Source organism: Zingiber officinale, chromosome 2B, assembly GCF_018446385.1.
Source record: "Zingiber officinale cultivar Zhangliang chromosome 2B, Zo_v1.1, whole genome shotgun sequence".
Taxonomy (NCBI): Eukaryota; Viridiplantae; Streptophyta; class Magnoliopsida; order Zingiberales; family Zingiberaceae; genus Zingiber; species Zingiber officinale.
In genome coordinates, this window is record NC_055989.1 from 2,309,343 (window position 1) to 2,379,936 (window position 70,594).

The following is a 70,594-nucleotide window of genomic DNA, read 5'->3' on the forward strand; positions in this document are numbered from 1 at the left end:
GATAAATTTTAAGTCTCAAACAAGAGTTTCATCGGAAGATTATTATATCAGGAGAGGTAGCTTGTAACTTTGAAACTTCCGTAGTGGAATACAATCAGATTTACTTGGCTGCCTAATGAATTATGTCTTAAATTGTTCAATCGTTGGTATAAACCATGATAATCATATCCACACAATAGCCCCTAGGCTTTTACCAGTTCTCTATCATGTCCATTTTAGCCATGGACAAATCTTGGGATTCACAAGTGTTTCATTGAAACGGCCCGTCTTCACACTTATATAGGTGATCTCCTATTAAGAGTATCCTGTCATATCCTATTATACTCTTTATGGTATAATATAGGAATCATTAATAATTTTTGTTCATCCTTTACTTATTTTATAGGTTGCACCTTTTGTCTCCAGGAATGAGTTGGAGGAATTACTCCTAGGTGCCTCAAATCTTGTAGCTTAGTTGTCTCTTTTGAATCATGATCTTGGGATCTCCAGTCAACATGGTTGGATTACCACTACTCGATTTAAATGTTGAGTTTTAGACTCATTCCCCTAGACATGCAGTATAATTGATATCTTGATAGGCTTAGCGGATCCGTACAATTCTCCATATTCAATAGAGATTTTACCACTAGAAATCTACTGCTTTAATGGTATTAAGTTATTTCAAAACTTACCATTTTACACTAGTGCTCTTCTCATAATTTCTTAGATACCATAATATTGACACAGTAGTTAACCCCCACATTAGAAGGTTCGTGACCTTTCAATGCCTTATAGAGATTTTTCATTTCTATCTCACTAGGACTTGTGGTTTACCGAGAGGACAATTTCCACCACAATTTTCAGAATAAACCCAAAACTTATCAACAAAGCTTTTATCATCTCCTCAATATTTGAGATGCCATTATTGAATTGAGATGAATGTGATATAGTCAATTATTGAAATATTGTTCTTCCTTGAGAAACATTCTTTGAGCAATATTCTATATTCTCTCTCTCAATCACCATGGATGATCTTGCTTAGTTGATTTTTTCAATCACATTTCTAGTGTTTTATAAAACACTTCAGGGGCCTCAAACTTGCTTAAAAGTAAGTCTCCATAACTCTAATATTTTGATTTCACCGAGTTAAAACTACGGTTGTTTAATCCAGATGATGCTCACGATTACACTTGTTGTCAAAAAAATGCTCAATCTAGAAAGAATGCATCACCTGGTCTTCCAATTTCACTCAGCTAGAGTTGTGATCGTCTAATTAGAGTATTGGCCAGGATTGTATTACTCTTAGAGAGATAATCGACTCAAGAAATATACATGCCTTGGTCTTCCAATATCATTGAGCCAAAGTTGTGGTCGTTTGATTGGAGTGCTGACGAGGATTGTATTACTCTTTGAGAGATACTCGACTCAAGAAGCATACATTCCTTGGTTTTCAAATTTCATCGAGCCAAACTGCGGTCATCTGATTGGAGTACTGGTCAAGATTGTACTACTCTTCGAGATATACTCAACTCAAGAAGTATACATCTCTTGGTCTTCTAATCTCATCGACCCAAAGTTGCAGTCGTATGATTGGAGTGCTGAGCAGGATTGTATTACTCTTCAAGAGATACTCGACTCAAGAAGTATACATCCCTTGGTCTTCCAATCTTATTGAGATAAAGTTGCGGTCATTTGATTAGAGTGCTGACCAAGATTGTATTACTCTTCGAGAGATACTTGATTTAAGAAGTATACATCCCTTCGTCTTTCAATCTTACTGAGTAATAGCTGTAGTCGTTTGATTGGAGTGTTGACCATGATTGTATTTATTCTTCGTGAGCCACTTGACTCAATTCTTAGTCACTTGTAACACATGTAATGCAATCCTTCTAACTTATCTATTTTGACCTCCACTTAGGTCTTATTGAGTTAGACTCAAGTCTAGCTTTTTACTAAGTGGGCTTAACCTTCTATCTGAAGACCTTCATTAACCCTCTTTTTGGATAGTTTAAACTCACTATCCTCAACTTTATGACTTTAGTCAAATGACCCTCATAAAGCCTTAACCATCATTATACCTATAGTATAATTTTGTTGTCCATCCTTTTAAGGTATGGTTCTCGCATAGGAAAATTTTATTCTTCCTTGCGAGTAACTCTCACATTACTTGAGGTTCACTTTTAGATGCGCTAGGACATCTTTTGATAGTAACTGATGAGGGGTCATACCCTGCTACCACGGTGGAGGTCAAAGTCAAGGTGGTCAACACATATAGGGCATCGACCGGTCGGGCGAAGCATGCCCCGATCGGGGAGAAGGATCCGACCCGTCGTCGACCTCGACACGAGGAGCATTCAAACACCCGACGCTCAAGTGAGAACGATGTGCGGAAGCCGAGTCAAGCGGCTACCCGCTCGGCTAGACAGCGAGGCATGACATCAACAGAGTTCGACTCTTGCCGAGCGGCTCCTCTGCTCGGCCTGACAGCAGAATCGACATCAGCCGATCATGCAGACAGTGGACTTCCGGCCGAGCGACCATCCCACTCGTCGCAACAATAAATCACAAGGACAGTGGACTTTCGGCCGAGCGGCTATCCCGCCCTGCCTAGCAACGGATAACACTTGGACAGTAGACTCCTAGCCGAGCGGCAATCCTGCTCGGCGCGACAGCAGATAGCACGTGGATAGTAGAATTTCGGTCGCTCAGCCAAGCAACAGACACAGCAGGTTATCTTTTGATATCCTTTTGGGAGCTAGTGCCACTGACAGGCGGTATGGTCAGACAGAGGATCATACGACGGAAGCTTCCACTGTCACTTTAGAGATATGCTCGGCTCGTTAAGGTACTGTGTCAGGGACACTTTACTAACACGTCTTTTCAGGGAAAGTTTTGAAATGCGTGCTCGTCTTGAGAAGTGTGTACGCATGCTACCGAAGCTTTATATAAAGGAGGGTCCAAGCATCGGTGGAGGTATGCGATATTTACTGTTGCGCTATAGTCTTCTTGTTGCTTCGTTTACTGCTTCTTTTTCTTTGCTGGAGACTGACTTGAGCGTCGGAAGGCCATCACCGGGGACCCCTTCCCTGGCTCGGCACTAACGCCACTTGTGTTGTAGGTCGGAGCGAAGTCCATAGGAGGTCAACGGGAGTACCACATCCCCAGCATCCATCTCATTGACTTTCAGACATGATCATATTTTGATATATTTTTGGACGATAATGATATTATTTTGAAATTGGATGAATGTGCGATTAAAAAATTTACCTTTTTATTTTTATTTTCAAAATGTCTCATTCTTCTTGAAAATTTATTTCACATTTTATATGATTATATTATTTGTTATATATTCTAGAATGTTAATTGTTACATGGATAATTAGACATTTGATGAGATATTGACATCATATTATGTTATCTATAAAATAGGAGCGGGCTATAAAGGACGTCTGAAATGAGCATAATTATCTTTTGCTACAATATAAAATATCTATATACATGTCATACATACCCTTTACACAAGACCCTATTTTTGTCATGGAAATTATCAAGTTCAAAGTTGTCTACTGAACAATCCAGTTCGGCTAGGGTCCAATCCAACTATCTACTCAGTTTTAAAATATTTTTAGTGATTTGAGACTAGATTTGGACTAGAGTTTTGGCACTACTAGATTGTTTGTAAAGAGGAGGATGTTCCTTGAGTGGACAGTATTTGATGCATGGGTAGTGCCATGATGTTTTCTTTAGAGGCAAAATGTTGCAGGGTTGAAAAGAGATTTTAAAAGATTAATTGACCATGCATTAGTAATTTATATCGGTGTTTGTATCCTAAATACTGCAGTGTAGTAATTTTTATGTTTTTTAAAGGTTCTACTTCCTCTAATGTTAATATGTGAAGGATGCATGCACTAACTGAACTAACTCTCGTTTTATTTATAGGAACTTGGTCTCAGCCCCTCTATAACTGTTCATGTTGTTCTACATGATTGGTAAGGCACGCAGATGAGAAACTAAGGGTGCGTTCGATTTACTTATTATTAGTTTTTTTATTTTTTATTTTTTATTTTTTGAAAAATATGTATTTTTTTTTTAAAAAAAGAAAATAATTTTTAGATATTCTCTATTTTTTCAAAAAATATTATCTATTTTTTTTTTTAGAAAACAGATATAAAAAATATAATCTAAACATCATTTTTCAATAAGCCAAATGTATCCGTGCTTCTCTGCTAATTAGGCCATATAGCCTGCACCACTTATTGGGCCTTAAATTAAGCCCGACTACAATTCTCTATTGGCCCTTAATTGAATTGGCCGGATTGGATGCTCAACAATCTTGACCGTCAATATTGTTTACATTATTTATGAATCCAACGGTGAAGACAGTAGACAACTCATCGATCCGGTCACGAGTCATTCTCCCCAATCACCGCCATCCTCTTCTCTCCATATAAACTACCCACCCATCGATTCTTTCCCATCCCCAAACGCCATCTCGATCTCTGTTTCGATTCTTCGCCGCTTCGTCGATAACGATCCCAATGGCGCCTAAGGCCGCAGAGAAGAAGCCCGCGGAGAAGAAGCCCGCCGCCTCCGACAAGCAGGCGGAGGAGAAGGAGAAGAAGGCCGCTGCGGAGAAAGCGCCGGCGGAAAAGAAGCCTAAGGCCGGCAAGCGCCTCCCATCCAAGGACGGCTCCGCTGCTGGCGTCGACAAGAAAAAGAAGAAGGCGAAGAAGGGATCCGAGACCTATAAAATCTACATCTTCAGGGTGCTCAAGCAAGTTCACCCGGACATCGGGATCTCCAGCAAGGCCATGTCCATCATGAACTCCTTCATCAATGACATCTTCGAGAAGCTCGCCCAGGAGGCAGTCCGCCTTGCTCGCTACAACAAGAAGCCGACCATCACCTCCCGCGAGATCCAGACATCCGTCCGCCTGGTCCTTCCCGGTGAGCTCGCGAAGCATGCCGTCTCTGAGGGTACCAAGGCCGTCACCAAGTTCACCAGTTCTTGAATCGACCTACGTCAAAATTGTTTCCTCATTGATCTCGTTATCTAGGGTTTGTAAGATAGTACTTTCTGATTTTCTCCCCAAAGTTTCGTTTAATTTTGTGTCTTTCTTAATAGCTCGAGCTTTTAGAATAAATTGCAAAAGTAACATTCACAAAACTTTTACACACCCAAATCAAAGGACTTTATCTACTTAACATTGTCACTTCCAACAATCATTCAATGCCAAAGTAATCTTGACATTGGATGTACCAAACTAGCATTGTCGAGATCCTTAGAAGTGTCATCGAACATGAAGTTATACAAAGTCCTCTTGAATCCTGTACGCCTAATTTGTGGAATTTAGACAATTTAGTAGCTTTGAGGATCCCAATTTGGTCCAAGGTTAACACCTTAACATAACTAGTGCTGCTAATGGATGAACTCCATTAACCTAAAAAGCTTACTCAAGGAACTCTGCAGTATGTATGAACCATAATGAAGACATTGTCAAATTGTACTAATATCCTTCGGCATGAATCACATAAATAAAAAAGAACATGAAACACTTCATACTCCATTTGACTCTGAACCAATATATCATTTCAAATCCTGGATCCAACATGATTGGGAAAAACAATGGTCATACCTAACTTTAGAATAAAAAAAACTATAGTAATTTTTTTAACGTCGCAATGATTCTAAATAGCTCAATTAAAACAAATGCTGTTAATTCAACAAACATTTTAATCTGATAATTAAGAGTGGATCCATAGGAATATGGACGCATGGAGGAAACTAAGGGTATTTTTGAAAAATAATATTTGGTTTGTATTTTCTATGTATACTTTTTAAAAAATTAGATATTATTTTATGAAAAAAATAGAGAATGTCTAAAAATAATTTTATATTTTTAGAAAACACGTATTTTTCAGAAAATGAAAATAGAAAACGGGTAAACCAAATACACCCTAACTTTTCCATACAGTTAATTATGTCAAGAAAAATCTTATAGCAAGTCATGTGGGAACTTAGGTGGCGTTTGATTCTTTTCTAGAAATCGGAATGGGAATGAGTATCATAGTATTGTGGAATAGGAATTAGTATGAGCTTAGGTATCATTCCTAAAAATAATGTTTGGTTAGTTGAATATTTTCAATCGAAATGAATTTAAATTTTCTTTCTTACCTTTAGAGGAAAATAAGAGAAAAAATTAGATGAAAGATAAAGTTGAATGTGAGAGAAACATACAATAAAAAAGAATGATAAGAGAGAAAATGTGATGGGAGAAAATGAAAAGAAGGAAAGTGTGATGAAAAAAAATGAGGAGAAAGAGCATGATAGGAGAGATTGAGAAGAGAAAAAGTATGATGAAAGAGAAAGTGTGTTGAGAGAGAAGAGTGATGGGAAAAAATGAAGAGAGCGAAAGTGTGATGATAGAAAATGAGAGATTGAGAAAAGAAAATATGATGAGAAAATGTGATGAGAGATAAAATGTGATAGAAAAAAATGAAGAGAGAGAAAGTGTAATGAGAGAAAATAAGGAGAGAGTGTGTGATGGAATAGAATGAAAAGAGAAAAAGTGTAATGAGAGAAAATATGGAGAGAGAATATGGTAAAAGAGATTGAGGAGAAAGAAAGTATGATGAAAAAATGAGGAGGGAATGAAGAGAGAGAAAATAATGAGAGAGAGTTTGTGATGAGAGAGAATACAGAGAGAAAATGGTAGCGAATGTGTGATGAGAGAGAATGAGAAGAGAGTGTGATGGAAGAGAATGAAGAGAGAGAAAGTGTGATGAGAGAGAATACAAAGAGAAAATGATAAAGAATCTGTGATGAGAGAGAATGAGGAAAGAGAAAATACGTTAAGAGAGAAAATGTGATGATAGAATGAAGAGAGAGAAAGTATGATGAGAGAGACAAGGAGAGAGAGTGAAATGAAAAAAAAATTGAACAAATATATTAAGAATATTTTTGGACTAAACATAAGATTTAAGATTAAATCTATTCTCTCATTTCCAAACCTCTAAATCAAACGTCACTTTAATTGTCTAAGTCGAGAATTAATTGAACTAACAGATGTCTGTTTGTTACAGAAAACACCACCAAGGTCATTAGTGAAACTAAGTTTTATTTTTTTTATTTATTTATTTTTCACTGCTAATTGCAAAGACAACAAAAATAAAATAGCAGTATCTGACATAGTAGAATGCGTGTGCACAGCATACTGTCAGTAAAATCTATACAGGAAGTAGCAGTACCTTGGATGACAGCTCCTTTGTTCCTGCTTGAACAACATTAGCAGCAGACTGTGCAGCGGAGCTTGCAACTAAGGATAGTCGGCCAAAACCCTATCGATATGAGCAAGTACTCAGTCAATTTATTTTCTTAGCATCGGTTGTAAGTTATCCATTCAAATACTAACGACGACGACAAAACCAATTGAGCATAACACCCATTCGAGAATAAGACCTCACTTGTTAAGTCGATATTAGTGTATTAGATGATCAGTTAAGTGATTCAGATTCTTGCTTTCTTTTTCAGCACACTCTGCCAATATGTAGAGCGATTCAGAAGTGTTAGTGGAAAAAGAGATCTTTCAAAGTCAAAAATTATGCAAAATATTTCACATAAATTTTTATTGGCAATGGTTGATAATGATTTAAAATAAATAACAGATTCTTAGATGCCTAATATTTATTTCGCTTGCATGAAACTAAATATATCATAATGATCTCAATGATCTAATTATCAGTTTATGTCTCTTTTCAATTCACACATATACAAACACTTAAAAATCCAATAAGCTGCTAAGTATGTAAGGAATCATATTTTTAATAAACCTAAAACATTTATTTGAGAGTATATAGTTCTCAATTGAAGCTAATGCAAAAATGATCAAATAGTCAATAAAACACTATAATGATATGTATGCAACAGTAAAATTTCATGATATATATGCTAGAATCAAACTTGAAAGGGAAAATACAAAGTCAGATTTTTGTAGGAATGAAGGATTCTCCCAAGAGAGGAAAGAATTCAAAAGGAGAATTTATAACTTGAGAATTGAGTGTGTTGAGTGGAAGGAATGAGATTGGTTTTATAGAGATGAAGGATTACTCCCAAGAAGTGAAAGATTTCTTGCAAGAGGTAAAAGAATATGGAATGTGTCTTTTCCTTTAAATCTTTTCACTTAAACCTTTATATTATGATTAATTAATTTACTTGGTCAGATTGATTAATCTGATTAACTATGAACTTAATCTATTATAAATATTAATTAATCAAGTAATTAATATCATAATGATTAATCTTTTAGTTAATCAATTAATCAACAAAATTAATTATAATTTCATAATTCTCAATGGTTTCACATACTCTAGTTAGTATTTATCCATGAATCTAACTCGGACCAAACGTTCATTAAACATTAATTTCTCATTCATTTAAGAAATTGGTTTACGACGGTCTAGTTGTGAAATAGTCATCTTATCCCTATTCGTCACCAAAACTAATTTTCCAACACCTCTTTTTGACTCGGCTTTGCAATAGAAACGACAACATCATCATCATTCTCCTCCTCTCCATGAGCGTGACAGTCGCACCTACTGCCGCTGCACCACTACCTGCACACACATCACATTGGCCTCCACCACTGCCATCATCGGTGTTTGGATGCTACCTGATGACCACAACCGAGGTTGCTTCCTCATTCCAACGGCATGATTGCCTCTTGTTCGTCGCTGTTGTCCCTGCCTTGCCGGTCACTCCGTGATGGAGTCAAAGAAAGAGAACAAGTTGTCCAACAAGTTAATGATATGGATCATGCTCCACACATTTTAGATATTAATGATGATCCATTATGCATCAATGGAGGCCCAATTACAAGGGCTAAGGCTAAAAAGATGAAGGAAGCACTTAACGTGCTAATTGAAGGTGTGAAGGTCAAAGCTACCATTGAAGAAGGTTTGACCAAGAGCAAGTCCTCTGGCTTAGTTAACCAAATTCAAGCTTAGATGAAATTAATTAGCACTTAAGTCTCATGTTTATGTAATCGGGATATGTAGGCTCAATTTAGATTCAATTTCTACCTTTATTTGGGTTGTAATAATGTCATAAGCTTAAAATGGCTAAGTAGTTTGCATAGGCATATACTAAATGGACTTTCTTTTGGTCTTTTAGGGTTTTTTAGTCATCCTATAGCTATAAATAAAGAGGGTTGATCCGGTGGTAAGGACGGGGGACCCTCGTTGGCGGAAGGTGAACGACACGTGGAGGTCAAAGGTCAAGAGATTCAAACCTGAGACCCGACCGACCGGACTGAGAGGGCCGACCGGCCGGGAATCCCCCGAGCCGAATGAAAGACAACCCGACTAGGGGTCGGGTTTCCAATGCTCAAGGTAAAAAGGTTTCAGGGCCGAGCGGGCTATCCATTCGGCCGGGGCACAAGGCAACAAAGATAGGCAGGAGCAATCTCATCCGAGCATACCACCGGGAGTCCTCCCGGTTGGACCGATACCTACAACTGGGGCAGAAGTGATATACCTGCCGAGCGGTCGAACCGCTCGGCCCTGGAACAGACAGGAGGCGCAAGAGGACAAAGGAGACAGGGGATAACATCATCCTCGAGACATCTGCCGCCGACAGACAGCAGGGTTGGCGGCCGAGCCGTACACAAGATCATACGGTGGAAGCTTCCACCGTCACATTCGGGATATGCTCGGACGATTGCGAAATGGCGTCAAGGGTACTTTTTTGACATGAACTTGTTAAGGTATATTTGGGGAAGCGTGCACACATTGAGAAACGTGACCGCGCCTCCCTGGGGTCCTATATAAGGACCCCCAGACGTCGACGAAGGTATGCGCAATTCTCACTGTAGCCACAGTTACGTTGCCTCTCTCATTTCTCGTTGCCTGACTTGAGCGTCGGAGGGATCCCCCCGACTAGGCTTCTTTGGAGGTCCATCAGAGATATCCATCGCCGGCTAGAGACAGCGGAGCGTGCCACGTCCCCAGCGTCCGTCGACTCAGCGCTCAGACAGGATCAAGGGTGATGACCAACATGTATCTTTTGACATATTTTTAATCTAACGGGGGTGTATTCAATCAAGAGATTGAATGACTTTCATTGACTTTTTTTTAATGATAGACTTTTGTGGAGTTGATTGATTTTTATTGACTTGTATAGAATCTCGCGTAGTTGTGAAAAAAATTCTATGGAGTTCTATAGACTTTTACAGACATTTATAAACTTTTTCATGGAAATTTGTGGATTTATGAGAAAGAAAAATTCGTTTCGTTATTACTAATATGATAACATCGTTCCACATTTGATTCGCTATTGTATCTCTCCATGCATTGGCATTTGCTCATTGTTGTTCTTGAGTATCAGATAATTGATCAAAGCAATCAACACCATGAACTTGTTCTGGTAAGGATGATGAAGCTTTATTATCTAGTTCAACTAGAAATTCATCAGAACGATACTCTTTGCGAAGAAAAATTATGTAATCTGACACAAGCAAAACTTTTTATAATAAACATTTTATTTAAAAAAAACCGTAAATAAAAAAAATTAAAAAAGGTAAACTAAAAAAACATAAACTAAAAAAACAATAAACTAAAAAAAAAATCGTAAACTTTAAAAAAAATGTAAAGAAAAAAACATAAACTTTAAAAAAAACTAAAACTAAAAAAACGTAAAGTAAAAAAGGTAAAAGTTAAAAAACCATAAACTAAAAAAAACGTAAAGTAAAAACTTTAAAAAAAAACTTAAACTAAAAAAGACATAAATTTCAAAAAAAAAACGTAAGGTTGTGGTTTCTTCATTGAACTAGAACCTTTTGACATATTTTTAATCTAAATCATGGTGAGACTCACTTATTAGTTCTTCATTAAACTAGCACTTATCAAGGCATTCTTTTGTGGCATTCGAAGACTTATCAACCACTATCCCAAGGTTATGGTATCTTCCATCTTCTATACCAGGCTTCATGCTTTCCTAAGCATTGGGTCAAGGTTCTTTTCATCAATCTTATCGATTTAAACCTTTCTTTCTTTCTTCTTCAATTCGTTGTGGGTTCTTGAGATATTTTTTTCATTGCGTTCACATCATTTGGTATCAGAGCTTTGGATTTTTCTAAATCGATTTGGTTATCCTTTTTCTTTTGTGCTTGAATCTTTGTTTATTTTGTTCAACATTATCTACTAATCGTTATCATCTCAATCATAGTGAGTTTTAGTCATCTTGTTGCTATAAAAAAAAGACAAAAAAAGGAGGCCAAAATTAAAAAATATTTCTGTAAAAAAAAAAGAGGGCGAGATTTATATATATATATTCAGTAAAAATAAGGCAAAATTTGGGAAAAAAATGTGGATATAGAGAATTATTATTTATATACTTGCATTTTTCAATTCTTCATTTTCTTTAAAAGTTTTGCTTAGTATTCTTGCAGTTTCCAATTCCACATTTCCTTTAAAGTCTTACCTAGAATACTTGCATTTTCCAATTCCGCATTTACTTTAAAGTCTTGCCTAGTATACTCTACATTTCCTTTAAAGTCTTGCCTAGTATACTTGTATTTTCCAATTCCATATTTCCTTTAAAGTCTTGCCTAGAATACATACATTTTTCAATTTCATATTTCCTTTAAAGTCTTGCCTAGTACACTCCGCATTTCCTTTAAAGTCTTGCTTAATATACTCTGCAATTCCTTTAAAATTTTGCCCAGTATACTTGTATTTTTTTTTCAATTCCGCATTTCTTTTTAAGTTTTTGCCAAGATTTAATTATGTCAAATTCCTTTATAGCCCTTAATCTAAGTTTTCAATTCTACAATTTGCATTCCTCTATCAACCCCTATCTTCTATCCTAAGACCCTTGGGATTTTCAATTAGTCAATAAACGCTTATAGGGAATTACAACAATTCTAAGTTCTTTAAAGAGCTAACAATAGTGAGTTGAGTGATTGAGTGACAACAGATTGCATTAATGTCGACAAGTGGAGAGGAGGCAAGACCTACAGAAACACTTGAACAACATGCCTTGAGACAACGCTTGAAACGCATGGAAATCAGATTCAATCAAATCTTCAACAGATTAGAGAGACAAGACGTTGTAATTTCTAAATTGCAAAATAGCCAAGTCAGTAGAGTTCCTACAGGAAGTTCAAGGCAATGTAACCGTGATGACAACAATGATGATGATGATGACATTTCTGAGGGCATTGATGATAGAGTTTCTAGTGGCAAATCTGGTTATGCTAGAATTGGTGGTAGAAGAGGAAGGATGAATGATTATGCTGATAGACACTTGGGAAATATTAAGATGAAGATTCCTTCATTTCAAGGCAAAAGTGATGCAGGCGCATATTTGGAGTGGGAAAAGAAAGTGAAATTAGTGTTTGATTGTCACCACTACTCTGAAGAGAAGAAGGTAAAACTTGCTGCTGTTAAGTTTATTGATTATGCTATTATTTGGTGGGGTCAAATTATTCTAAATAGGAGAAGAAACAATGAGAGACTCGTTGGCACTTGGGAACAGATAAAATCTACTATGAGGAAGAAGTTTGTTCCATCATATTACTATCGAGATTTATACCAACGACTACAAAGTCTAACCCAAGGATCCAAAACTGTTAAGGAATATCATAAGGAGATGAAGATTGCCATGATTCGAGCCAATGTGGAGGAGGACCGAGAAGCAACCATGGCAAGATTTTTATAAGTTTTGAATTCAGAAATTGCAAATGTAGTGGAGTTGCAACATTATGTGGAGCTAGAAGATATGGTGCATATGTCCATGAAAGTTGAAAGGCAACTCAAAAGGAAGGGTTCAATCAAGCATAGGCAAAGTTCTAATTCATCCACTTAGAAATCTAGTTGGAACAAAAGAGACGATAAGTTTGCTTCAAGGAGTAAGACCGAGTTTTTGAAGAATAAAGATGCTGCTTTTCCATTGGTTAAAGGTAAAGAGCCTATCCAATCTTCAAGAAATAGAGATATTAAATGCTTTAAGTGTTTGGGAAGAGGGTATATTGCTTCACAATGTCCAAACAAAAGAATTATGCATTTGAAAGAAAATGATGATATTGAAACTGAGAGTGAGTTCGAAGATGATAATGCCTTGCCACCATTGGTGGAAAGTGATGTAGAAGAGTATGCCATTGAACATGAAACCCTTGTCACTAGGCGTGCTCTAAATGTACAAGTGAAGGAAGAAGATGAAGAACAACGAGATAACATATTTCATACTCGTTGTCATATCAAAGACAAGGTATGTAGTATGATTATAGATTGGGGAAGTTGCACTAATGTAGCTAGTACTATCTTGGTTGAGAAATTATGCTTACCTACCACTAAACATCCTAGACCTTATAAACTACAATGGTTGAATAATTGCGGGAAAGTTAAGGTCACTAAGCAAGTGTTGGTTTCATTATCCATTGGTAGGTATCATGACGATGTTCTTTGTGATGTAGTACCAATGCAAGCAAGTCATTTGCTTTTAGGTAAACCATGGTAATTTGATAGGAGGGTCATGCACGATGGGTTCACAAATAAATATTCTTTTAAGAAGCATGGTAAACTTGTAACTCTTGTATCATTAACTCCTAAGCAAGTATCTGAAGATCAATTGAGAATCAAAAATGAGAGTGAAAAAAATTGTGAGAGAAAAAAATGGAAAAGAAAAGGAGTGTGAGACAAGAAAAAGTGAGGATGAGAGAAGTGAAAAAAAAAAGAATGAAAAAGGAAAAAAAAAAATCTAGAGGAAGAGAGTAAAAAAGGGAGTTTTTATACAAAAGAAAGAGAGGTTAAGAGAGCTTTTTATTCTCAACAGCCGATGATTGTACTTTTGTACAAGGAGGCTTATTTCAACACTAACATTCTTAACTCTTCTTTGCCTAGTGTTGTTAAATCTCTTTTGCAGGAATTTGATTATGTCTTTCCTGAAGAAGTTCCTGATGGATTACTACCACTTAGGGGAATAGAGCACCAGATTGACTTCATCCCAGGAGCAGTCATTCCTAATCGACCAGCCTATAAGACCAATCCTATGGAGATGAAGGAGCTTCAAAAACAAGTTGAAGAGTTGATAAGAAAAGGGTATGTCCAAGAAAGTTTGAGTCCTTGTTCAGTTCCTATTTTGCTTGAGCCTAAGAACGATGAAACCTGGAGAATATGCGTTGATTGCAGGGCTATCATCAAGTTTACGGTAAAGTATTGTGATCCTATTCCTAGATTAGATGATATGCTAGATGAACTATATGGATCTTGCATTTTCTCTAAAATTGATTTGAAGTCTGGCTAACATCAAATTCGCATGCGTGAGAGAGATGGATGGAAAACTACATTTAAGACTAGGTATGGTTTGTACGAATGGTTAGTCATGTCATTTGGGCCAACTAATGCACCTAGTACTTTCATGAGATTAATGAATCATATTTTGCATGCTTATATTGAGAACTTTGTTATAGTATACTTTGATAAAATTTTGATTTATAGTAAAAATTTAGATGAACATCTCAATCATTTACAAAAAGTTCTACTTGTTTTACGAAATAAAAAATTGTATGCTAACCTTCAAAAATATTCTTTTTGCACTAGTCAAATAGAGTTTCTTGGTTATATTGTTAGTACTAAGGGAATAGCAGTTGATGATGAAAAGGTTAAGGAAATTCGTGAGTAACAAACACCAAAAACGATAACTAAGGTACTTAGCTTTCACGGGTTGACAAGTTTCTATAGGAGGTTTGTTAAAAAATTTAGTTATATAGCTGCACCCTTGACTGAAGTTGTTAAAAAGAAGGTTGGGTTTCATTGGGATAGTGAACAAGTTTTAGCTTTCAACTTAGTTAAGGAGAAGCTAAGTTCTACATCATTACTTGTCTTACCTAACTTTGCTAAAACTTTCAAAATTGAGTGTGATGCATCAGGAATAGGTATTGGAGCTGTGCTACTAGAAGGTTGACCTCTTACTTATTTTAGTGAGAAACTCAGCAAAGTGTCTTTGAACTATCCAACTTATGACAAGGAAATGTATGCATTGGTGAGGGCATTAGAGATTTGGCAGCATTACTTGTGGCCCAAAGAGTTTGTCATTCACACTGATCATGAATCGTTGAAGCATTTGAAGAGTCAAAGTAAGTTGAATAGACGTCATGCAAAATGGGTGGAGTTCATTGAATCATTTCCTTATGTGATCAAGTATAGACAAGGTATGGAAAACATTGTTGCAAATGCTTTGTCTCGAAGGTATACCTTAATCTCTACTTTAAACACCAAATTGTTAGGTTTTGAATACATTAAATATCTATATTCTAATGGTCCTGACTTTGGAAATGTGTTTGAAGTTTGCGAACATGCTGCATTTGGGAAGTTTTATAGGCATGAGCGATTTCTTTTTAGAGTGAATAGGTTATGTGTGCTTAATTGTTCATTGAGGAAATTATTGATCCAAGAAGCTCATGGTGGGGGACTAATGGGACATTTTGAGTAAGAAAAACTCTAGAAATGTTGGTACAGTATTTCTCTTGGCCATACATGAAACGAGATGTAGTTAAGTTTTGTGAGAAGTGTATTACATGTACGTAAGTAAAATCTAGATCTTTATCTCATGGATTGTATACACCTTTACCAATTCCTGATGAACCTTGGGTTGAAATTTCCATGGACTTTGTTGTAGGACTACCAAAGTCAAAATGAGGTATGGATTCTATTTTTGTGGTTGTGGATCGATTTTCTAAAATGACTCATTTTATTCGTTGTAGGAAAACGGATGATGCTAATCATATTACTAATCTATTTTTAGGGAGATTGTGCGATTTCATGGAGTACCGAGGAGCATAGTTTTAGATCGTGATATAAAGTTCCTAAGCTACTTTTGGAAGACACTATGGGGAAAGTTGGGAATAAAGCTTTTATTTTCTACAACTTGTCATCCACAAACAAATGGACAAACTGAGAGAGTAAATCAAACTTTATCTACTCTATTGAGAGCTATCATTCAAAAGAATTTAAAAGGTTGGGAAGATTGTTTACCCCATGTTGAATTTGCTTATAATAGATCTGTGCATTCTACTACTAATTTTTCACCTTTTGAAGTGGTATATGGGTTTAACCCTTTAACTCCTTTAGATTTGCCACCTTTACCTATCTCTGAGCATGCCAATTTAGATGGTACCAGAAAAGTTAAGTTTGTGAGGCAACTGTATGAGAAAGTTTGATTGTAAATTGAAAAGAGGACTGAACAATATACTATGCAAGTCAACAAGGGACGAAAGAAAGTGATCTTTGAACCCGGAGATTGGGTTTGGGTTCATATGAGGAAGGAAAGATTCCCTACTAAACGTCGTACTAAGTTGCATCCATGAGGAGATGATCCATTTCAAGTCATTGCTCAAATCAATGATAATGCATACAAGCTTGACTTACCAGCTGAGTATAATGTGAGTACTACATTTAATGTTTCTGATCTTTCTCCCTTTGATGTAGGTCATCAAGATCCGAGGATGAATCCTTTTGGAGAAACGGGGAATGATGGAGTCAAAGAAAGAGAACTAAAAGTTGCCCAACAAGCTAACGATATGGATCATGCTCAATCCACTCTAGATATTAATGATGATCCATTATACATCAATGGAGGCTCAATTACAAAGGCTAAGACTAAAAAGATGAAGGAAACACTTAATGTGCTAATTGAAGATGTGAATGCCAAAGCTACCATTGAAGAAGGTTTGACCAAGAGCAAGTCATCCGATTTAGTCAACCTAATTTAAGCCTTAGATGAGATTAATTAGCACTTAAGTCTCATGTTTATGTAATCAAGATATGTAGGCCAATTTAGACTTAATTTCTATCTTTATTTGAGTTGTAATAATGCCATAAGCTTAAAATGACTAAGTAGTCTACATAGGCTTTTACTAAATGGGCTTTCTTTTAGCCTTATAGAGTTTTTTAGTCACCCTATAGATATAAATAAAGGAGGTGACGACCACATATGTATCTTTTGACATATTTTCAATCTAAAGCATGATAAGGCTCTCACGTATTGGTTCTTCATTGGACTAGAACGTATTAAGATATTCCCTTGTGGCGTTCGAAGACTTATTAACCATCATCCCAAGGTTGTGGCGTCTTCCATTTTCTATACCAAGGTTCGTGCTTTTCTAAGCATTGGGTCAAGGTTCTTTTCATCAATATTATCGATTTAGATCTCTCTTTCTTTCTTCTTCAATTCATTGTGGGTTCTTAAGATATCTTTCTCATTGGGTTCACATCACTCCGTCTGATCCAGAGCCCCCTGTTGAAGATAACTGAGGTTGAATCCTGGTTCATTAATCACCTCAGTGCATTCCTTTTCACGCCATTTATCTCTTCCTCGATGCTTTCCTTTTCACGCCATTTTTTTTCTCCCTTTACTTTTTCTCACCATCGTATCTCCTCTTTGCTCAAAAAAAAAAAAATCTCCCTTTTCGTTTTCCTTTTCTTTTTTGCTTAACGAACACTTCATCTTTTTCAATTCCATCTCAAAAATAATCCCTTTCCATCGCAAGTCACGCTCATTCCCATGTTTTTGTTCATTTACGATATCAAATAATCAACACCATCATCGTCAAAAGCAAAGTTCAGAATAATGTCAAATCTATCACATCATTGGACATACTGAAAATCAATGCTCCAGAAGATTTGATTGGTCATATACTCAGAGAAAATGTTAAATTTGTCTCATAATCAAACATATTGGTATTCAATGTCTTAAACAATTTGACTCAAATTTCATTTGCGGTCTTGCAGCTTCAAGACAACCAACTACTTCACAAGTCGATCCTAAAGTCCTCTTGTCTATGCCTACTCATGGTAAACCCCCAAAGTTTTTATCTACTGAATAGTATATTGACATTAAAGCAACTCATCATGTCACATCAGATTATAATATCCTTACAAACATAATATCGTATTATAGCTCAGATACGGTTCAAGTAGGCGATGGTTCAAGTGTATAAATTGCTAATTTTGGAAACACATATATTCATTTATCCAATTGTACTTTTCACATGTGCAATGCCTTTCATGTTTCATCTATTACTAAAAATTTACTCTCTACACATCAGTTTATCTTGATAACAATGTCATTTTTTAGTTTTATCATAATCATTATCTTATTAAAGATAGAGGAACAAATACTATTATGTTTTATGGGAGAATAAAAAATGACCTTTAGTATCTTCAAAGTTCTTCAATCAAAGCTTTTATTGGTGAACACACAAATAAACTAGCTTGGCATGTTTGACTTGGTCATCCTTCTCTTCACATTGTTTAGTCAATCATCAATAGGTATGGTTTACCTACTTTCTTTACTTCCTCTCCATCTCATTCATGTAGGGTCTGCATGGAATCAAAAAGTCATAAGCTACCTTTCTCTTCAGCCGACCATGTTTCTAATTTTCCACTTGAAATAATTCATTCAGATATTTGGAGCCCTACATCTATTTTGTCTAACCAACGTTTCCAATATTATGTTACCTTCATTGATCATTTTAGTAAATATACTTGGCTCTATCCTATGAGAAGGAAATCTGATTTATTAGATATATTCTATAATTTTCAAAATTAAGTTGAGCGATATTTTAATCGTAAAATACACTTTTTTCATTCTGATTGGGGAAGTGAATATCAAACTCTTCATCGTCATCTTGTCTCTTGTGGAATTGTTCATCGAGTTTCTTGTCCTCATACTCCAGAATAAAATGGCTCCGCTGAGAGAAAACTTAGACATATAGTTGAAATTGTCTTAGCTCTTCTTTATTATGCATCAGTTCCGTGTAAATTTTGGGATAAAGTTGTTAGCACTACCGTATATATCATAAATCAACTTCCTACTTCATTGCTTAATCATAAGTGTCCTTTTGAAAAATTTTATAATCAAACTCCTAATTACACTTTCCTTTAAATTTTGGTTGCACATATTATCCGTGGTTACGCCCCTACTCTAAACACAAACTTAACTCTCGTTCATTATAATATATTTTCCTTGGTTATAGCAATTTACATCATGGTTATCGTTGCTTGCATATACCAATAGGATGAATTTATATTTCACAACATATTACTTTTGATGAGTCTTTATTCCCTTTTCAGTAGCTTCTTTGATCTCTCCTCCAATGTTGGTTGCTACTCAGAATATCGTAATGTTCCCCTGTACAAAAATTTTGTACAAGTCTCGAACCTTTCCTAACAACCTATTGTGTTCTTTAGAAATTAAATTTGGAGTTGCAAACAGAACTTAGCATTATTGATTCCAAATTCAACTTATCTATTTTAGAGGTTTAGACTTGAATCACAAACGATGCTTAACATTATTAATCCAAATATGCCCACGTTACAACTTTGATTAAATATTTATTTCAGAGATCGACTTCCAGGTTAAACATGGCGAGACACTAGGCCTTCTTGGGTATGGGGTCATCCACCACTTCCTAAACAAAGCCTTTCAACGAAATTCAATATTTAATCTCCTTATAGTAACCCTAGGTTTAAACACTAAGAACAATCGAATCACAAGATTGAAAAACAAAAGAAACACAAAATCGAAATATAAATTCGATTGCTTAGAATCGTTAGCCTCTTGTGTTTGGTATTTCAAAAATCCTAACAAAGAAAACTAGTATGATGTGGAATAAAATTACTAGTTATACCTTTCTTTGTAAGTAAAAGACCTCTTGATCTTCTGTTGTATTCCTCTCCTCCTCTTGGACGTTGTGTGGGCAACGATCTACCAAGATGGAATCCACTCAAACCGCTTCTTCTCCTCCAAGACTCTCGAGCCACCAAGGGATGCCAAAATAGGAAACTCCTCTTCTTCTTCTCCTCCAAGTAGCTGGCTACCAAGGAGATGGAACTTCTATAATGTGCTGCCGTCCTTGAGAGAAAGAAACAAAGAGAAAGGAGAGAAGCAAAAGCCGACCACCAAAAGAAAAGAAGATGAGTCGGCCATAAAGAGAGTTTCGGCCACAAGGAAATTAGAAGAGGAGGCATAGCTTAGGTTAGTCCATAAGGCACCCTTTACCTCTCTTTTATAATCCTTAGTCTTGGCAAAAAAGGAAATTTTAATAACAATTAAAATCTCTCTCTTTTATTTTCCTATTATACATGGCAATAAAGGAAAGTTTTTAAAATTAATTTCTCTCTTTTAAAACTTGTAGACAACTACAAAAAAAGGAAAGATTAATTAAAACTTCTCCTTTTTAAATCATGGTTACAAAAAGAGAAAGTTTTATCAAAAATTATAATCTCATTATAGATAAGTACAAATAAGAAAAGATTTTAACAAAATTAAAATCTCTCTTTAATCTTTTATAGATAACTATAAAAGGAAAGATTTTAAAATTTTAAAACTCTTTTTTAAAACCATGAGGATGGCTATAAAAGGAAATTGAAAATTTTCTTTTATCTATTGTAGATAACTACAAAAAAGAAAAGATTTTAACAAAATAAAATATCTGTTTTAACCATTGTAGATAACTACAAATAAAGAAAGATTTTAACAAAATAAAATCTTTCTATTAACCTTTGTAGAGAACTACAAATAAGGAAAGATTTTAATAAAATAAAATCTCTCTTTTAACCATTGTAGATAACTACAAATAAGGAAAGATTTTAACAAAATAAAATCTTTCTTTTAACCATTATAGATAACTATAAATAAGGAAAGATTTTAACAAAATAAAATCTCTCTTTTAACCATTGTAGATAACTACAAATAAGGATAGATTTTAAACAAAATTTTGTCTCAAACAAAACTTCCTTTTCCTTTTATTCTTCATGTGGCCGACCCTTAGCTTGGACACAAGCTTTGGCCGGCCACCTCTTGCCTTCCAAGCTCATGCTTGGCAGGCCCCTTACACCAAGCAAGGATGTGGCCGGCCTATTACTTGGGTAAGAAGTGGACTTTGTGGATACAAGGTTTTATAGAGGCTACAACAGAGATCGAGATGAGAAATTGGTTTTGGTATCCCGATGAGCTTGAGCTTCCTGTGTTCGCCCCGAACACCCAACTTAAGTTCATCAATAATAACTCATACCACTAAAGAGTTATTATTGAACTACCGCACCAATCCCAAATTACATTATGGGCTCCTTCTTATTATAAGTGCATTAATCTCCCTGTGTTTAAGATATAGAATGTCCACTAATTAAATGAGTTACTGACAACTCACTTAATTAATATCTAGCTCCAAGAGTAGTACTACTCAACTTCATTGTCATGTCGGACTAGGTCTACCTGCAGGGTTTACATAACAATCCTTATGAGCTCCTCAAGGGGACATCATCAACCTAGATTACTAGGACACAGTTTCATTCTATAATTAATAACACACCATATAAATAATATCATTTCTTAACTTATCGGACCTATTGATTTAACGAGCTAAATCACATTTGATAAATCAAAGAAATAAATATTAAATATACGTGCTTGTTATTATATCATGATTAAGAGCATGCACTTCCATAATAACAGAGGTTTTGTTCTCTTATATAGTCAGTATAAAAAGAAACTACCTCAAATGGTCATGCTCAATACACTCATAGTGTACTAGTGTAATTTTATAGTCTAGATAAACTAATACCAAATTATACTACAACCACTCCAATGATTTGTCCATTCCATCTTGGTTGTGAGCTACTATTTATAATTTATAAGGATCTGATAACATGATCTTTTGTGTGTCTCCTCACACCATGTTATCTACAATATAAATTAAATGAACAACTACACTTCACATAAATGTAGTCATTTGGCCAATATAATTCTTAAATGTTTACAAAATGCTAGATTTTTAGTATATACTCTAGCAGGTGACACGTTCTTGACGCCATCTAATATTGTCAGAAGTGATGATATCTTAGATCCTGCTCCAGAGCTCTCTAATAACTCTCATATACCATCAGAATCACCTCGTGTTGCTAATCCAATCTCTGAAGATTCACCAGTCGAAGATAATACAAGTTTATCATCAAAATCATCATGTCAGTCTACTTCTTCAAGTGACCCAGTATGTAATGTATCTCGATATATATTGTATATTTCATGAATAAATCAATCAAAAAATTATTTTATTATCTCTTCTCTCTCTTCAAATTATCTTAACAGAGATGGTGTAGTGATTCCATCGATAAAACTTTTGCTAATGCTGGATTTCAAAAAGAATCTTGTACGCAGCATAAAATATGATACTTGAATAATGCATACATGCCCTTGTGTTTAACAAAGCATATAGATATAACAATTATATTACATCTATAGATACTTAAGTGTCAACGTTTATTGTTTGACCTCCATCGACAGTAATCACTTGACCTGTGATGAAAGATGAACAAGGCAAGCAAAGAAAAGCCACCGAAGCTGTCACCTCCTCTGGCTCTCCCACACGCCCAAGCGGAGTACGACGAGACCACTTCGCTACCCGTTCTTCATTCTCTACTATCTATTAAACATAAAACTCTTATACAATTTTATTTTTTTTAATGATATTTACATGAAAAGGAACAATTAAGTTAGACAAAGACAAGCAAGTACATACCCACTTAGCCATCGGCGTATTGATGAACCAGGCGCAACACAATTAGTATGAATACTAGTCCTTAGCCTATTCACAAGCTGAGGGATCTAGTGAGTTGGTTCATGGCTCCTAAACAAAGATTCTATCTTTTGCTAGAGAATATTGAAGGGATCTTTCAAAGAATCATGTTGATTTGGAAGACACGGTCTGGAAGGGTATAAGCGTTATGGATTCAGATACTCTTTAGCATATTTTATTGATCCATTTCTAATGATTAAACATAAAAAATATAGAGTGAGAGAGTTTATATGAGATGATTTTTACAAAAGAATAATCTCGCTCTGAATAAAAAATGTATAATTTCACTATACACTATTTTTCCTGAAACACCTTTACCAATCTGCAGGACTAGTAAATCCAGATACACTCTCAATATATCATAATTTGGTGAAAATCTACATTGAGAACCATATCCAAGTTCAGCAACATAGGCTCAAATCATCATGTTGGGCGATTGTTGTTGATGCTGCAATGCATCTATTTAACTCCTCCGAATGCTACTCGAGGAGAAGGTTGATTTGGTCAAGTTTCAGTTCTTCTGAGAAACTAATGAGAGGACTATTGGCACCTTAGTTTGGCACAACACAATGTTTCCTAGACAAAATCATTTGGGCGCAAGCCAGAAGTTGCCATTTTACTTAGCAAAATCTCTGACTCGTGCCACTTCGTATCCTTGCAAAGAATTCGAATTGCCAAATCATAGCTCGCAAGATTGGGAGTCATTCCATTTGATATCATGTCACTGATCAATCTTACAGCTTTGTAGAAACTTTTGGTTATTGTCTCTAATTGGTGGACTTAATTGTAAGTTGTGCATATGAGTACAAACTACATCCATTAATATGGCCTAACTTAGGCTTTTGGAGTTTCGATTGTTAGATGTAGACCTTGTATGTGTAGAATCTATAGTCTCACCTCTATTTTCATCTATAGACTAATAATATATGTTCATTATATATAGAGTTGGTCTCCAAGGGTTTAAAGTATCATCTTGACCTAATTTCTTGTTCTCTATTGACAAGAGACTTTTCGGTGCCATCAATCCTAAGGCCCTTGGAAGACCTTCCTTTTGCTTCCGCTCAGCTTCTACTTCTTTCTTAGGGTTTATCTCTGGATGACTCAAAAGATAAAGATGTCTCTTCAATTAGATTCATTTATCTTTGGTTATTCTTTATGTTGTTGTGTCATGATTAATTGTTGAAACTAGATCCATGCTCATATGTTCTTATATTTCCTATATATGAATTCTTATGCGGTTCTTAGAATCCATGCGACTTAAGTTTTACACAAGAACTAACAAAAACTGCCTTCTCGCCCATACACATATGCGATCATGTCATAAGTTGCATCCGTTGGCCACTGAGGTGATGGTCCCCCAATTCCTATGTAAATCTCCTTAGAATTAATAGTATATGGCAAAAAAAAAAAAATCACCTGTAAAAATTTCGAGAAGGAAAAAAATAACCATATTATTAGATCTTAAAATTGATACAGAGTATAAGGTCTTATATAGTTAAGTAAGAAACCCTAAACTCTATAAAAAAAAGGAAAAGGTCCAAATTACCCTAAAAGCTATAAAAAAATAAATATATAATCTAACATTCCCCCTCAAACTCATAATGCTATAGCTAGAAACATTGAGAGTTTGTCAGATTAGAAACAAAAATATGAAGCGGAATATGCCTTGGAAAACATGTCAGCAATCTGTAACTTTGAAGGAACAAAAGGTAATGTGATGGTGTCAATCTGAAGATGGTGATGAGTAATGTGACAATCAATTTCAATATGTTTCGTCCGCTCATGAAAAATAGAATTACTTGCAATTTGAATAGCACTCTGATTATCATAATATAACGGAGTAGGTTGATGAAGAGAGACACCTATATCCGCAAGCAACCAACACAACCAAACTATCTCACAAGTAGTTGAGGTCATGACACGATACTCAGCTTTTGTGGAAGATTTAGAAATAACATCTTGCTATGTGATCTACAGACTCGTGATGTGTAGTCTTGCGTTTGTGGATTTTAATATCGAGTTTTGGGGTATGCTACCCACGTTTTTCCGTTGCAAATGTTTTTCTTGGTGGGTTGTGTTTTCCTCGTTGTAATAGAGTAGGTTATATATATCTGCGATGTTTTAATACTGTTTCACTTCTTTTCATATTATGTTATCAGCCAGAGATTTTTTTTATTAAACTACGTGGGATGTTTTATTTACTTTATAGTATATGTTCCGACCATGTTGGCTGAGAATTGAGAGGCCTTGAGGATATATATTCAGGATTTATATTGTCATCGGTACAGTGGAGATGCTATCAGATTTTCACCGACAGAGACTCCTCCGGAGCGTGACACACATTTATTAGTTTTCCTTGGAAATAAAAAAAAAACACAACTTGGGACCTATACTACTTCTCTTCTCTTCTCTCTGTTCTCGAATAAGTATGAGTTTTCAACAATTTTGTAATTTGATGTACAACGTGATAAGTGATTAGGTTGGCCCCAAGGTGTTTAAATATACTCCTCCATGAAGAGAGTTATTTGATTGGAATTGATTGAAGAATAACTTTATAGGATTAGACCTCCTATCCTCTCCTCTTCACCTTGTCGCCGACCACACAAAGAAGGCGTTCTTTGTGCCACCACCGCCCAAGCTCCCACCGGCAGTAGTCAGCCACCGCCAGCAACAGCAACTAGCCAACGAATAAAATCTGTTTGTCCCTGTGCAACTACGTTCCAGGATGAGTGGTCAAACATTAACATTTGTATTGTAGTCTCAAATGTGAACTTTGTGGATTGAGACCTAAGAAGCGATGCATTGATACCGATGTCACCAAATATGTGTGTTTTAACATGAATCTGCTCCACAATTTTAAATAAAATCAAAGATGAGGAAAAATTCTTCAAGGAGAATTCGACAACCCTAGACGTCTAGAGCCAGGATAAACTTGTTATATAGATGACTTGACTGAAAAAAAAATTGTCCCTCAATAATGTATTGTATTTGTTGGATCAAGTGGATCGGCTAGAGGGGTGAATAGATGACCTGCAAATTAATTAGACCTTCTCTTGTTACTTGCTTTGCAATGACACACTTTAATTAATTAAAACAAATAACAAAAATATAAAGTAAGAGGCAGAGTTTTACTTGATTACAATATAAGTGGTTGTTAATCCAAGACAGTTAAAAGAACTAACGAAACTCCTTCTTTGACAAAAGTCAGAGGCAGAAAATCCCCTTACAATAATTGAAAGCTTAGAAAGAAAAATAAAAGTTAAGAATAGGTGTATATTTACAACTAGCTCTAGAGTGTTATTTATATTCCGCTGGTCAAAAGTGATCGTTGTTGACGTGACATTTCAAAGGCTCCTCTAACGCTTGGAGGCTCCTCCAACTGGATAAATTTTATCCTTATCACTATCAACGTTCAGCTGTTCTGGTAGCTGGAGGCGCTTCGGTTCTGCTGAGTTGGATCCCATAGCTTATCTCTTAGACTATGGCTCCAACTCATCAGAGACGCCTCTAGTTGATCTAAGGTGCCTCCAATCAACTGAGGCACCTCATGTCTTCAAATCAATAGGGTGCCTCCAATCAATGGAATGCCTCGAATGGTCAACTTTTGAGTTGACTATTTTTCTAAATCTGTTCGCTTGGGTAATGCTCCGGCCATACAGGGTTGAGCTCATCCAAACCAAACTCCAGCCTTCTCCTCGAACAGGATTCTTCTCGGCTTCTTGTCAATCAGATGTAACGTGTGCATCCTTCTCGCTCCACGGGTGTACTCTTCTGTAGCTCCTCGTTTCTCGGATGCACCGAGCATGTCAGCTCCCTTCTCGTGTCATCATTCTCGCTTACTCATCTTTCGCTTAACTTCTTATGTTCCTAAGTTCTTATACACTTAGATACAAGATATCAAAATACATCAGACCTAACTTAATTCGATTGTTTAACATTAAAATTAATATGTGATACTTACAGTATTTTCACATTGTATTTATGTCAGATGGAGTAATTCTTTCAAAAAAATAAAATATTTGTAAGGAAGAACTACGTATGTGATGAGTTATTTAAATTTAGTATAATCGTCATTCAACCTAAAATCAATAAAATAAATAATTTTAAGTCTTCCAACTTATGACACGGTAGAATATGATATGTTAATTTTGATATTTTGGTAGATTAATTAATTTGAAAAAAATATACCTACATTAATTGATTGATTCAAAACATAAATATGAGACTTGTGTTGAGACAAAACTAACATCGTCATCCTTTCAAAATGTTAAAAGAAGCAATGAACCACTTAAACTAATTCTAATTCATATCGATGTGTACAACATAAAAGGAATACAAAAACATGTGGAGAAATAAGTATTCCATCGCTTTTATTTTTATTGATGATAACACAAAATTCATCCATAGAGATTTAATAGTCACCACTTATCGTTACCCCTCCATCGACAGTAATCACTTGACCAGTGATGAAAGATGAAGAAGGAAGGCAAAGAAAAGCCACCAAAGCCGCCACCTCCTCAGGCTCTCCTGCACGCCCGAGCGGAGTACAATGAAGCCACTTCGCTACGCATTCTTCATTCTCCATGAACTATCAGACATAAACTCTTACACAATTTAAATTTTTATGATATTTACATGAAAAAATAACAATTAAGTTATACAAAGATAAGCAACTAGATATATACCCTTTTAGCCATAGGTGTCTTGATGAGACCGGGCGCAACGCAATTGATACGAATATTATCCTTAGCCCATTCGCAAGCAAGACATCTAGTGATTTGGTTCATGGCTCCTAAACACAACCAAGCCAAATTTTAATTAGGGGTACCAAATTTCATGTTGCATTTAGATATTAACATGGGTTTTTTACCCTTAGATGCTCCATAGACGGATAAAGAAGAGTATCCTTTAAGTCCCGAAATCGAGGAAATAAAGACGATATTGCCCCGACCAGATGTCTTGAGAAGAGGATGAGCGAGTTGACTCAAGTGGAAACCAGCTTCCAAGTTGGTGTTCATGGTGTGCTTGTACTCTTCTTGGGTCACCTCTAGAACTGATTTATTGTAGTAAATTGCTACGTTATTAACCTTCAGAAACAGTAATCTAATTCAGTTAACCATTAGAGAAAAAATATTTAACAAATTTATCAAAGCCACAACAAGAACAAATGCCAATCATCACCAGGATATTGAGTTTGCCGTTGAAGATGGCACTGACTTCCTTTATCAGCTTCTCCCTCTCTTCCGAGGAGGAGACGTCGCAGACCGAACCAGTCACCTGAAGCTTCAGGTCTCTCCATTTCTGCAAACTCTGTTTCAGCTCTGCTTCATTCCTGGCGCACGTATGAACTGCTGCTCCAAATCTTGCTAGTTCTTCCACAATAGCACACCTGCAACAGCAGCAAGAACAACAACAACAAACTATAAAAAGAAGATAAAAGCAAAATATTTACCCTATCCCTTTGGATCCACCAGTGACCAAGGCTGTTTCTCCTCGAAGAGACCATCTATTTCCCAACTCCATCAATTGCTTCTAGCCGGTCAATTCTCAGAAAATAGTTTGAGAAAACGACTAAAGTGCTCTTGATTCTATATAAAAAGGGCTTGTCTGTTTTTTGGAATAAAACAAAGTATCCTTTTTTATTATCATCAAAATATTACACTATTCATTTTAACCCATTTTTATTTTGAAAATATCCTTGTTTGTTTGATGCTATTATAGTAATTACAAGATCATAATTGATACCATATAAATATTTCAATTTAGATCGACATTAATAATACTATGTTATATTAATTACAATTCATAATTATTAAAAGTTATAGTAGTTATAAATCATAATGGTTAGAACATAAATACTTTATCTTATTAACACTAAGTAATATTATATTATGATAGCTATAATATTGTAACTGCTGTAATTATAATTTCGTACAATATAAAAAATTAAGATATTTTTAAGAATGAAAATGAATTAACATATAATAGTGTGTTATTTTCCTCATAAATAAGTAAGAGTGTCGTATAAACAAAAGAGGTGTTCACAAATAGAAATTATTTACGTTGAAATGTTTTTTTCCTTCCACTCAAGAAATAAAAATTCAATACATAATTAAGGGATTTAAAATTCGAGTCTATTTTTCCACCATTAAAAGGCAGGTCTTTAGAATGGAAAAAATAATAATAAAATAAAATAAAGATAATAATTTGGTTTCCTGTCATTGCTTAATTGGGTGGATGGGCGAGTGGCTGTATTTGATTGGACGGTTGCATTCGATTGGATAAAATCAGTACAGATCTTGTTTTTTTCCTTTTTTGGTGTGTACCATAGTTGCTTTTTTCTCAAAGGTAACATTGGAGATGCTATTTTTGGACTTTTGTAATCTTGTAAATTGTACAAGAATCAATTTGATGTTTACTTCCTGATGTCTCATTTTCTGGTATATTTTGTATATTTGATTCAGACTGTTTTTTTAGGGATATTTAATTTTTTGAATCGATTAATTATAAAAGTGGCTGGTCCAATCTTATAGATATCAAGGTAAATCGGAAAGTACTCACAGAAATTCATCCAAACGTCCTACTAAAGGAAAATCGAGAAGTGTTCACGAAAGTTCATCCAAACATCAAACATTCTTAGAAGTGCACTAGAGCTAGAATTCAAACCTTAGATGTCTAGTTAACTATTTGGTATCAACTTTCACCTTGTGAGGGAGTTCAAATGGATAGATCGGATCATCATCACTCAAGCTTGAGCATACTCGACTCAATCAGACCAATTGATCTGAATTTCTCACTCCAAACTTAGTTTGTTAGCATTGCACTTCTTAATTAAGGAACTTTGTGATTTCACAATTACTATTTTGCACCATCTAAATTCCTCCACACTTGATATACTTATCGTAAGCATACAAAGATCTAATTTAAACTATATTGCTAACACATTATAACAACAACCAATCCTTGACTATCATCTTTTTATAATTGTCAATCAAATCTTCTTTTGGTCTTTCAGCATCACATTTGCAACATTACTAACAACTAATGAATCATGTATGATCACACTACACAATTATAGATTATTATTTTCCATTCAGAACTAACTAAACATATTAACAGAATTAATCACTGAATTCAGCATTTTCTGAGTCAAAAATCTATAATTTCACTACACTATTTTTCCTGAAACACCTTTACCAATCTGCAAGACTGGTAAATCCAGATACAGTACACTCTCAATATATCATAGGTATTAATATTATCATCCCCTCATGATCAATGCAGCCATCAGATGAGCAGCCATCATGGACTTCTTGTTTAAGGAATGAACAAAAAAGATATTCCCATTGACAGCACCAATAGGCGTCAGATCTCTTAATTTGATGAAAATCTGCATTGAACCAAATCCAAGCTCAGCAACATAGGCTCAAATCAACATGCTGGGTGATCACTATTGATGGCGCAATGCATATATTTAACTCCTCCAAATGCTGCTCGAGGAGAAGGTTGATTTGGACAAGTTTCAGTTCTTCTGAGAAACTTATGAAAGGACTATTGGCACCTTAGTTTGCCACAAGACAATGCTTCATGTACAAAATCATTTGGTTGCAAACCAGAAGTTACCATTTTACTTAGCAAAATCTCTGCCTCGTGCCACTTTCTATCCTTGCAAAGAATTCGAATTGCTAAACCATAGCTCGCAATATTGGGAGTCATTCCCTTTGATATCATGTCACTGATCAACCTTAGAGCCTTGTAGGAACTGCCTTCTCTGCCGTACCCATATACCATCATGTCATAAGTTGCATCGGTTGGTCTTAACCCTTTGTCATTCATCGAATCAAACAATTTCCGAGCATCCTTCATATTGGCTTGCATGCACAAACCATGTATTAGAACAGCATATGTGTAGGCATCTGCTTTCAAGCCTGCTCTCTCCATTGATTCATACATCTGAAAGGCCCTCTCTGTATCATTTGCTCTAGCAAAAGCATCAATGAGGATGTTGTAAGTGACAAGCGTCGGAGCTAATCCCCTAAGCTTCATGTCCTCGTAAGCATTTGCTACTCCAATCAGGTCGCCTGCTCGAGAAAATCCATTGATGAGCACATTGTAAGTTACGCCACTCGGCGAGCAACCAGTTTTCTTCATCTGATTCATTAAACTTGTAGCTTTCGAACACTGCCCTGCTTTAAAGTAACCATCTATGAGAAGGTTATAAGTAACCAAACTCGGTCGCAATCCATCGGCTTTCAATTTAATGAACAAGTTTCCAGCATCCTTTACCTTGCTTTGCTTGCAAAACCCACCAATCAAGGTGTTATACGTCACAATGTTTGGCAGAATTCCCTTCTGAGACATTTCATCGAACAGTTGGAACGCCGAGCAGAAGTCTTGCCCCCTGCAGCACTCCGATATCAAAACGTTGTAAGTGTAGAGATTGGGGCAGACTCCGCTCTGCTTCATCTCGTCGTACATCTCGAAACCAGAAGTAGGGAATCCGTTCCTGAAGCAGCCGTTGATCATGACGGTGTAAGTGAACTCGTTGGGGGAGACGCCCCGGCCTTTCATCCGGTCGAACAATCGCTTCGCGGCATCAAAGCTGCCTCTTTTACAGCACCCGTCGATCAAGCTGGTATAGATGACCACACTGGAAGCCTCGGCGCCTGCCTCGAACTCGTCTAGCAAAATGGAAGCTTCGTCGAAGAGCCCGGCGTCGCAGAGGCCGCGGATCATGACGGCGAAGCTGTGTTCGTCGAGAGGCATCCGGGTCCTAGCTTCGCGAAAGAGTGAGGAGGCCGTGTGGAGGAGGTCCGCATCGAGGAGGAGGCGGCGGAGGAGGCGGTTGAAGGTGGCGGGATGAGGGGTGAGGCCGCGGCGGAGCATGTGGTGGAGGTAGAGTGCGGCCGGGCGAGGATCGTGGGATGGGTCTTGGTAGTCGACGAGGTGGCGGAGGACGAGGGCAGAGGTGGAAGGGTCGAAGATCGGATAGGTTTTGATGAGCTGTTGGAGAAGGACGAAGGGCTTACGGGCCGTAGCCATCCTTTCCCACTACGACAGAGAAGAGAAGATTTGAAGAACTGAGCCAGGTTCATATATTATATTCCTGGGCAAAATATCAAGGACGCCCCTTTTGTTTTTGAAATCATCGTCCCATTTTAATCTTTTATCAAAGAATGTTCCGTCATTCCATATACAATATATCAAATAAAATGTTCTTCAGATATCTACATTTATTATCGAGTGTAAATCATAGTAGCTCAATTTTAGATCCATAAAATATTGTTTAAAATTTTTTTAGAAGCTTAGAAGAATTTTACTCCTTTTTATTAAGGTTATTTTTCATGTTGTAGTGATAATAAAATTGTAACTACTACAACTGTTATAGTTGTAACAATTATAAAATCGTAACTATTATAACACACCTAATCAATTCAAAATTTAGACGGGAGATATAGAGAGGATAGTAATAGAAACAAAACTCGAGGATAATTGTATCATTTTACGTGGAGTGAGACACTCTTTTATGAAAAATTAAAATGAGACGTTCTTTTGACGATTTGATAAAAATAAGGATGCTCTTTTGACTTATGCCCTATATATATTTAGACCCAATCGCGTGAGCACGTAACTGGATCAACATGACCCAATTCCTTGGTATATATGAAAATTTGTTTAAAAAAAATCTAGTATCCTAACCAACTAAGCTATAACATATTAATATTTTTATTTGTTAATTAATTATTTAATAATTTATCTTCTATTTTGCTATATCACTATTTCTAATACTTAAAAGAAGAGTAAATAGTAAAAAATGTAATTTTTTAAAAAAATATGTAATAGTTTGTTTACACTGAGCGTGATCTAAAATTTAGTGAGAAAGAGTAAAAATAATTTTGATTGTTACATCGATAATTCTAAATTTCTAATGGAGAGAGGAGGAGAGTTTTTTTTTTTTTTTAAAGACTATTCATACGGACCATATTTCTGATGCTCTTATAAAATCATCATAGAGGATACCTAGGCATGCAAGACCTTCTTTATATTTGTTTTATAAATTTATAGATTTTTAAATATATTATATTTTAAAATAAAAATAATGTTGAACTATAACAAATCGTGAATCAGTAATTTTGAATCATACAATTATAGAGGATACATAGACAATGCAAGACCTTATTTATGTTTGTTTTATAAATTTATAATTTTTAAATATTTTTTAAAATAATAATAATTGGTGGTAAAAAGATGAATACGTTCGCCCCCAATGCCCCCGTCAACTCGTCCCAGGACCAACACGGAGGAGGTAAATCACGAGCTGCTACTAGCCTTTGGAATAGTGACTAACACATAAGGGAAATATTTATCTCGGCTTTACTGAAATTCGAACCCCAGACTTCATTGATGACAACACCTCATGTGCTAGCCTCTAGACCCATCCGAGAGGACAAAATAATAATAATCTGAACTATGAGGAAGCGTTAATCAATAATTTCGAATCATAAATTATAATTATCTTAGATGATTAAGATCAAGAGTCAATCTATTTGAAATTACCGAACCAACAACTCTAAACCGTCGAACTATCGATTTTGAACCATCAAACCATGATCAAGTCAAATACATCACTAAATATTTCATTTTGCCCCCTATAATTTATCTGTACTTTAAATTATTCCATATAATTTTAAAACTAGTTTTTTAAAAACAAAAAAAAAACAAAAAACAGTGATCAAATTGAAAATCCAAGTAGGATTAGACTAACCCAACAAATAGCTATCATCGTATTCATATATGCAAGAACTTCGCTCCTTGCACAACCATCGAACCAGTGAAGATTAAATTCCACCGATTTGTATCTATTCGCACCGATATCATGTGCAAGTCCCCCTCGCACACAAGCTCCCTTCGAAGTTTTGTCTCCAGGACCATAAGGTAAAGAGCTCCGGATGGTTGCAATGATGAAGCCACTGTGCTGGCGAGTAAAGAGGCATCAATAAAGCAAGAAGTGGAGTTCTTGCCCCACTCTTCAATTGTTTCACAAAGAAAGAGTGGAAAATTGTAGGCCCTTTCACTTTAACTTCTTCCTCCCCTCTTTTGCCACAGAACAAAGGCCATGTTTCATCATTAACTCAACCTTGCAGTATCTCTGGATCTTTGTCCAATGCTTGCCTTCCTATCTAGCGACCGTGTTTTCGAGCACGGACCTGACTAGTTGGTGCGTTTCGCGGTTAAATATATCAATTGAATCAGTCCAAAGAAAGCGAGAAAAGGAAGAAAGGCATTAACTGTGTTTCCTACTAAGAAGGATCATGCTCTTCCTTGGAATTCAGTTCCCCCTACAATCTACTTTTAGTGAAACAAACCTTTGGCTTCTTGGGCTTTAGCATCTAACAGAACTGTCTAAATGAATCAAATCGTTCGTGAACTATTCGAAACTCGATTCGATAAATTTTTTTAGCTCGTTTAATAAGACTCGTTAAGGTAAATAAACCAAACTCAAATTTTACAATAGTCGAACAAGACTGATCTTATATACTGAAGTAAACCTAAGCTCTGCTTTTGTCTATTTGCTTCACTAGTTTGATAGTTTTATACAGCTACAAAAAGCAATTTTTGTAATTTTCTTTCAACTTGAGAAAAATAATATAAGAAATGAGATCTGAGTCTCAAACTGCTCAACAATAAAATTGACAAGTTGTATAACAAATAATAAATTAAATAGAAAAGGGAAACAGATCTTTACAGAAGTAAGAAGAACGATCTCTGGAATTTACAACTCGAAGAGCAAAGGAAGATCTCTTTAAGAACAATTACATAGACAACAAATGAAGGATCTCTTGTTCATCCAAGAGTTCGAAGGCAGCAAACAAAAAACAAAGAAGCAATCTTTAGTCTTTACCCAAAGAGAAAAACGCAAATCTCATCTTGGATCACGATCTCAGTGCGCCACCGCCGCCGGATTTTGGGATCGAGGTAGCGATTGAAGAATTGATAGAGAGCAGATAAAAAAGGAACGAGTTTTAGCAAAAAAAATCTCATCTTGGATCTCGATCTCAGTGGGCCACCGCCGCCGGATTCTGGAAGGTGATGCTCCGCTGGCTGGGGAGGGCGAGCATGGCGGTGTGGTCCAAGAAGTCGTTGAGAGCGACGACGGCCTCGAGGATTCTCCGGAGGTCGTCTGCGCAGGCGAACCCGGCGGCGCCGAGGCGGCGCACGGCGTATACGTAGAAGGTGAGGGAGCCCTTCCGGAACTTGAACCGCGACATCTCGCATCCGGCGAGGCCGCGGATGAGTCGCCGGTTGACGTCGCCGAGCGGCAGGACACGCGGCCACTGCGGGTCCACCGCCGCCCGCATCGCCTCGCTCTCGAACACGAAGATGATCACCTTCGACTTCTTGGTGCCGAGGCCGAGCGTCAGCGTGCGCCACGCGTGCTGCGCCAGGATGGTGAAGTTGGTCGGCAAAAAGGCAGCCGTCGACGGGAACGGCAGCCCCGGCCACTGCGCCAGGCACGACGGCGGAATGTCCAGCAACCGCAGCAGCTCCAGCGGCGCCGCCTGCCGCACTGTGAACGACTTCACAACGAACTGCCCGCCGAACCGGAGGCCCTTCACGTCGGCGCTGGGCTTGAAGTGGCCGTCCCCGCTCTTCGGCTTCTTCTTCTGCTCCTCCCTGTGTTTGTGCTTCTTCTTGATCTCCTCGGCGGCGGCCATGGGAGGGAGGTGGTTAATTTGGTGGCGGAATGGAAAAAGGTAGGTTTTTTAGGTGGCAGAGGAGGAAACTGGAAAGTAGAAGCAATGAAGCATCCACTTTCTCGATGTTTTCTTATTGACTGTTACTTTTTCAGATTGGAGATGGAAGAAATCAGAGCAGATGAGAAAAATAAATAAAAAATAAAATAAAAATAAAAAAGATGTTCTTTGCTTTTTCTCACTCTTTTTCTTTTCTTTTTCTTTTTTTTTCTCCGAATCATGTTTTATGAGCATTTTTCTATCCCTTTATTTCGAGGACTCACTCAAGCATTGAGGCATAATTTTATGATGGGCCTCGGCCTGTCAACCGGTCAATTAACCGATTTATCAATTTATTATTTTAGTTAATTCCGATTTATCAAATGGACTTAGTGTGGAGTGGAATATTATTATTATTATTATTTTTTACAAATTGATTAAATAAAGATCTAATTAAAAATAAATAGAAATGAGAAAACTCCTCGTCAGCCGTCTCTCTTCTCCCAAATTCCCAATTTCTGAAAATTTCAAATTTATTCATCCAATGCACGCCTTAATTTTAGTCGATTGGTTCTTAGTTTTATCAGTTTACTAGTTAAATCGATAAAAAAATACTAAATGAGGAATCGATCGGTAAACTAGTAAAAAAGGATTAACTGAAATCGCTTAAAACCAATTAATCGATAAATTGGAAGACTGAATCTTCTGGTCCACTTTTTGTGGATAAGGAGATGGACCATAATATCAGTGTGGTTGGATGACGGTCGCGATTCGATCGTAATTAATTGTAATTTCTCTCTGGGTTCATCTTTCCATCCAGATTATAATTACAGTCGGGGTAGGCGGCCGAATGTCGCTCTCCTTGGCGCCGATAGTCCAACCACTAGTCTATCATTGGTGGCCTCCGAAATACCAAATACCGACCGTCTACCTCAATCTAAATTATAACTTGGATGGAAAGATAAATTCAGAAAAAAAAATCACAACCAACTACTATCAAATTACGATCACAATCCAACTATAATTATATTATGAATCATCTTCTCATCCACAATAAATAAACAAATCAGAATCCTTATTCATAAACTGGAATCTGTAAATTAACTTTTGATCCTCTCTCAAAGATCTACAATGGGAGCATCCTATGTCTGCACAGTTGATTCTCCAAATAATCCTTTTATCTTTAGTAGAGAGCCTTCGCACCAATATTCATAATTCGATTGTATGATTTGGTTATAAGAGCATATCCAATATAAGATGATATGGTGATAAAGATGATCCTCTAAAAAATAAAGTCAAATTAAAGAGAATCGGTTGGCGTAGAGATCAAAGTCAAATTGTTAAAATTACATGGTTAGGTGGACCTAGAATATTCGCTAACTAGGCTAGCTGTTGACGGATCGAACCTCACATCGCTAGTCGGACATGAAGTGCCGACCAGACCTCCAGAACCGTTGTCATTCACAACTTGCAGATGAGCTTTGAAGCTTATACCCTGCCCACCATCCCATCTGATCGAGTCTAAGAGCTGATCGGATATATATAGTAAACCTCCTTAGCAAAATGAATGGTCAAGTAAAGAACGATTTGTTGATTATATTCTGTAAGACCAAGCAGGTGATCTCCTGGTCGAGTGGTGGTCGGTCAGCGTAAGGCGAGACCTAGATATCTGTCATATCACACTCTTTTAGAAGTTTGTGTCAAAATGACAAAGAATATATTGTCGAAAAATCATCCTTTAGAAATTTTCAACCTGTTTACTCATAGAGATTTGCACTTTTGTTTAAAGAAGGTGTCAGGTGCATTTTATGGTCTGTCCTTTTTCAGTAAAATTTTGTAAAACTTGTTAATACATTGAGATGCGTGTATAACATAACAATAACACTATAAAAAAGATATTCATCTAAAGGCAAAAATATGTGATACTTCTTATTTGCATACACTCTTTGTTACAATTTGCAGCTATTACTTTCTTCTCCAAAATTAATTACTAATTTGAATATCGGAGAGCTAATACCGAGAACTTTTTTCCTGTCTCGGTACTAATGCTCCTTGTATTATAAGACAACAAAGAGTCTTCATTGAATCAATAGTAGAATCACATTCATAGCTCATTACCTTCACCAATTTCGAATAGGAGGATGAGATTTGTCAAAGGTTTATAAAATAAGAAAAAGCTCAATAAAAACAAGCTTAAATGGTGAAGTTTAGAGTTTTTAGTTAAGAGCATATTTGAATAAATCAAATATATTTTTTTCTCTAGATAATATGACATATTTGACTATTTTGAAATAATTTAAAAAATAAATTATTTAATGGAGTATTTAATTATAATATTTTATTTTATAAATTATTAATAATAATTAAATTATACATCTTTATTGTTAAAAAATATAACTATAAGTAAATTAAAATTCATAAGTTAATTAAATATTAAATTAAATTAAAATGTATAAATTAATTAATTTATTAATTAAAAATTATAAATAAATTAAGTTAAATATCATAATTAATTAAAATATTAAATAAAAGTTATATAGGGATATTAAATAAAATAATAAAAAATAAAGAGATGTGATTTATAATATAGATTAAAACAATCGTAAAAAAGTTTTTAATTGAGAAGATAATAGTAAATTTTTATATTTTGATATAATATTGATATGATATATTAAAAATTATTTAAAAAATTATTAAGTCCTTATCCATGACTTTGCAGGACTAGGTTTCTTAAAAAATATCTTAAGCTCGTCAGCCAAGCTGTCAACGTATGACATCATATGATGGGCCTTATTTTTATTCTTCGCGGGCTTGGGCCCATTTTTTCCCCCTAAATCTCGCTCGACTGCCACCAACGACGTTGCAACGACGGCGGCCGATGGCGATAGGATCGGTCTCCTCTCTCTTCTTCCCAGATCTCCTCTCCGCCTCCCTTTTCATCTTCTCTCTGGTTCGTGTCCTGATCCTCGACTGCCCCCTCCTTTTCAATTCCCCTCTTCACGGTGTAGTTGTGATGGCAGGGGTTGATCTTGGCGCTCGGGTTCGCGGCGTTCTTGCTGGAGCACGTGCGAAGGATCAGTTGCGAGCACTCGTAAGCATCCTCCTCTTCCTCGAACTATTTTCCGTGTTTGTCGGTTTTCACCTATTCTATCTTATTTCGGTTTACCTTTTCGCAAGCCTCGAAAGAGCCTCTTCTTCAGACGTGTTCTTCGAAGATCCGAACTCACTGAACAAGGTATTATCCTCAGTTTTGGGGATTTTATTTTTTATCTCCTTGGCCATGGAAATGTTTAGGTAATTTATGAAAGTTAGATCATTGGAGATGAAGATTTTTCAGGGTTTTGTGAATGTGTTAGTTCACTTAACTTATCTATGACATTAAAATGAACTTCTTATTTCCCATTTTTTGTTATTCTTCAGCTCTAGTTTGTGCACAGCAAATTATATCTCTGTTAGCTTTGTTGGTAATGACCTCTGTAATGTAACATTATGCCTGGGATTTAATCTTGTATTCATCACTCGTAAGTTGCTCGGGTAATTTGCCTTCCTCCCTTTCTCCTCAAAAGGAAATTACAACTCCGCTAAATGTTTTATCATGTTCTTGTTAATTAGCAAGTAGAGTGTGGGTTGCTGTTCTTGTTGAGCTCGTTCGACAATGGCATATGATTATATCATTCTATGTGATGTATTTTTTGATTTATTTATGAACTTTGTGACCCATTCTTTGGGGCTTAGCTGACCAAGAAATTAAGTGGGGCATTGAATCCGCAGTTAGAACATAGGGTACCACTGCTATGTTTGATTGAATTACAGCAGAGTGGGGGCTTCTTAACCTTGAGAACTCTTTTGACCTTTTATATTGTCATCTGTCTTATAGCAGATACTACCTGAATCATATAAGACAACACCCTTACAATTGCATCATTCAAAATTAAAAATTTCTTATATTTACCATGTGAGTAATTTTATTTTAGCTTCATCATATTTGATCGATGCAAAATGCTGGAGCATTACTATAGAATGATAGTTCATACATAAATTATGAATATGCCAAAAATATTCTCATTAAATTGCACTATCTTACAATCCACACAATGTGATTCTATGAGCACCTGACCATTCCAATGTATGCTCCTAACAATCTCGGTTGCTGGTTGCATTGCATTGCATTTTTTATCACATTGTTTTAATTTTCTTTCTATCTTAATGTGGTGTCTGAATTTATTAAGTCTATGGTAGTACTTTGCTACAAAATGATAATTTAAGGATGGCATCACTTTGTCTATAGGTCATCATTTCTGCTATGTGTGCAGAAATAGCTCATGATTATTATGGTGATTAACTCATACTGATCACTACTTTTCCAGAAACTGAATATTGTTTCCATATATCAGGTCCCTTGCCCCTCCATATTTGATCAAGCCGAGAAACACATATCTCTAATTGTTCCTGCTTATAATGAGGAGCATAGACTTTCTGGTGCATTTGTTGAAACCATTAAGTAAGTGGATAATGTTTCCCTGTAACTACTGTTTTATTATCATGAAACAAACTTTTAGTTTGATTGGATGATGTATGTGCATGTGGGAAATAGAAAACAATATTGCCAGCAAACTACCTTTTTGGTTGATCATGTAAATAAAACTTATAATTCTCTATTGATTAGTATCTTGTCCATCCTTGATAATGTTGCTGTTTAAATTTTCCTGTAGCTATCTCCAAAAGCGTGCATCTTCAGACAAGTCCTTTTCTTATGAGGTATGTAACAAGAAGCAAAAGTGCTGCAGATAATTATTTGTTTGAAATTGAAGATTCATATGCTTATGGTGTGTGTGTGTGAAGCACTGTTACTCTCCCATATCAGTAATTTAAGTTAAACTAAAGTGGCTCATTGGTATCAGTGTTTGCCATATCAAACTTAGAGTTGTGGAATATTTTCAAGCAATTTCTTATCTATGTGGAAAACAGCTTTGATACAGATGTCCATGTCCAAAGAATACAACATCTTTTAAACTGCTTCGGCATCAAAAACTTATTCAGCAAGTCGAAAAGAGTTTGGAGAGCATAGTAATAACATTCGAACCTTGACTATTGCTATCCCAAGGCATAAAACTGTTAGTTCATGTCAGTGCTTTTTATGCCTCAGATATGTATTGACACCAGATACCTTTTAACTTTTATTAAGTGATTTTGTGTCAAAAAAATAAAGAAGCACACTAGTGCCTTTGCATCATAGCATCTGAGAACACACTTTATTAAAAGTGATTAGCAACAATAGATGTCCTTATAAAAAAAAGGTAGATATGCTACCTTAACGACCCTCTAGTGTCGGCCCCACGGATATGGAGGGAGGTAAATGCAGGTACACATGCGCTAGGCGTATGGGGAGGTAAACCCTAGATCATCAGTTCCTGAGAATTGACTCCTAACCATTAGGCTAGAAATGTCATACGCCCACCATCTGCACTACGCCTTGGGTCAATAGATGTCTTTATAGAGGTTGCTAAAGCAGCCCTAGCTAGGATGCTAAGCTCCTGAATAGTAAGGCACAAAGCATAGCACAACCAGCATGTAATTATGCTAAATTTTATTCCATGCTGATTTCTAACTTGCATTTTAGTTTCTTGTTGCTTTCTATTATTTCCTTTTAGTGGAAAGATAATATGGGGAAAGAAAGGGAGAGGGAAATGATCACAAAATCATACATGGATCATAGATCAATTCATGTATATTTACATTTTGCTTTCCTCTCCCTCACCTTCTCGTTTCTAGTTATCCATCCAAGTAAACTCACACTATATTTTCTGGAAAAGGATCATGATATTCCTCAATATTTATTGCTTCATGTGCTTCTACACAGGTAATAATTGTTGATGATGGGAGTACTGACCGAACATCAAAAGTAGCTTTTAGTTTTGTCCGAAAATATAAGATTGAAAATGTAAGGGTTATACTACTTGGAAAGAACCATGGAAAAGGAGAAGCTATTAGGAAAGTGAGTTATTCCCATCTCTTTTATTTTTCCTATTATTATCTCCATAAAATTTGATATGTCTAACTAAATTATATGATATTCTTCCCAAAGTGCACTCCATACCTTAATTCATTTTAAGAGATTGATGTCTTCTGATTGCTAATCCAATTGGTCTGCCATTTATGAAACTCTGATTAATTGGTGCTTCGCAATTACGTGAAGCATTGTTTAACAGGGAATGCTTCATTCACGTGGTGAACTACTCTTAATGCTCGATGCTGATGGAGCAACTAAAATAAATGACCTTGAAAAGCTGGAATCTCAGGTTTATCAAAGCATTGAATTCAGTGCATGCAATATTCTGTATCTTATTCTTGCCTCTAATCATCTTCAGAAAACTATGATAATCTAACTTCTAATTCAGATTCATGCTTTGGCTGATAAAGTGAAAGAACTGAACCCTAGCAATCAGAGTTTGAGATTATCTGAAATTGAAGTGGCTGCCTTTGGTTCTCGTGCTCATCTGGAGAAGCAGGCTCTTGCTACAGTTAGTTGCTTTTATTTTCCTTAACTTAGTCTTAACTTTATCTTTCTTTTCTAAGCTGACTCTTGCTTTGGTTATTATAGAGGAAGTGGTACAGAAATTTTCTCATGAAGGGTTTTCATCTAGTCGTTCTATTAACCGCTGGTCCTGGAATTCGCGATACACAGGTAGTCTTCTTATAGACATCATTACTCATTGCACTTGTCACAATAGTTTACAGCTTAAATTTTTACAAAACTGCTTGTGGATTACAGTGTGGCTTTAAAATGTTTACAAGAGCTGCTGGTAGGAGACTGTTCACAAATATGAGATTAAAAAGGTACTTTATTCATCAAAGGAAAGCTTCTCAACTGGCTGTCTTCTTCTGCTATTATAGGACATATGACCTTATATTCATAAAGTTGTCAGTGTCCAGGAACAGATTATATTCTTCTCTGGTATTACTAATCTAGACCAGCAGTATTCCATCGATGGTTAGCCTAATGTTACGGGTGAATTATAATGGATAGAGAAGTTTGTTAATCTCTTGATCTAGCTCAGACTGGGGAAGTTAGGCTTGGTTTTGGCTGAGCTAGAGAATTTTAGCAGACTCAGTGGATGAAAGAGATTGTTATTCTTCAAGAGGGAGGGGGAAAACAAACCAATGTTAGATGAAGGTCCTTTTTCTTTTCCTTTGACAGAAGTATTAACATTTGTCATTTATTTTTCAGGTGGTGCTTCGATGTAGAGTTAGTCTATCTCTGCAAACACATTGGCATTCCAATAATTGAGGTCTCTGTTAACTGGTCCGAAATCCCTGGATCAAAAGTGCGTTTGACGAGCATTCTTCACATGCTTTTCGAGCTCATGTTAATTAGACTTGGTTATGGCCTGGGCATCTGGAAAATCTACACATGAAGTTCATGTTAAAGGTGGAGCATATCCATCGTGTTGGGGTCACACAGATGTCTTGCTTTAATTTTAGAATTGCAGCATTTGGACTTTTACACTACATTTTTCTTTCATTTTGCTATTAACACCCTGTATTTTTGATGGCCTGCTACGTTACATGTCAAACAAGATGCCATTTTCACCTCACGTGATTTGCACTACGTGTCTGGTTCTCTCTGAAAACTATTAGAACAGTAAAAGGATATTTCGATGCCCTAAACTCCTGTGAATGTAAGATCATAAGAAGGATATAATTGTGATAGTTAAGATATGGGGTGTTGTCACATGAGGTCTTAAGGTCGAAATTCAGCGTAACCGAGCATAATCTTTCTCATGTCTTGGTCATTTGTACTAATAGCTAGTAGTCATCCGTGATTTACCTCCTCCATGTTAGTCTAGGGATGAGTTGGCGGGGGCGTTGGGGGCGAGCGAATCGTCTTTTTGTCACATAAGAAGGATCTAATTGGCCCTGGGACGGGTTGACGGTAACCTTGAGGACGAGCATATTCGTTTTTTACCATCATAAAGTAGATTTATTCGATATCCTCATATTGGTACGGTGATTAAGGCATAGGTGTTATTATATTTAGTTATGGGTTGAATCTCAATACTGCTAAACATATCTTCTTCTATGCCTTCACCATTGTATTAATAGTTAATAATTATTAATAATTTATCTTCTTTATATTGAAGTTATCATTGCATTAATAGTTAATAATTATCTATATTGAAGTTAGAGACGGATTGATCACCTTTTGCCCCTCAAAAAAAGATTCTATCACCTCTACAGATGGAACTTGTTAAACTCCCTCTCAAGAGCATGCCTAATACCTTTAGAGATCTCGTCCATGTACTTATCAATTTAAGTTCTTATTAAACTTCCTCTCAATAGCATGAGAAGATAATAAGAGTATCCTCTCACGACGATCTAATGACTAACACATAAAATATTATCATCATAAGGTCTAAAATTCAAATCTCAACAAAATCAAGATAAATATCTCTTTTATATGCTAATCACTACTCCAAAGACTAATAATTGTTCGTAATTTATCTCTTCCATGTTGATCCTAAAATGAATTGACGAAAACATTAAGAGCGAACGTATTCATCTTTTACCACCATAACAGGATAATAAAAGTATCACATAAGAAAATATCTATTATAAACAATCTTACCTTATTTTCTAAGAAATTATTTACTAAATTACACAATAACAATTTTACTCAAAGAAAACTACTAGAAAAAAAAGGAAAAAAATAAAAAGAGAGGAATTAAACACTACCATTGGCACCAGCACAGGAAAGCAAACTAGATTCAAGTTTGGATCTGCCTAAAAAGCACTAAGGCAAAACAAAAAGATCCAATAGAGCACCATTCTCTGTCTGCTAAAGTTTAAACTATCCCATCACAGCCAATCTATACGCAAATTTATGGGTATTACAATTTGCAGCCAACAAAATAGAGTGCACTGATCATGTAGTCATTCCCAATCAGCTGATCTTCTTGACAATGTCCTTGATTACATCTTCTATGTTGAGCTCCTTCATTAGTGTAAAGGGCCGCCGCATATCCTGCAATGAAACATATTAGGATGTGAAATGCCAGTTTACTATCAACAAATCGATAGATGACCCATAAATTGTACAATTAGATGAATTGAATCGATATGAGATGGAGTGCGAGTGATGTATAAGAATACCAGTAAAGATACAAAAGTTTGACAGCCTCCCTCACGTATCTCAAAGCATCCACGCCGTGGCTGTGAATATTGAATCAAGATGCCAATTAGCTATAAAACAGAATAGGTTTTGTGGGGTGAGGAGCACATGACTAACCATTCAGGCAATGTAGTTCCTAACAATGAAAAGTTACAAAATAAATGAGGCTAAACACCAAAAACAACAATCAAACTTTATCCCAACTTTATCCCACTAGATGAGATCGGTTATATGGATCCTTTTATATCATTAAACTCTATCTCCTACTATATCATTATCTATATTTAAATAAATTTTATTTTATTTTATTGTGATCCTCCTCTTCCTCCGTTGTTGTGTGTTTATCACATCACCTAACTGAAGCATTTATTGATTGTTACATGCATATATCATCTTAAACGTGTCTCTTAGAATTTTCCCTCAATAGATGTATTTTGAAGCGGGGACCACGCAACCACTCTCCCACTTGGAGAGATGGTAAACCAACGCGCCACCACAATGCAATGGCAGACCACGCAACCACTCTCCCACTTGGAGAGATGGTAAACCAACGCGCCACCACAATGCAATGGCAGCCATTGACCTAGGCCGCGAGCCTTCCTAATCGCCCATCGACCCCGTCCAGATAAGTTTCACCGTGTTGGATTAAAAAGTGTAAAGGATCACTAGTTTGTTCATTATCAAGTCATATTAGTGTTGACTAAATAGATTCACTACAGATCTTATCACTCAAGTACGAATAAAGTTCATGCTCATAAGATTTGGAAGCTTTCTGTGGCAACCTAACTTAACCTTCCAACATTTTTAACAGGAAAATGCTCATAAAAAATAATATCTTTCTCTTTTGGATTCAAAGCATGTTAAATATGAAAGAAATGGGTAAATGGTTTAGGATAACATGGAAATTAGAAAATGTAAAACAGATGTGGAATAACTCTTCGCCCATCTTATAGGTGGCACACACAGTCAAAACCCATTAAGAAACTATTTGAATGTCTAAATACAAAACTAGAAAGGTGTCAAGAAATTTAGTCAGAGAAGTTTCAATGAATTGATGAGGTATTTACACACGAGGAAATAACAGAAAAAACTAGGAACCAAGAGAAAATATTGTGGATATACAATATGGTAATCCAGTGTCATTTTAGTGATGCTTCAAGTGAGATTCTAACTCAAGCACTATAACATTATTGAATATCATTCTATTCAAACTTTGAGCATGTTCAAATTAATTTGCATTCGTAAGCATAAAAACAATACAAAATAATTTTTGAATAACTAATGATTTGAATGCCCTTCCTTTTGGCATAGTTAAGAAAGAACATAGCCTTTAATCGACACAATGAAATCAATATTGTTTTCAACACAAACCATTAGATATGCCACGCTCTGAAGCAGACTAACTTACTTTATCAGGGTTGATTGATACAATGATTCCAGGAACAGCATTTTCCAGTCCTTCCTTCACTTGCATGGCCCTCACCTTGAAAGAATTGCATTGCTTGCTGGAGGGAGTGATGAAAAAGTAGACATCACAAAAAGGTATTAATGTAGTTGAAATCAAGCTGCTAATGTCATTATAAGTGTGTCCCTTGATTGGTCTTTCGTACTATATATATATATATATATATATATATATATATATATATAGTTCATTTTAACCAATTTAGATTACAAATCCCAAATTACTCTATTTGGTAAATGTTGAATACTTATTTTGTAAACGAACTATATGCACAATACATACATATGCTATAAGTGCTTGTTTGTGTGCGTATATAATGATTATTAATTTCATGTATTTTGTGTTATGATTGAACAATATTGTCTTTGATGTATTCGTAAATGTACTTCATTGTATGTGTTAAACCTTTTTATCAGTATATAATCTTCTAATACTCACAAATATGCCGCATATGCATATGCATATGCGTTATGCAGTGGGTTGCCGACATACACTTTTTAAAACCTTGTATCATAACACAAATTATCTTTCATAGTAAATGAATATAATAACACAGAAAAAAAGGAAAACATGTATAAAAACCTAAGACTAGCTAAGTGAGAGGAAAGTGCATTGTTGAGAAAACAAGAAATATAAAGTACATTGTTTATTTGTTTGAGATCTAAAATTGCTCAATTGCATCCATTTAGACAGTTCATTTTAAAATAAATGTCTTCAATTCTCATCAATTGGGATTACAATTATTTCCTTGTAAATAGTAAAATTCTTCCTATTCGATCTTGTCTGTTAACTCTAAACCTTCATCACAATGCCCTAACCTTTTGCTACATTTTGTCCATGCTTTTCCGAACAATCCAATAGGGGTATCAAAGGATCATGCATAGGCCCACCCCGCTATAGTCAAAGCCAAAATGGCCTAGTTGATTTCAACAAACTATGTGCAAGTCAACACGACCGAGTTCAACTGTGTTATGCCGGAGCCAACACAAGAAAGGTAGGTTCCTGACCTAGACCTTGCCCGACCAAGCTAGGATCCTAACAAAGCTTGTGCCAAGCAAGGCTCAAGGCGACCTAACATCTAACACCTCTACTATCTAACACATTCAATCATACAATCTGATAACTCGTATCACAATCTTATATAAAAAAACTTCTTTTTAACCTAATGGATCACGACAATATCTAGGGTGATAATTTAAGTCAATCAGCCATAGACCGGCACATTCACTGTAGCCCATTTCTCCTTCATTTCTCTCCAACCAACAGCTGATTTCCTCGTAGGTTTTTCATCATTCAAATAAAAAATCTATGTTTTTTTCGTCTTTTGAAACAAAGCATGTATAATCTCCTATTTGACTTTTCCTCAGATTTTAGGTTTTCCTAGAAGTACACAAAAACCCTAATTGATAGTTCGACGTTATCGTTCTTTTACTTTCCCTTTCTCGAAGAAAATCCAGGCTCAAACAACAGAAATAATTCACCATTACCCACTTTTTCCCCCCTTACCGGAAATCATCTTCTTTGCAATGTTAAGGAGAATCACTCACCAGGCCTCGACGATGATGGTCTTCGAGGATACAGCGGCGGCTTTATCCTTAGACGCCGGGGAAGCGGGCGCCTCTTCAGCATCGGAAATCTCTATCACCGTCACGTCCTTGACCTTCTTGCCACCTCTCGCCCTCTTCGCCTCCCCGTTGGAGGATTTCTTGGACTTCTTAGGGGGAGGAGGATCCGGCCGCTTCCCGGCGGTGGCGCTCCTCGTCTTCCGCAGCGAGAGAGCCGGCGTCGTAGCCGCGGCTCTCGTCTTCCTCTTCGGTGCCATCGCTTCTCACTCCCCGGCCTCCTCTGTCGCCCTTTTGCCCTGCCTTTACTTCGGCTCCCCTGCCACACTGCCCCTGGCGTGGTTCACGAAGCGTGTGAAATAGCCCAAATTTCCCGCCATTTTATGTTGGGCCATGAAAAATAAGCCAATTCTCTTTAAATAATTATTATTACATTTAAATATCTAATTTTATGAAATAATTATTATAATTTAATTAAGATAAAAGATTTTAAAAAATCAAATATCTTAAATTTTATCATCAAATTCTTTTAATAATGACGATAAGGACTTAATTAAAAATCTAGAGTTTCCTTTAATCCCACATCTTAGAATTGATAACACTGTATTTTTAACTAAAATCAAGTATGATATTAAATTATTTTTTATAAGAGAGAACCCATTATAGTAGTATTTGTTTATCAATATTAGAAAATTTTTTATTAATCAATCAAGGTTTTAAAGGCGTATTATTTAAAATTTTTCTTATTAATCAATTAGAAATCTAGAGTTTCCTTTAATCCCACACCTTAGAATGGGTAACACTGCGAGTAAAGAAGTTTCTATAAATATCTTAGGCCGACGATATTAGAAAGTATATTTTTTTGGATTTTTTAGCTAAAATCAAGTATGATATTAAATTATTTTTTATAAGAGAATGTTAGTATTTGTTTATCAATTTATTCCTAATGTATTATTAGGAATTTTTTTATTAATCAATCAAAGTTTTAAAGACGCATTATTGAGAATTTTTCTTATTAATCAATTAGAAATCTAGAATTTCCTTTAATCCCACAATAACACAATGAGTAAAGAAGTTTTTATAAATATCTTAAACTGATGATATTAGAAAATATATTTTTTTTTGAGTTTTTTAGCTAAAATCAAAATATGATATTAAATTATTTTTTATAAGAGAGAGTCTATTATAATATTTGTTTATCAATTTATTCCTAATGTATTATTAGAATCTTTTGAATTTTTTTATTAATCAATCAAGGTTTTAAATACATATTATTGAAAATTTTTCTTATTAATCAATTAGAAATTTAGAGTTAGAAATCTAGAGTTTCCTTTAATCCCACATCTTAGAATTGGTAATATTGAGCAAGCTTCTATAAATATCTTAGGCCAAAGATATTAGAAAATATATATTTTTTTGGATTTTTTAGTTAAAATCAAGTATGATATTAAATTATTTTTTATAAGAAAGAGTCCGTTATAGTAGTATTTGTTCTTATCAATTTAATATGAAGTATTAAATTAATTTTTTATGAAAAAAAACTGTTACCCCTAGAAGTCTATAAAATTATAAAAATATTAGAATTTTACCCCCACTAAAAAAAATAAAAGTAGGATATTACTCAAAAATTAAAACTATTTTTATAAGACAATTCTTGTTCTCTCATATCTTTCCCTGCACAATCTATTCTATAGAAAAAATGAATATTGCCTAACGTAAAATTGAACGTTAACAACATTCTCAAACAAATAAACCGTTGTCAAAGGTCCATCCTGGTAGGATGTGATGCAGTTTACACTTTTTTAAAAAATAAAAATCACCTAGCAAAACTTCTTATCAAATAATTTCCAATATCCTCATCTCCATCTTCGTAATTGTTGTTGCCTTCACATCAAATTTCTAAGCCATGCTAGCCAAATCAATAGCATTCCAAATATTAATTTTTTCAGGATTTGATGCTTCAATCTCAAGGCCCTGCAAGATGCTAGAATAAAAACTACAATATAACCATTGCAACAAATAACAACAGTAATTCTCTCTTTGTCCTCTTTGCATCCTTCTAGTACTTGGTAGCAAGTGAATCGTCAACTTTCAATCGATAAAATAATCTAGTTTCATCCATATTGTAAATATCCTTCAACTGAAATTGATCGTCCTCAGGATCATGATGTTACGATAGGATATTCAGATTGTCTCCTAGGTACCCATGATTCAAGTCCCAACTACGACATATTTGTAGAATTTGTTTTCTAAATGGAGAGCGTAATCAAATGATGTTAGGCTTCTGGGTTGACCGCTGTGTGCGCTTTCCGATTTATCCTAGTGACCGGTGGGAAATTTTCGTAGGACTAGATCGGTCACCTCAAAAATAGTCAATGAGATTAATTAAGATTATCATTTTTTTTTCAACTGAAATTGATCAAGTTTTGACTGTATTTCAGGTGAAGCATTTTCAATGTTCTTCATGATAGCTACCATCCACTAGAAAAGCTAAATTGTTGATTAGTTTCACCATACATTTGCGCAAAAACACTTTTATTTCATAGAATAAGTTAAAAGGATGTACAGTCTATTGTGTACACTCATGAACTCCATGCATTAAATTTCAATGAAAATTGATTTTTTTTATATTTAAGTAATTCTTCAATTGATATCTTTTGATTTTTCTTATCACATACAATTATAGGACTATGTACATTTTATATGAACTCGATGCATTAATTTTCACTAAAACAATTGAACTCTCTAGATTCAAGTAATACTTTAATTGATGACGTTTGATCTTTCTTACAACATATGATGTATACATTTTACAGATGAAAATTATCTCTAAAATAATAAATATTGATTTATCTATAAATGAATAATTTATTCATTTATCGATAAATAAATAATCTTACTAAATGAACATTTTTTTTCCCATCCCAAGTATATATATTTATCGAGGTTTAACTGTATTTAGTGTGGGAGAGTATTTTTATTGTTAATTTTATTATATAATTAATGAAATTAAATAAAATTAATTTATAATTATTATTTGATATTTAAATGTAATTATTATTTATTAAAAATTTAAATTAAATGTATTTAGTAGCACATTTAAATTTTATTATGTATATTCATAAAGATTTTATTTATTAAAATTATTATTTTTAATTTATTTAATATATTTGAAATATAATTATGAATTTAAATGTATGTTGATAATTAAATTATTAATAAAAATAGAATATTCTAAAGAATATTTTTTTATGATATGGTGTGAATGAATTGGAGTGCAAATAGTATTTATGTTAAAATTATATTATTTTAATATCAAAAATTATATATTTATGAATTGAATATCGTCTAAGAATATATTAAAAAATATCTTCTCCACCTATTATGCATGTCCTAAACAAAACAAAGTATAATTTTATTTTATTTATTTTATGGTGGTAAAAGATGATTACATTTACCCCTAATATATTTGTCAATATCTTAAAGTCAATAAAAAAAGATAAGTCATAAGTGATTACTAATCTTTAGAATAATGACTGACATATGAAAAAAATATTTATCTCAATTGTGTCCAAATTCGAATTATAAAATGACGATATCTCATATATTAATTACTAAATCATCATCATAAGAGGACTTACATCAACAATATCTTTCATCAGGGACTTCCGAGATGCGATGACAGTTATTTATTTAGGTGGCGTTTTGTTCTCTCCTAGGAATCGGAATGGGAATGGATATCATAGTATCGTGGAATGGGAATGGGTATAAGTTTGGATATCATTCCTAAAAATAATGTTTAGTTTGTTAAATATTTTCAATCGGAATGAACTTAAATTTCCTTTATTACCCTTAAAGGAAAATAAGAGAAAAAAATAGATGAAAGATAAAGTTGCATGTGAGAGAAACATATGATGAGAGAAAAAGTACGATCGAAAAAATTGAAGAGAGAGAAAGTGTGATGAGAGAAAATGAGGAGAGAGAGCGTGATAGGAGAGATTGATAAGAGAAAAAATATGATGAGAGAAAGTGTGTTGAGAGAGAATGATTGATCGAAAAAATAAAGAGAGAGAAAGTGTGATGAGAGAAAATGAGAGATTGAGAAAAGAAAGTATGATGAGAAAATGTGACGAGAGAGAAAGTGTGATGGGAAAAATGAAGAGAGGGAAAGTGTGATGAGAGAAAATGAGGAGAGAGAGTGTGATAGAAGAGAATAAAGAGAGAGAAAGTGTGATGAGAGAAAATATGGAGAGAGAGTATGGTAAGATAGATTGAGGAGAGAGAAAGTATGATGAGAGAGAAAGTATAATGGAAAAATGAGGAGAGAATGAAGAGAGAGCAAATAATGAGAGAAAGAGTGGGATGAGAGAGAATATGATAGAGAATGTGTGATGAGAGAGAATGAGGAGAGAAAGTGTGATGGAAGAGAATGAAGAGAAAGAAAGTGTTATGAGATAAAATATAGAGAGAATACGGTAAGAGAGATTGAGGAGAGAGAAAGAAGGATGAAAAATGAGGAGAGAATAAAGAGAGAGAAAATAATGAGAGAGTGTGTGTGATGAGAGAGAATACAGAGAAAAAATAACAGAGAATATGTGATGAGAGAAAATAAAGAGAGATAAAGTATGTCGAGAGAGAAAATGTGATGATAGAATGAGGAGAAAGAAAGTATGATGAGAGAGAACAAGGAGAGAGAGTGAAATGAAAGAAAAATTGAACAGATATACAAGGATATTTTCGTCTAAAACTTAATTTTTATTCTCATTCCATCAAAACCCAAGAAAGGGGGTGAGTTTCATCTATATTCAAATTTTTAGGTTTCATTTCAAAATCTTAATTCCATTCCATTAATCAAATATAAGATTTGAGAATAAATTAATTCCGTCGTTCCCAAATCTCTAAACCAAACGCTACCTTATTTTACTATTCAATAACAGATGCCAACCCCTAGATGCAATCAGGGACGTCCATCAACACTATCGTTCTATCCAACATTTCTGAGTCAGGACAATCTCGTAATTAAGTTGCTCCTGTGGCCCTGTTCCCGTCTTTTAACCTGAAAACACCGTTATTTAAGAGTTATTCGCAGTTCGTGCCCGCCGCTAGGGTTACGGTCTTCGTCGGCCGTCGGGGCTTCTGATCTTCTCCGAGGCAAGAGCTGATCGCATCATTGCTATTCTCTATTCCTCGTCTCGTGATCTGTCGCTAAGTTTCTTGTCAACCATCGATTGATCGATCTTTGTTTTTTTGTCTGTTTGTGATTGATAGGAACCCGAGAGTGAGCGTCGTCGATCTGGTTCTAGAGATGGCCCCTCCTCAGCCGAAGACGGGACTCTTCGTAGGGCTCAACAAGGGGCACATCGTGACCAGAAGGGAGTTGCCTCCTCGGCCTTCGAGCAGAAAAGGGGTACGCATCTCTTGATGCTATTCTACAGTCTTTTTTTTTTCGTGACGGGAGTGGGATGAAGTGGTATTCTCAACGCTTCTTCGCGTTCATCTATTTCCAAACTTCTTGCCACTGTAACAACACTATCAAACGAGTAGTTATACTTGATAAGTCTTTAGAGATGTGAGCGATTATCATATCTCTAAAACATTTTATGCTTATTTAGTACTGTATGTAGCCTTGTGTTGTTATTGACCATTTCTATGCATATTTATCATAGTAAGCAGCTTTTTTTATTTTAATCTTTGTGGATACATTTTTTTTTTTTGTGTGGTGCCCTTGTTTTCCATTCATATTATGTAAGACGATGAGTTCTTAATTCTAGTTACTGTCATTGTGTGTCTGTGGTTCTTGTGTGCGTTTCCATCTTTTATGATACTTGTGTTTTACAATGTAATTTCACTATTTGTTCCACTTAAAAGCCTATTACAATTTCATCTGTCAAATTTTGATTGTGCAAATTCGTAAGCAAGCAACTTTATTTTTTCCTGTCTGTAAGCTTGAAGTTGGATACTTATAGGTTTTGACTATTGAACAAATATATCTCAGAAAACGAGCAAGAGGGTGCATTTTGTTCGTAGCTTGATCAGGGAAGTTGCTGGCTTTGCTCCATATGAGAAGAGGATCACTGAGCTTTTGAAAGTAGGTAAGGACAAGCGAGCACTTAAAGTTGCAAAAAGAAAGCTGGGAACACACAAAAGGGCCAAAAAGAAGCGAGAGGAGATGGCTAATGTTCTCCGAAAGATGAGGTTTGTGATTTGTTGCTTTTAATTACTTTTCTCTTCAATGGTATGAATTAACCATTTGCTAGGTAAATCTAAATGCATCATCTCCATCAATGTCTAACAAGTTACTCAAATTGATCTGTTTTCTTAAGTTTCAAGTATTCCATGCTACTCGCATTGAAAATGAGTCTTAACCATCATTGTTTCGCACGCCTAATTATCTGTTTTTTCTGAAAAAATTTCGTATCTCATTGTTTGTTATGGTGCTGCAATTCCCTTTGGTGGAATTATCATTTATTAAATTTGTGACAGAACATTTAATCTTGGCTAGCTAAACACTGTCAGTGCTAAACGTCAATAAACTCAGAGAGTTTGATACTGCCTATTGAGGTTGAATGATTCTCTAGCACCAGGGCACCGCATATTGTATCAATACTACACAAAATAATTGCTGTACAATCAATCCTCATAATGTAGATGCTCAATATGTTGTCTCAAACTCCTCGAGGTGAAATGTAATATGTGATTTGATGGAAATCTACGGAGAGCACAATTGCTGTATCAATCCTTTCTTGTCGTATTTCAAACTGATGCAGAAAATAACACAAAATTTCATCTGTACTGTTGTTCTCTTCACTCTTTCTGTGATTAAAAAGTAGATTTGATTGTTTTTCAGTTCATTTTTAACTTGTAAACTAATGAGTATTCCTTAGAGGTGCTGCTTATTTTCTACTGTTTATACGTGCTGGCTAACATTGTGCATCTAGAATTTCAAATGAATTAATGCAATACAATACGCCCTCAATGTTCAATTTCTTCCTTATTGTAGGTCTGCTGGAGTGAGCGATAAGAAGAAATGAGACTGCAGGACTCGTAGGTTGAATCACAATCTTTAAACGTCAGGGTCTATTATAGTACTTTTCAGGTGTATGTTTTTTTTTATAGCAACTGTTATTTTCCCTTGTGGTTCGAGAATTGATCTTGTATTTTATCCGTTTGTCGTAGTTGGATCCAAACTATTTCCTGTTTAGTGCTCCTTATAAATTAATAAGTTAAATAATCTTTCGAGTATATCTTGTCAAGTTCCTGCTGTGCTTATTTTCTGCCTTATTTTCCACTTATTTCTTGTTTATTTAGAGGGAATTGAAAGGGAAGAAATAGTCACACGCGGAGACGCAGAAGGCGTCGCAGTTCGCGCAGGCGACATAGCGAAAGTGACGGGCGACCAGGAAGTCTGTGACATGGACAGACGTGTCGCAGGCCCAGCAAAGGGAGGTCGTGCCCGCCTCGACGAATGCCGTCGTCTCGCTGGCTTTTGCTTCTAGGGTGGCCACGGCGGTGAAGAGCCTTGGCGCTCTTCAGCTCCATCAATTGGGTAGCAATAAGCACCGCGGAACTCTATGTCCGCGGTGGTTGCTCATTGGGAGGAGAGGCTAGCGATAGCTGTGGCCGGTGTGCACACTGGAGGAGGAGATGCATTGATGATGGAGACGCACGGTGTTGAGGGCACATTGTTTGGACATAACTCCAACCAATCGTGGCATGTGGGCACCTGCGCCGTCCAACGAAGGGGAATCCAAAGCTAGCGGCGACGATGGTGATGGCGTCAAACGGAGGGTGATGGCGTCAAACAGAGGGTGATGCAGCGTCGGGCGGCGACGTGTGAGGGAGAGGGGGAGGCAAAGAGTGAATCAGAGAGTTTGGGTAGGGAATGAAAACTTAGGTTTTAGTTTATATAAGTTAGGTTAATTGATTCAAACTTTAGATTAATTAGATCACTCAACTTCAAACTTAATTGTTATTCCAAATATATTTTTCCTAAGCCTAATAGATTTATCTCCTTAAACATGCCACGCGATTTTTGTTCAAATCTCAAAATAAAATTTAAAATTTTTAAAAAATTTTTATAAGATTATTTCTCAAATAATACCTATTATTTAATTATTATTTATTATCATATCTTATTGATGCAGGCCAAGTTCACTTAGTCTGGCAGTCTTCAGATCTTGGGTCATAACTATCTCTTGGAAAGTCCAAATCATGCAAGGCTGGAGGCATTGGAAAGCTAATTCAATTGTCTTCCCAACCATATATTACTCATTCCCAGATGTGAAGCATTTTGAGAGTTACGAAGCTCCAAAGTTGGATTGGAAAGTGAAAAGTCACCTTGGAAGACCAACCACTCTTTTAGTTTTCTGCATTATGTAATTTATAAGTACTTGGTGTTTTGAGTTGGTGGGGGAACTTTGGATTCTTGATGATTGTTATCTGAGTCTGAGAATAAGAATTCTCTACTTCTGCTTTGTTCCTAATTTTTGAAGTCGAATTGTGCATTGTCGTTCCTTTTTCCAGTATTCTATCCCTCACCATTTGGTATCAGAGCTAAGTTACGCTCTGGGTTTCTCTCTTTTCTCCTATGGTAGCAAGAAGGGGAAGAGGTGGACATGGTAGAGGCAACATGGAAAATTTGGAAAATAATCGAGATGCTGAAATTCAGGCACTTCGGAGACAAGTTGAGGAGCTGACCTTGCGTCTTGAGCATCAGGAAGCCAGGAGTGAACGTGGTTCAAGCCATGGTTATGCCAGTGATGACTCGGAGCATGTGAATCCTTTTGCTGATAGAAACGTTAGAAATTTCGTTGAGAAGATTAATCGAACAGCCGATGTTAAGGTTGACATACCAGAGTTTCATGGTCGCTTGCAACCGGAGGGATTTCTTGATTGGCTCAGTGCTGTAGACAAATTCTTTGAGTACAAAGACATTCCAGATGGGCAAAAAGTTAAGCTCGTTGCAACCCGACTTCGAGGATACGCATCTGCTTGGTGGGATAAAACACAAGATATGAGATTACGGAAAGGAAAGTCGAAAATCATTTCTTGGGAGAAGATGAAGGCAAGATTGCGGCAGAATTTCCTTCCGGCGAATTTTGCTCAAACTATTTTTATGCAATTCAATACTTTACAGCAAGGCAACAAAAGCGTAACTGATTATACGGAAGAATTTTACAGGTTGATGGCAAGAATTGACAATCAGGAGTCGGAGGACCAGCTTGTTGCTCGATACGTCAATGGATTGAAGGCAACCATTAAAGATGAAGTAGAAATGCAGCAGCTCTGGAAACTTAATGATGCTTATCAGTTGGCATTAAAGGTTGAATCGAAATTGTTACGGCATGGAGCAAAGAAATTTGCTGATGTTCGAAGTTTCTATCCTTCAAAGGAATCAACCAGTAAAGGTCTTTTAAAGAAAAGTGGAAACAAAGATGGGGCTTATTCGGCTTCAAAAAATAAACCAATCTCTTGTTTCAAGTGTGGCCAACCGGGCCATTATATGAATGAATGTCCGAAGAGAAGGAGTGATACTCGTGCTGGAGTTGTGGAAAAAGAAGAGGAGGAACCACCATTTGAAGAAGACAGCCCGAGATATGATGACGATGAGCATGATCGGGAAGAAATTGAACCTGAAGAGGGAGAATGTTTGGTGATCCAAAAGGTTCTTGCAGCCCCTAAACAAGATGAAAATCGGCCTTGGCTAAGGCACAATATCTTTCGAACAAGATGCAAGTCTCATGGGAAGGTATGCTCACTAGTCATTGATGGTGGCAGCTTCGAGAACTTTGTTTCACAAGAAATGGTGGACAAGCTCAAGCTGACAACAATACCACATCCACATCCATATTCTGTCTCATGGATCAAGAAGGACAATGAGGTACGCATTGACAAGAAATGTCTTATTTCTTTTTCTATGGGAAAGAATTATCGTGACGAAGTATGGTGTGACGTAACACCTATGGATGTTGGGCACATACTTTTGGGTCGACCTTGGCAATATGATAGAAGTGCTATTCATGATGGTAGAAAAAATACTTACACATTTGTGGTGGGTAAAACTGAAATTGTCCTTTTACCGTGTAAAGATATTTGCAACTCTAAATCCTTTACGAAGGAGGAGGAAAATGCATTACTCACTTTGCCGCAGCTTGAGAAAAAGGTTCAACAGGGGTGTATGATCTATGTTTTGGTGGCAAAAATTGTGGAGCAGCCTATGGAAGCACCAAATTGTGTCAAAGCTCTATTGAAAAAATTCCAAGATGTCACGCCGGAAGAATTACCGCATGGTCTTCCCCCTTTACGGGAAATCCAACACCATATTGATTTAATTCCAGGAGCTGTCCTACCAAACAAATCTCATTATCGGATGAGTCCAAATGAACATGAAGAGCTTAAACGGCAAGTGTTGGATTTATTAAACAAAGGCTACATCAGGGAAAGCTTAAGTCCATGTGCTGTTCCTGCACTTTTGACTCCAAAGAAGGATGGTTCGTGGTGCCTGTGCGTTGATAGCCGAGCACTCAATCGAATTACCATCAAGTACAGGTTTCCTATACCAAGGATTGATGATATGTTTGATATGTTAGCATGTGCTCAAGTATTCTCTAAAATTGATCTTCGAAGCGGCTACCATCAGATTAGAATCAAGCCAGGAGATGAATGGAAGACGACTTTTAAAATTAGAGAAGGCTTGTACGAATGGCTTGTTATGCCATTTGGCCTATCTAATGCTCCGAGCACTTTTATGCAGGTAATGAATCAAGCTCTTCACCAACTCATTGGCAAGTTTGTCGCCGTTTATTTTGATGATATTCTTGTGTATAGCCAAAATACCTCTGATCACATTGAGCATTTGAGAGCTGTTTTATTGATTTTGAGAAGGGAGAAACTTTATGTAAATCTCAAAAAGTGCTCTTTCATGACCAACCGCCTAGTTTTTTTTGGTTTTGTTCTGACATCTTCAGGAATTATGGTGGATGAAGAAAAGGTCAAAGCTGTCAAGAATTGGCCTACTCCTAAAAGTTTACATGATGTGCGGTGTTTCCATGGATTGGCTTCATTTTACCGTCGATTCATACGAAACTTTAGCACCATTGCAGCTCCTTTGACAGATTGTTTGAAGAAAGGAGAATTTATTTGGACTTCGGAAGCGGAGAAAAGTTTTCAATCCATCAAGGAGAGGCTTTTTAGTGCACCTGTTCTTGCATTACCAGACTTTGAAAAAATATTTGAGGTAGATTGTGATGCATCTCATGTGGGTATCGGGGGAGTGCTTAGTCAAGAAGGTCATCCCATCGCCTTCTTTAGTGAAAAATTGAATGAGACAAGGAAGAAGTACTCTACTTATGATTTGGAGCTCTATGCAATTGTCCAGGCCCTTCGCCATTGGCGACCTTATCTTATCCAGAAGGAATTCATCCTTAATTCAGATCATGAAGCCCTCAAACACATAAACTCTCAAGCAAACTTGAATAGGAGACATGCTGGTTGGGTATCATTTCTACAAGAGTATACTTTTATGTTGAAGCATAAAAGTGGGAGACTCAATAAGGTGGCGGATGCGCTTAGCCGACGAGTTGCGTTGTTGAATTCCATGACGATCCAGCTTGAAGGAATTGATGCCATTAAGGACATGTATTCGGAGGATCCAGATTTTAAGGGGATTTATCAAGAGTGTAAGGGAGGTAAGTATGAAGACTATTGTTTACTTGAGGATTTCCTTTTTAAGGGAACTTGTTTGTGTATTCCTAGATGCTCTTTTAGAGAATACATCGTCAAAGAACTTCATTGTGGTGGACTTGGTGGACATTTTGGAAGAGATAAAACTTTGTTGTTGATCAAAGAAAGGTATTTTTGGCCTACTCTTTATCGAGATGTTGCAAAATTTGTCAAGAGGTGCCGAGTTTGCCAAAGTTCCAAGGGCCAAAGTCAAAATTCTGGTGCTTACACTCCATTGCCTATTCCTGATGCTCCTTGGGAAGCTATTAGCATGGATTTTGTTGTTGGGTTGCCCAAAACACAAAGAGGTTTCGATTCAATTTTTGTTGTAGTTGATCGCTTCTCAAAAATGGCTCATTTCATCCCTTGCAAAAAGACCATGGATGCTTCATATATTGCTGATCTTTATTTTAAGGAGGTGGTTAAACTTCATGGATTGCCAAAGACTATTACATCAGATCGTGATACAAAATTCCTAAGCCATTTCTGGAGGAACTTGTGGAAAAAAATGGGCACTAGTTTGTACTACAGCAGTGCCTATCATCCAGAGACTGATGGACAGACTGAGGTTGTGAATCGTACATTGGGAAATTTACTTCGGAGTCTTGCTTCCAAGAGACCAAAGCAATGGGATTCTATCCTATCTAGAGCTGAGTTTGCTTATAATTCTGTGGCCAATCGTTCTACTGGAAAGAGTCCATTTGAGATTGTTTATGGAAGGAGTCCAACTCACTATCTTGACCTTACTGAGGTTCCAACCTCTAGCAAGAAGGTTGAAGACTTCGCGTCAACTATAGAACGAATTCAAGAAGAAGTGAAGAAGAAGCTGCTAGAAAGTTATCAGTCCTATAAAAGAGCTGCTGATGTTCATCGAAGAATTCAGGTTTTCAAAGAAGGAGATCTTGTTTGGGTTTATTTGAAGAAGGAAAGGTTCCCTGCTGGTACATACAACAAACTCAGAGAAAAGAAGATAGGTCCTTGCCAAGTGTTAAAAAAAATAAATGATAATGCATACAAAATTGAGCTACCAGCACACATACACACCCATCCTACATTCAATGTTCGTGACTTAACTCCCTATCATGGAGAAAATGATCTGAACTCAGAGACGAGTTCTTTCCCGCATGGAGAAGATGATGCAGGCCAAGTTCACTTAGTCTGGCAGTCTTCAGATCTTGGGTCATAACTATCTCTTGGAAAGTCCAAATCATGCAAGGCTGGAGGCATTGGAAAGCTAATTCAATTGTCTTCCCAACCATATATTACTCATTCCCAGATGTGAAGCATTTTGAGAGTTACGAAGCTCCAAAGTTGGATTGGAAAGTGAAAAGTCACCTTGGAAGACCAACCACTCTTTTAGTTTTCTGCATTATGTAATTTATAAGTACTTGGTGTTTTGAGTTGGTGGGGGAACTTTGGATTCTTGATGATTGTTATCTGAGTCTGAGAATAAGAATTCTCTACTTCTGCTTTGTTCCTAATTTTTGAAGTCGAATTGTGCATTGTCGTTCCTTTTTCCAGTATTCTATCCCTCACCACTTATATTTTACTCCACTTATAAAAATTTGATTTTTAAATTTACTACTCAAATTAAAGAATTCTCATCCGAGGGTTACAACTAAACAATACTCTACTAGATAGTGATGACTTTGTGAGTTATGAGCTCACCGTGCTTTCGATACGCCCACACTACTCTACTAGATAGTGATGACTTTGTGAGTTATGAGCTCACAGTGCTTTCGATATGCCCACACTACTGTTTAGCCAATTGTGGGTAAAATCTAGTAGATATAAATAGTCTTTTTAGCTACCTTCAAAGTCCATCACACGTGCTCTAAGTAGATCCTCTAATGTCTATATAGTACGGTTAGACTATCCATTTGTCTATGGATGAAAACTATACTGAAATGAAGCTTTGTACTTATGACTTATTGTAAACTCTGCCAGAACTGTGAGGTGAATCGTGGATCTCTATCTGATATGATATTTAAAGGTATACCATAAGTCTGGTAATTTCTCTATAGTATAACTCTGCTAAGCGATTCAAAGGGTCCGTCCTATGGATCAATAGAAAGTGAGTAAATTTAGTTAACCGATCATGCTCCTTCCTTGTTTTGGATAATCCCACAACAAGATCCTTCATAATATGCTCACATTTCCATTTCGGTATTTGTATCTTCTGGAGTAAACCAATTGAACTTTGATGTTCAACTTTCACTTGTTGACATACCAGACATCGAGCTACAAAATCCACGATGTCTTTTTTCACGTCATTCCATTAATAGGAATGCTTCACGTCCTTATACATTCAGGTACCACCCGGAGGAATCACAAATCTAAATCGATGTATTTCCTGTAGTAAATCCTCCTATGCAGGATGTGACTATGGAATACATAATCTCCCATGGAAATAAAGAATCTCGTTCTCATCACAAGAAAATTTTGTCCGCTATCTTGAGATAACTATGCTATATAAAAACTACAGATGCTGATCACTAACTTGAGCCCCCTTAATCTACTCGACAATAGATGACTGAGCAATCATGGATACAGTATCCCTTGCTTTGTCCATCTCTGCTCTACAAATCCTAACTCGGAAAAACTCTGTATCAATTCTGTAACCATAACTCGGTGACAAGTCAAAACTACTCGAGATTTCCTACTCAAGGCATCTGCCACCACATTGACTTTTCTGGGGTGAAAATTAATAGAGCAGTCATAATCTTTCAAGAATTTCATCCATCTTCTTTGCCTAAGAGCATCCACAGTCCTGGACACCCTCAAGGAGCTTCTACAATATCACGTCAACACCACATCAAAAGTAAAAACCCATATGTATCTCTCCACTATCAAAAACCTCTAAACAACTTTTTTATGGATTCTATATTTTTTATTATATATATTTTTTCTCTCCTTCATATTTTACCTTATATGTAATTTAATTTTTATAAAATTTAAATTCATAAATTTCTCACACCATAAACGTAGCTCTGAAAATATTGTTCATTATATATATTTTCGTCATTCTATATAATTTCTCTCTCTATATATATATATCTATATAGCCGCTCCGTCATTTGAGGGACGGACCTCCCTCCCACTATGGAAGGGAGGTCCGTCCCTATTGTCATGTCATCAGTGGGAGCTTTCACTGGAGATGCTCTAAGTTCAATTCCTTCAAATATGGCTTTTGTGATCCATGAATACCTTGAAAGTAACACAATACAAATGATGCCTCCTCAGATTAGAATTATATTAGAATCATCAATGAAGATAATGACAAACTGATCTCAATACTCAAGGAATACCTTGTTCATCAAGTCTGTGAAAATAGTCGGCGCATTGATAAGCCTAAATGGTATTGCCAAAAACTTGTAATATCCATATCATATACAAAACGTTGTCTTCTGTATATCTGTATCCCTTACTCTAAGTTAATGATAGCCTGAGCGTAGATCAGTTTTAGAATATATACAGATGTTCTTGAGCTGGTCAAATAAAGTCTTTATACGTGGCAGTGGGTATTTGTTCTTAATGTCATTGCATTCAACTGTCTATAGTCAATGCATAATCTGAGCGATCCATTCTTCTTCTTAACAAAGAGTACTGGGGCTCCCCATAGGAAAACAGGGACAGATGAATCCTCTATCCAAAAATCCCTGTTGTTGAATCTTCAACTCCTCTAATTCTTTTGGCATCATGCGATATAGAGTCTTTGATATCGGTGCTATACTCAGGATCATCTTAATCACAAATTCCACTTACCTTTTTGGGGGCATGCAGGTGAGTTCTTCTGGAAATACATCCGGATTTTCTCGAGCTATAAGAATGCCCAAGAGCTGTGATATATCATCCTAATTAGACTTAATCATTAATAACAAATATCCCTGACAACCATGGAATAACATGTTGGATCGAGACGCACGTGAGAGGGGGTGAATCACGTGGTTTTCAAAAATCTTATCTTTTCAATTTTGAAATCAAAGTACGCAGCGGAAAGTTCAACACAAAAATAGAACAGAAAAGTAAGAGACACGGTTCAGTTTTACTTGGTTCAGAGCCTTCAACGATTCTTACTCCAAGATCCAGGTCCTGCAGACCTATCGATAGGTAATTCATTAAAACACCTCTTCCAAAATTGCCGGAACAGGGGATCGAGTACAAGAGAAAGAATAGGACAAGCATAACACGCAATACTTTCCTTTTGCAATAATTAAATACAAAATCGTAAATTCGTTACCCAACGCTTTCGAAGATTATCGAATCAAGCTCGGTGTTGGACGGCTCCTCAGTAGTAGTCGGGCATAGAAGCCTCATAGTAGTGTAACAGCAGAAAGCTAGAGTAGTTGGAGAGTCAATCGGACGCTTAGAAGCTCGTATGGAAGTGTATTGAAGCTTGGTCGAGATACCCATTTAAAGGGTATGGAAGGCTCCTTCCATAGCCTTGAAGGCGTCTCCAACGTGTAAAATCTGATCCCGAACTCGTTACTCATTATCTACGATGAAGTCTGAATTTTATCCCTTAGAATGCGCCTTCCATAGCACCTAAGGCGCCTTCCATGAACAGTACGAAGACACATTCTAATGCTTGAAGGCGCCTTAGTACTGTTAACCCGAGACATTTTTACCCTTTTGTCCTGCAAGTTAGGTTAGTCCAACACGACAATATCTAATCTGTAAAACAAAGTTAGAACAGTAAAAATATGATTAATTTATGATTTAGACTCTATCGTACGGACCAGGATCTAGTTAGGGTCTCAATTTATGTTTTCAAAATGGACCTAAATTGGATCGACGCCTACTATCCCCTCAACTGGGACGCGTCCTCACAGAGTTATTCTCCTCAGTGGCTTACCTTTACTTACCAAGTGCCAAGTTACCTCCTTGACATCAATATGACCCACCAGGTTTTCTTGTTGGAATCGCACATCCGGACTTTACCAACCGGGAATCGAACATCCCGACCTTTTGTCAGAATTGCACATCCAGACTTTCTGCTGCCAGAATCCCACATCTGGACTTCGTCAATCAGAAATCGCACATCTCGACTGGACTTCCTGTCTGGTATCAGGTCCTCTTGACCCATCAAATTAGTCAACCCATCAAATTAGTCGACCCTACACACTCAGTAACAAGGTTAGATCAACAACATATCTAACTTTAATCCATTTGTCATTTATCAAAACTTAGGTTTGATCATTGGTGTCAAATGCACCAACATAATAGTCTCTGAGCTTACAGTGCTGAAATAAATGAAATCTCATCATCTTTGGTTCTAATGAACTCCCAAGAGGGTTTACCCGGAGGTCAGAATGTGACCACTCTAGCTCCGCAATCGACTATGGCATGGTATGGCTAACCAATCATGCCTAAGATGATGTTAAATTCCACCATTTTCAACACTTGCAGATTCACCATAAGTGTATGACTACCGAAGTCCAAAGGATATCCTTTCACTTTCTAATTGATGTTCAGTACCTCTCCAGAAGGTAGAGATATGGTTAACTTGTGCAATTTGAGTATAGAAACTCTATTAATCTTACCAAAAAATATTCTCCGACAAGTGTCGAATAAGGGTCGACTATTCTAATCTAAATAGAGACTTTAAGACCTTGGGTAAATGATCATATAGTCAAGGTCTTAAGCTACTTAATAGAGATAATGTTAGTTGAGTCAATTAACCATTGTCTTGTAACTCATCACACTACAGCTGCTCTACTTAAGATTCAAGAACCTCTGACGATGAGCTATAGAATAGGAGGCAGAGAAATATCATCTCTCTAAACACCTCAAAATAATCACTAAGTAATACTTTGTTATCAAAAATTTTTATTTTACATCTTCCTCCACGTGGTGCCTGGTCACGTAAGGGATAAGCAGTTGACTTCATATTTTTTACATTGGTACAAGTCATATATCCGAATGTACTCTCCAAGTTATATACTCAAGTAACAGCTGTATCTCCTAAGTGTTAAACAATTAGCTTTACACTTTTCCACCTCATCGTGAATTATATATCTGAATGTGCATTTTGGGTTATTTAACCAAGTATATGGGACCCATGAAACAAAGTAAATCGGTTCTTTACTGACCGAGCCAACAAGAGTATACGACTAACTTTCACCCAGCTAGTAGTTTCCGGGTTGGTATAGTTGATGATATTATATGAGATTATAATCCCTGATCTTCAATAGGAGTTTAATGAACTTGACCTCTGCTATTTAGCTTAGCATCAGTTGAATCTCAAAAAAAAAATACTTTTCTGACAACAAATTTAGACCCCATCGACTCAACAAATCATTTTCGTGGTCAGCTCAGATTACGACCCTGAATAGTGGCTGACACACCATGTGTCATACCTATTACATATAACTAAATAAGTATTAAGAGGAGTATAGATAATAGTTGTACAAACTTATTTACTATAGTTTGGAAATATTATGTTACCGTCTAACCCTAAAACTTAAAAAGTCATATCGAAAAAATAAATCATGAAATCTAAAACATGAAAAATATATCTCGTAAACTTGGCTTGGATCCTATAACATATTGTTATGTATGCCTGGTATTATTCATATATGTATAAATTTAAATTAATTAATAATTTAAATTATCATTAGTATCATTTAATATTTTTATATTTTTATATCGTAGAAGGAAAGAGAATGAAATTTGGATAAAATAATAATAATAATAATAATAATATTCAATTTTAAATATATTCTATTAGTTTATAAGATCCTGATTCTATTCATTCTGTTATGATGCTGATTCTGGTCTGATTCTATTTTATAAATGGGTGCCTACCGACAATAAAAAAAATTTACAGTAATGAAAGAAAGTAAAAAAGAGAAAAACTTTTCCTAAATTTATATATAAATTCAACAAAATATAACAGTATATTTGAAAAAAAACAACCTATAAGTAATTAAGACTCCGCGGAACACGATCGTCGACTTGTCGTCAACCTTCCGCATCACTCTAAAAAGTCTTGCAGATTTTAATTGGGGCTACATCTAAACGGTCCCACATTGAACTGGGGCCTCTTAATTATTTATTATTTGTTTTCCCCCAACCCACACGCCGTCAACAAACTATCGCTTCTCCAGTGGTCTTTCCAAAACCTCGGCTTGGTGGTACCAGGGCGAGAGCGAGCGGCTCGACGACCGCGTCCTTGACCGGCGATGAAGGCGGATATCGAGAGGGCGTCGGAGGCGCAGTCGGAGGGGGAGGCAGTCGTGCGGCGATTGGCGATGACGGCGGAGGAGATCGCCGCCATCTCCGACTTCCGGAACGCTTACAGGAAGCCGCTGTGCAGCCTGGCGCGGCGGATAAGGCTCCTGGAGCCCATGTTCCACGAGCTCGCCGATGGGAGAGATCCGATCCCGGAGTCGGCGGCGCGGGCCCTGGCGGAGCTCGAGAAGTCGCTCACGGCCGCCAAGGATCTTCTCTGGCACGGAAGCGTGGGTAGCAAGATCTTCGTGGTATGTTGATATTGAAGTCGTTGTTTTCATCTTATTAGGTTCTGTTTGTCTACTTCTTCTGCGGGGTGCAGGGTTTCAGTGGGATTTGCTCACTTACCGTTTTCCCTCTTTTTGGGTTTTCGTTTTGATTTGGTAGATCGACGATAGGTTTTATTTTTCTTCATCAGACTGGTTCATCCAAGATTATTTTTTTTTTCGATTTAATGCCAATTTCCACTGTTAGTTCTTTGCCAATTGCTTGATTGAGTATTTCCTTTGCGTATATGTTTGAGGAAATCTAGAGGAACTCCAGTCCACTACTGTGTATATAGATCTAGCACATACTTACAATAGATACAGGAATGCTGGAAGAGAATTCCACCATGTAAGAACACCACACTGTAATAAGTGTTTTGATTTTAATCAAATTCTGGTATAAAGTTGGCGTGTTCTCCTCCCTCTTCTACTTCCAAGTTCTCCACACTTGTTAGCACTTGAGCCAATGCGAAGGCCTGATTGTAAATTCATTTTAGCATCTTGAGTTGGATGCTCACTGAGATTCTAACAAGGTAAATCTCATATATCTGTGTTGTTCATCGGTGGGTGGGTTTGATTTGAACACAATCTGTTGTGGTCGACATTGCTTCATCTTCTCTGATTACTCTAAGAATAGAAAGAGTTAAGATCCACCATTCAAGTGTTAAAAAGTTCTGATGTCAATAATTTATCTATTCAACTTTAGAAACCACCTCCCATGTAGCTCTTGTATGTTATAAGCTCAACTTGCGTTTGCAAATAAGAAGGTTTGAGGACTAGTGTCTTGCATTTTGAAATAAACTTGCTTCCTGCTTTGCTACTTACTTTTCTTAGGCTTCAAGCTTTCAACATAATTGCTGCTTTGTTTTTTGGCTATGGCTTGTTAGCCTCAAGTAGTCCATGTGTGATGACAGATCCAAGAGCTTGGAAAATGACCTCTAGATGTGTCGTTTATGATATCACATTCTAGATCTAAGTTATCGAGTATGTACTTACTGCAAGAGTTAATATTATTAGGTTTTGGCTTTCCTGGAAATTTGTGAAGGAAAATAAGAACTGGTATCTGTTTTTGTGTGTTTCCCTTCCCAATTTGAGATTTGTCACTATATATTGCCTTACAAAAGGATTGCCCCCACAACTCGGAAGTTCTTTGAATCTCTCTCCTTTGTTTGTTGCTTGAACATTGTTTCTTGCATTTTAGGTCCTGGAAAGGGATAACATGATGAAAAAATTTGAGGATGTAACTACTCAGCTTGATCAAGCACTTAATGGGATTCCTTTTGATGAACTTGATATATCAGAAGAAGTAATAGAACAGGTACAGATATCTCGAGAACAATTAGATCCCAAGCAATCGAAACTACTATCCCTAATGCCACTGCCTTTGCATAGGTCGAGCTTATCCATGCACAGTTTAAAAAAGCCAAAGAACGTGATGAAATGCCCGATGCTGAACTTTACTCCGATCTCTTATCTTTGTACAATAAGAGCAATGACACCAATCTAGACCCATCTACCTTGAGCCGATTGGCTGAGAACTTGCAGCTAGTTACAATATCTGATCTTAAACAAGAATCACTAGCTTTGCATGAGATGGTCTTTGCAAGTGGAGGTGGAGACCCCGGCGAGAACATCGAAAAGATGTCGATGCTATTGAAGAAAATAAAGGATTTTGTGCAGACACAGAACCCTGAAATGGGCACCGAGTCAGATGTGAAGCCTTTTCTTCAAGATAGAAAGCCAAAAGTCCCTATTCTTCCTGATGAATTCCGTTGTCCGATATCTTTGGAATTGATGAAGGATCCAGTCATTGTTGCTACCGGGCAGGTATGTAACTACTATTCGTTCTGCTATTACTATACAAGTTTGGGGCCTTCAAGCTGTAGGGTTTGCTGATGGTTCTACAAACTTAACTGCAGACTTATGAGCGCACATGCATCGAAAAATGGCTGGCCTCCGGACATGATACATGTCCAAAGACTCAACAGAAACTATCTACTACATTTCTAACGACGAATTATGTCCTCCGAAGCCTCATAGAACAATGGTGTGAAGCAAATGGCGTGGATCCACCCAAATGCCCAATTCAATCCAATAATCCCACACTTGAACATTCACATGTAGCTGCACTCCTTCACAAGTTATCATCCAGAAATATTGACGACCAACAATCAGCTGCTGGTGAGCTTCGTCTCTTAGCTAAGCGCGATGCTGAGAACCGAATTTACATAGCCAAGGCCGGTGCTATTCCTCTCCTTGTGAAGCTGCTATTGTCAACAGATCCACGCACCCAGGAACATGCTGTCACTGCTCTTCTGAATCTGTCCATCCATGACAATAACAAAACAAGCATAATCTCTTCAGGCGCTATACCGCGTATTGTCCTTGTCCTGAGAAATGGTAGCATGGAAGCGAGGGAGAATGCTGCAGCCGCACTCTTCAGCCTATCAGTTGTTGATGAATATAAGGTGACAATTGGGGCCTCAGGCGCGATCCCAGCATTGATCTCGCTTCTGAGCGAAGGCACACGCAGAGGCAAGAAGGATGCTGCTACTGCATTGTTTAACCTGTGCATATACCAAGGGAACAAGGGGAAGGCAGTGAGGGCTGGCGTGGTTCCACTAATTATGGGGCTCTTGAAGGAGCCCTCTGAACCCATGAAGGACGAAGCCTTAGCAATATTAACATTGCTGTCGAGCCACCCGGAAGGGAAGTCAGCACTTGCAGATGCACAAGCTGTTCCTCTACTGATAGAAATGATAGAATGTGGTTCTTCCAGGAACAGAGAGAATGCAGCAGCTGGCTTGCTCAACCTATGCGACAACGGAGAGCATCAGTTCAGTAGCCTTGCGGCAGCACAATCGTGTGGTGCCATGGGTCCGCTGCAAGAGCTGGCGATCAATGGCACGGAAAGGGGGAAGAGGAAAGCTGTGCAGTTGATAGAGCGCATGAGTCTGTTCTTGGTGCAACAGCACGAGGCACAAGCTCTAGCAGAGGCTTCAGAAGGGCCTCCGGACGGCTCCCCTGCTCATGAACAAAGAGAGTGTGCAACTCCAACTCAGGATGATGACCACGGTGAGCATGTTGGGTTACTGGCTGCATATCATGCCTGTTGATCATGCTTAAAACCTAGCCTTTTATTTATAACCTTCCAATAATTATGATAAATTGTTCATAAACATTTGCATACTTTTTATGGCAGTGAAAATAAGATGCTTAGGTGAAACTCATATCGAACCCATCAGATGTTTATTAGAATCTAGAAAATAGAGAGTTTTGATCTTGAAACCAGAAGAACTCGCACATCAAAATCACTCCAACCATATTTTAATCAACTTCCTCGATCTTTGGCCCTACTCCGGCTGCGGCGACAGCCGGACCATCGACATCCATAGCACCAGCTGCTCCTCCCTGATACATCTTGGCGATGATGGGGTTGCAGACACCCTCCGGCTCCATCTATCCTCAAACTCCACCTCCGCTAGCTGATTCCCGTCCAGCCATCCGATGGCCTTCTCTACTTGGTCCTCGATCTTCTTCTTGTCTGCCAGGCGGGAGTTTGGCGGCAATCTTCTCGTCCTTGATGGTGATTCTCAGTATGGGTACGTAGTTCTCCAGGGCGTTCTTGGCTTCCACCTTCTTGTGCTGTTGTGCACCATCTTCTCGATCTCTTTCTTGCTCAGCCTTCCCTTGTCATCGGTAATGGTGATCTTGTTCTTCCACCCGGTGGTTTTGTCCTCGGCGAGACGTTGAGGATGCTGTTGGCATTGATGTCTGTTGGCGTCGATGTTGAAGCAGACGTTGATATGAGGGACGCCTCTTAGAGCCGGAGAGC

At 36.6% G+C, this 70,594-nt stretch overlaps 8 protein-coding genes and 1 non-coding gene across 10 annotated transcripts; 4 read left to right on the forward strand and 5 right to left on the reverse strand.

The window, feature by feature from the left end:
• The first annotated feature begins 4,460 nt into the window (after nt 1–4,460).
• Nucleotides 4,461–5,100, forward strand: LOC122045051 (histone H2B-like). Its single transcript, XM_042605106.1, has one exon. It carries the CDS (start codon nt 4,517–4,519, stop codon nt 4,988–4,990), a length of 474 nt encoding a protein of 157 aa, XP_042461040.1. The 5' UTR covers nt 4,461–4,516; the 3' UTR covers nt 4,991–5,100.
• A 21,870-nt stretch (nt 5,101–26,970) lies between these two features.
• LOC122045050 (tropinone reductase homolog At5g06060-like) lies at nt 26,971–28,150 on the reverse strand. Its single transcript, XM_042605105.1, has 5 exons — nt 28,062–28,150; nt 27,791–27,998; nt 27,480–27,696; nt 27,295–27,401; nt 26,971–27,197 (listed from the first exon to the last, which is right to left on the reverse strand). Exons 1-5 carry the CDS (start codon nt 28,130–28,132, stop codon nt 27,021–27,023), a joined length of 780 nt encoding a protein of 259 aa, XP_042461039.1. The 5' UTR covers nt 28,133–28,150; the 3' UTR covers nt 26,971–27,020.
• Nucleotides 28,151–29,721: 1,571 nt separating this feature from the next.
• LOC122045055 (pentatricopeptide repeat-containing protein At4g11690-like) lies at nt 29,722–31,670 on the reverse strand. The gene has a single exon (XM_042605108.1). It carries the CDS (start codon nt 31,649–31,651, stop codon nt 30,161–30,163), a length of 1,491 nt encoding a protein of 496 aa, XP_042461042.1. The 5' UTR covers nt 31,652–31,670; the 3' UTR covers nt 29,722–30,160.
• A 2,674-nt stretch (nt 31,671–34,344) lies between these two features.
• LOC122048927 lies at nt 34,345–35,579 on the reverse strand. The gene has a single exon (XM_042610439.1). It carries the CDS (start codon nt 35,323–35,325, stop codon nt 34,666–34,668), a length of 660 nt encoding a protein of 219 aa, XP_042466373.1. The 5' UTR covers nt 35,326–35,579; the 3' UTR covers nt 34,345–34,665.
• A 2,602-nt stretch (nt 35,580–38,181) lies between these two features.
• LOC122045056 (dolichyl-phosphate beta-glucosyltransferase-like) lies at nt 38,182–46,033 on the forward strand. 2 transcript variants are annotated; one of them, XM_042605110.1, is made up of 11 exons: nt 38,182–38,293; nt 38,364–38,434; nt 38,521–38,578; nt 39,738–39,844; nt 40,056–40,101; nt 41,204–41,338; nt 41,553–41,642; nt 41,742–41,864; nt 41,945–42,028; nt 42,116–42,180; nt 45,929–46,033. In XM_042605110.1, the coding sequence occupies exons 1-11, from the start codon at nt 38,222–38,224 to the stop codon at nt 45,936–45,938; spliced, it is 861 nt and encodes a 286-aa protein (XP_042461044.1). In that variant the 5' UTR covers nt 38,182–38,221; the 3' UTR covers nt 45,939–46,033. The 2 variants fall into 2 exon arrangements, with proteins under 2 accessions (XP_042461044.1, XP_042461043.1); XM_042605109.1 differs by lacking the exon at nt 45,929–46,033 and adding an exon at nt 42,572–42,938.
• LOC122045058 (selenoprotein H-like) lies at nt 44,079–47,889 on the reverse strand. Its single transcript, XM_042605111.1, has 4 exons — nt 47,525–47,889; nt 45,921–46,017; nt 44,494–44,553; nt 44,079–44,365 (listed from the first exon to the last, which is right to left on the reverse strand). Exons 1-4 carry the CDS (start codon nt 47,797–47,799, stop codon nt 44,285–44,287), a joined length of 513 nt encoding a protein of 170 aa, XP_042461045.1. The 5' UTR covers nt 47,800–47,889; the 3' UTR covers nt 44,079–44,284.
• Nucleotides 44,979–45,145, reverse strand: LOC122050034. Its single transcript, XR_006131254.1, has one exon. It is a non-coding gene; the product is annotated as a U1 spliceosomal RNA (small nuclear RNA).
• A 4,667-nt stretch (nt 47,890–52,556) lies between the features above and the next one.
• LOC122045059 (60S ribosomal protein L36-2-like) lies at nt 52,557–54,781 on the forward strand. The gene is made up of 4 exons (XM_042605112.1): nt 52,557–52,690; nt 52,808–52,946; nt 53,535–53,734; nt 54,540–54,781. The coding sequence occupies exons 2-4, from the start codon at nt 52,845–52,847 to the stop codon at nt 54,568–54,570; spliced, it is 333 nt and encodes a 110-aa protein (XP_042461046.1). The 5' UTR covers nt 52,557–52,690; nt 52,808–52,844; the 3' UTR covers nt 54,571–54,781.
• An 11,560-nt stretch (nt 54,782–66,341) lies between these two features.
• Nucleotides 66,342–69,989, forward strand: LOC122045060 (protein spotted leaf 11-like). Its single transcript, XM_042605113.1, has 4 exons — nt 66,342–66,744; nt 67,961–68,077; nt 68,152–68,586; nt 68,679–69,989. Exons 1-4 carry the CDS (start codon nt 66,445–66,447, stop codon nt 69,873–69,875), a joined length of 2,049 nt encoding a protein of 682 aa, XP_042461047.1. The 5' UTR covers nt 66,342–66,444; the 3' UTR covers nt 69,876–69,989.
• The last annotated feature ends 605 nt before the right edge of the window (nt 69,990–70,594 follow it).

What these genes read in the sequence shown, in the direction of transcription:
- LOC122045058 (XM_042605111.1), bottom strand. Translation starts at nt 47,799, where the DNA reads ATGGCACCGAAGAGGAAGACGAGAGCCGCGGCTACGACGCCGGCTCTC. An exon ending in TATCAATCAACCCTGATAAA is followed by an intron (nt 44,554 to 45,920) that starts GTAAGTTAGTCT and finishes CAATATTCACAG; the next exon opens with CCACGGCGTGGATGCTTTGA. An exon ending in AAACTTTTGTATCTTTACTG is followed by an intron (nt 44,366 to 44,493) that starts GTATTCTTATAC and finishes GTTTCATTGCAG; the next exon opens with GATATGCGGCGGCCCTTTAC.
- LOC122048927 (XM_042610439.1), bottom strand. Translation starts at nt 35,325, where the DNA reads ATGGCCGCCGCCGAGGAGATCAAGAAGAAGCACAAACACAGGGAGGAG.
- LOC122045050 (XM_042605105.1), bottom strand. Translation starts at nt 28,132, where the DNA reads ATGGAGTTGGGAAATAGATGGTCTCTTCGAGGAGAAACAGCCTTGGTC. An exon ending in GGTGGATCCAAAGGGATAGG is followed by an intron (nt 27,999 to 28,061) that starts GTAAATATTTTG and finishes CTGCTGTTGCAG; the next exon opens with GTGTGCTATTGTGGAAGAAC. An exon ending in CGTCTATGGAGCATCTAAGG is followed by an intron (nt 27,402 to 27,479) that starts GTAAAAAACCCA and finishes GGTTGTGTTTAG; the next exon opens with GAGCCATGAACCAAATCACT.
- LOC122045055 (XM_042605108.1), bottom strand. Translation starts at nt 31,651, where the DNA reads ATGGCTACGGCCCGTAAGCCCTTCGTCCTTCTCCAACAGCTCATCAAA.
- LOC122045059 (XM_042605112.1), top strand. Translation starts at nt 52,845, where the DNA reads ATGGCCCCTCCTCAGCCGAAGACGGGACTCTTCGTAGGGCTCAACAAG. An exon ending in GGCCTTCGAGCAGAAAAGGG is followed by an intron (nt 52,947 to 53,534) that starts GTACGCATCTCT and finishes AATATATCTCAG; the next exon opens with AAAACGAGCAAGAGGGTGCA. An exon ending in AATGTTCTCCGAAAGATGAG is followed by an intron (nt 53,735 to 54,539) that starts GTTTGTGATTTG and finishes TCCTTATTGTAG; the next exon opens with GTCTGCTGGAGTGAGCGATA.
- LOC122045060 (XM_042605113.1), top strand. Translation starts at nt 66,445, where the DNA reads ATGAAGGCGGATATCGAGAGGGCGTCGGAGGCGCAGTCGGAGGGGGAG. An exon ending in TGGGTAGCAAGATCTTCGTG is followed by an intron (nt 66,745 to 67,960) that starts GTATGTTGATAT and finishes CTTGCATTTTAG; the next exon opens with GTCCTGGAAAGGGATAACAT. An exon ending in CAGAAGAAGTAATAGAACAG is followed by an intron (nt 68,078 to 68,151) that starts GTACAGATATCT and finishes GCCTTTGCATAG; the next exon opens with GTCGAGCTTATCCATGCACA.
- LOC122045051 (XM_042605106.1), top strand. Translation starts at nt 4,517, where the DNA reads ATGGCGCCTAAGGCCGCAGAGAAGAAGCCCGCGGAGAAGAAGCCCGCC.
- LOC122045056 (XM_042605109.1), top strand. Translation starts at nt 38,222, where the DNA reads ATGGCGATAGGATCGGTCTCCTCTCTCTTCTTCCCAGATCTCCTCTCC. An exon ending in AGGATCAGTTGCGAGCACTC is followed by an intron (nt 38,435 to 38,520) that starts GTAAGCATCCTC and finishes CCTTTTCGCAAG; the next exon opens with CCTCGAAAGAGCCTCTTCTT. An exon ending in ACAAGTCCTTTTCTTATGAG is followed by an intron (nt 40,102 to 41,203) that starts GTATGTAACAAG and finishes GCTTCTACACAG; the next exon opens with GTAATAATTGTTGATGATGG.